General features: G+C 47.0%; 4 protein-coding genes and 1 non-coding gene across 14 annotated transcripts in view; 1 reads left to right on the top strand and 4 right to left on the bottom strand.

Moving 5' to 3' along the window:
* The window catches only part of LOC122384353, a 12867-nt gene extending 3072 nt beyond the window's left edge, over positions 1-9795 (bottom strand). For 2 of the 5 annotated variants that reach the window (XM_043371696.1, XM_043371697.1), the window contains exons 1-6: positions 9207-9769; positions 7556-7671; positions 7235-7343; positions 6949-7042; positions 6630-6671; positions 3849-4080 (exon numbers count right to left, since the gene is read on the bottom strand). In XM_043371696.1, coding sequence (XP_043227631.1) covers positions 3849-4080; positions 6630-6671; positions 6949-7042; positions 7235-7343; positions 7556-7668 — 590 coding nt within the window. In that variant the 5' untranslated portion in view covers positions 7669-7671; positions 9207-9769. Of the gene's footprint in view, positions 1-3848; positions 4081-6629; positions 6672-6948; positions 7043-7234; positions 7344-7555; positions 7749-8659; positions 8769-9206 lie in introns of those variants that run through there. The other 3 variants (XM_043371694.1, XM_043371693.1, XM_043371695.1) reach the window with 3 other exon arrangements.
* A 5639-nt stretch (positions 9796-15434) lies between these two features.
* Positions 15435-37248, top strand: LOC122384374 (patched domain-containing protein 3-like). The gene is made up of 10 exons (XM_043371732.1): positions 15435-15497; positions 24914-25630; positions 26226-26563; positions 29114-29314; positions 31580-31711; positions 32585-32731; positions 33180-33346; positions 33975-34181; positions 34673-34876; positions 35698-37248. The coding sequence occupies exons 2-10, from the start codon at positions 24963-24965 to the stop codon at positions 36697-36699; spliced, it is 3066 nt and encodes a 1021-aa protein (XP_043227667.1). The 5' UTR covers positions 15435-15497; positions 24914-24962; the 3' UTR covers positions 36700-37248.
* Positions 37249-37935: 687 nt separating this feature from the next.
* Positions 37936-59886, bottom strand: LOC122384362 (putative polypeptide N-acetylgalactosaminyltransferase 9). Of its 6 annotated transcripts, XR_006257021.1 has the most exons (14): positions 59775-59812; positions 58007-58214; positions 57186-57676; positions 50731-50897; positions 47197-47361; positions 45475-45623; positions 43818-44000; positions 43415-43600; positions 42680-42808; positions 42300-42407; positions 41800-41928; positions 41393-41567; positions 40401-41107; positions 37936-38806 (listed from the first exon to the last, which is right to left on the bottom strand). XR_006257021.1 is itself a non-coding variant. In XM_043371714.1 (13 exons), exons 3-12 carry the CDS (start codon positions 57626-57628, stop codon positions 41406-41408), a joined length of 1821 nt encoding a protein of 606 aa, XP_043227649.1. In that variant the 5' UTR covers positions 57629-57676; positions 57878-58214; positions 59775-59813; the 3' UTR covers positions 40346-41107; positions 41393-41405. The 6 variants fall into 6 exon arrangements, 4 of the variants coding, with proteins under 4 accessions (XP_043227649.1, XP_043227648.1, XP_043227650.1 ...); XR_006257022.1 differs by lacking the exon at positions 58007-58214 and having other exon boundaries at positions 59720-59860; XM_043371714.1 differs by lacking the exon at positions 37936-38806 and having other exon boundaries at positions 40346-41107; positions 57878-58214; positions 59775-59813.
* A 1369-nt stretch (positions 59887-61255) lies between these two features.
* Positions 61256-64917, bottom strand: LOC122384365. The gene is made up of 3 exons (XM_043371717.1): positions 64751-64917; positions 61960-62962; positions 61256-61458 (listed from the first exon to the last, which is right to left on the bottom strand). Exons 1-2 carry the CDS (start codon positions 64893-64895, stop codon positions 62091-62093), a joined length of 1017 nt encoding a protein of 338 aa, XP_043227652.1. The 5' UTR covers positions 64896-64917; the 3' UTR covers positions 61256-61458; positions 61960-62090.
* Positions 64918-66300: 1383 nt separating this feature from the next.
* On the bottom strand, positions 66301-66373 carry Trnar-ucu. Its single transcript has one exon. It is a non-coding gene; the product is annotated as a tRNA-Arg (tRNA).
* Positions 66374-70710: the final 4337 nt, after the last annotated feature.

The following is a 70710-nucleotide window of genomic DNA, read 5'->3' as shown; positions in this document are numbered from 1 at the left end:
TACGCTCTGCTTGCTCTTCGTGGCTTGTCTTTTAAAGCCGATGCAGCATCCACGTCTATTGTCCACCGGATAGGCTTGAACGTTTCTTAAAGCCGTATATATTCACTTCAGTCTAAGGGTATTTTGAGTACTTATGTTCCGTCTTCCATGATGAATGAGGAAATGTCATGAGGGCATATGAAGCTATAGGAGCCTGAATGAGCTATCGCTGGAAGAATAGTGATAATCGGTACCTTTGGACCCACTCGTCCACCCAGTTACAGTTTACTGACCTGACTACCCCGCGACCGCCTGGGGGGGGCGGGGGGTCGGATCCGACCCCCCCTCCGTTTTTCTGGAATAACTCAAGAACCGCTTACGCTATCAACTTGAAACTTGGCCTTCTCCCCCATCAATTTGACGTCTTCTGTGTACTTTTTAACCCTCGCCCGCACATGGGGGGGGGGGGTGGTTGCCACCCCCCCCCCCAGGTAGTCTTTCTGCTCTGCACTCAACATTTTTAGAGCTAGAAGGCTGATTTTTCGTATAGCTGCTCCTCTATCCTTTCTTGATGTCCACTGAAAATTTCAAGTTTCTGTGATTTTTGGTTTCGGAGATATGACCTTGTTTTTCAGGTCATGTCATGACCCAAATGGCCAATTCTCAACATCTTGCGCTTGCCATGGGCCTTGTGAGCTTTTGACACCCTGATTTCGGCCTTTTTTGTCAGTCTTACCTCCCACCTATCATGGAACATGTTGTTCGACGATGTACAGGGGTCAAGGTCAGGGTTAAGGTCAACCTAGGTCATCTAAGATAATTGCGTTTTAGGCAAGCTGAATTTACTTTTTGTGAAGTTTTTTGACTGCATTCTTGGTAAAAGCTTCTCAGATCAAGATTTCATGTAATATGGACCCAAAAACAATCGGTGCACACATCAGTATACACACAGACACACACAGACATACAAACATATATAATTGACCTTGACCTAACTTGACCTGAAATGACCTCAGCAGCAAAACTCTGGTCGGGTAGTGTGACAAAGAGGTTCTAGCTGGCTTGGCACCAGAAAACAGCATCGTCATCGGTATTTGATAAGCAGCGCACTTGATATCCAACGGTGACCCAAAAAAGCAACATTTTTTAGTTTAACCTGACCTGGAAGGTCAATGACTGACCTGAGAAGGTAAAACTGGGTATCATTGGATTCGTCTCTTCCCAAAGAATCTTTTTGGTCTTTACTGCTAAGCTCTATCTCCAACAGGAACGAAATGGCGCGGGGGGGGGGGTGACAACCACCCCCCCCCCCATGTGCGTTCTAGGATGGGAAAATGGCATGTGCGGGCGAGGGTTAAGAAAAAATTTCCATTTTTTTAGATATATCGATTTTAGTGATGTAACTACATGGCGTTTTTAGTCAAAAAGTGGTAAATGTGTAAAAAATCGCCAAAAATCAGGGTTTAAAGCAAATTGCAAATTAAAGGAAGGGTGCCACCTTCCGAAATTTTTGTTCTATGAATCTATTTTACTTATTTGAATTTTTAGACGTGGTTAGCGCGTCCACAATATACAAAAAACCGAAACATTGCATTTAATACATTGGCCAAAAAAAAGATCGTTGTTTATATCACCACTACAACTCAAGGTCGTTTGATGTGGCAGCTAGGACGGCTGGCATATCCTGTTGTCATGGCAACATATCATTCTGCCATTTGCATTGATGGCGCAACTGAGACAAAAAGATGAACAAATAAAAAGGAAGAAGATAACATGATTTGAACTAAGTTGTAGGTAACCAAGTAGGTAACTGTTGGCCATATTTCATCATCAAATAAGAACATCAAATAAGTCGAGTAAAGGTTTTTCCTTTACAATGCTTAAGAGATCTATGGAACCCTTCACCCTTCATGCAACTTACTAGAAAAACTTCACAATTAAAATTTTAAAACTTAAGTGTATACCATAAAGAAAAAATATACCCTTTCAAAATGATAAAACATGCTTCAAAAGTATAACTTTCATACATACCTTTGCTGATTTCATGTTTTATAAAATACCCTTAACACGACGAGGAAATAGTGCTGAAGATTTTTGCCTGCCCGAATGCTGGCAGCAAAACTCGCAAATGATAACTTCACGTGCGGATTCAATGCTGACCGTCTCGAGCATAGGTAAGTGAAGCCGGTTTTTAGGTTCATGTGAGGCTAATCTTGTAAAAACTGCGTTGTGTCCAAAAGGTGGCACCCTTCCTTTAAGGACATGAATAGACGCAGCTCAACGAGTTCTTTAAAATGGCTATCTCGGATTTTCCATAAAATGTGTTTTTCACCCCTAAAAAATTCAAAAAACTACATTTTTTGGAAAACAGCTAATAAAATCCAAAATTTTGAGAGTTTCCAAAAACCCGGAAAATATGTTATAGAGCTCTATTAGAACATTAGATGTCCCAAATTTCAACTTTCTATCTTGATTTTTGACCCCCAAATTGTAAAAAATAGCTCCAACATGCATAGGGCATGGTGACGTCATACGCATTTTCGTGAATTAGAGGCACTTCTGAACATTGCATGTGAAAATAAATGGCACCACTAGATTCCTGGGACAAAGCTCGTCTAGAAAAGTGCATTTTTATGTCAAAAATAAAAAGTTGAAAAAATGACCTTTTTTTCTCAGCCCTCGTTTAGTTATGTATGGTATAAATGATTTTTTATGCTTTCAATGCACACTTACCACCAGCACAGTGACTTGGGGTCACATATACCTAACCATTACCATCGGATTCGGCGTGAAAAATAAGCCATAAAACATGTGTCGCACGCCCATGTAGCAGAAAGTGAAAACCGTGACCTTTCGTGACCTGACCTGACCTTGACCCGTACTTAGTATGACCCCTATACGCACATGGTACCTTCACTAGGCCTTTGTGGTCATTTTTGGTGAGTTTCGAGCAGCAGCTATCGATTCCGCTGTCCGTAAGCCTAATCATGCAAAACCCCAGAATTTGACCTTTGACCTGACCTTGACCCGAAAGTTGACCTCAATCTCAAAATCTTAAGAGTGCTTTGGGAAGGGAAGGTCTCGTAGAGACCTTTTGAACGCCGCCTCGCGGGGCTCGATGCGACCATTGGTTCTCGAGATAACAGGGGGGGGGTCGGATCCGACCCCCCCCCCCCAGGCTGTCGTGGGTACGGAAATAGCCCAGGCGGTGCCGGGCTATACTCAGACCTGTCGTGTGTTGCTCTCTGAATTCGCCTGCGCTGTCACTAGGTAAAATCCCAACCTCATCCGCTTCAGACTGGTTCGCAGCTCTGTGCGTCCGGCATGGTTTTGCGTCAAAACTACAATAATTAGCTGTATTTTAGCCAAATAACAGTGCATTCCGCTTAGCGTATAATCTTGTGCTGCAAACTCGGGTGTTAGCAGGTTCTAGATGTGCGAGAGAGCATGACGTAAAACTATAGCATAGCTGGGCCCTGACATAGGCACTTCAAGCATCTTGGAATGTTGTGCTCGATGAGATCAGGACGTGTTGAGACCGTGTTTAGATTCTTCTTTGACGTAAAGGTTGATAAGGCGGTGCCTATGTTCTCTTTACTTCGCTTGCACGCAGGCTCGTGCATGTAATGAGTAATCCATGGATGCACGATGCACATGCCATATCATTTCTATCATCTCTTATTTGAGATATCATTGTTTATTTCAAGCTAACAGCCCCGCTCCCCGGCTCGTGGCCATTGGCCTGTCCAATAGCTTGGTCTGGCGATAGTCGAGGTGCTGGAAACCTCCTCCCCTCCCTCCAATACTGACCTGTCTATCAGCTGAGACGGGCGATTGTCAAGCCCCCTCCCCTCCCCTCCGCCACTAACCTGTCCATCAGCTGCGACGGGCGGTAGTCGAGCGGCAGGAAGTCCTCGGGCAGCTCTCCGATCTCCTGCAGCGCCGGTGAGCTGAGAGCAGCGGCCACACAGGCGGCCAGCAACACGAGCACAAACACCAGCGCCACGCCGACCGTGATCATGATGGCCGTGGTCACCTGGAAGCCGCGCTCTCGCTCCTGCTCTCCGCGGTCATCATCACTGCCGACGCTGACAAACTCGTCTGGCGGATATGGGGGGAGGGGACGCTGGTGATGAGCGTTGGGTGAGAGGTGGAAGTGCGATTGTGAACATAGCTGCTTCATGGATCAAAGAACATTTGGCTTTAGTGGCTTTTTAATTTAACTCATTTAAATTAAATCATTTAACGTTTATTCATTTAAACAAAATCGACGGTAGCAATAAATGATGTAGGATATGTAAGATATCGATATGCATACTAAGATGAAGAGGACTCTTCAATTTTCATGGCTCCGATTGGAAGATATCGAGAATCAACCCAACTAAACATCATTTTGAACCCACTTTAAAAATGTAAATACTATTTGTAAGTTAAAAAGGTTGTTAATCAGTGTTTTGCATTATCTATTTTCTGACTTTAGCACTTGAATCAGTAAACAATAGCTGTATGCAGTTTCATCCATAAGCCGATGGAAATAGTTTGCCATGCAAAAGTTGGCTCACACGAGTTACTTGATCCAGTTTCTTCATGAGAACCACCTTCGTGACATCTCATCACAGTTAGTTGTTATTACTCAATCATGTTTCACGACATATTGCAACACGTCATGACACTTATTGAGATCGTCTTCTCTCAGAGCTTTTCCATTTTAATGAAACCATCTAAGCGTTAGAAATGTTACCTGTTTTAATGTCGTTTTACCGCTTCTCAAACAGTTCGCTGAAGTTCCTTTATCTTTATTCAGATAGCGATCAACACGCCAGGGCGGTCCGAAAATGTGGCGCCATGGGTATTTTTAATCGCCTTTGGATCCGTGGAAATCCAGCTGGTTTGGCCAACCACCTTGAGTGCATGGCCTGAGCTGAGGGCCATAACCGTCCTCAACTCTGGGAATCCACTAAGCCAACTGTTGGGAGGATTAGGCATTACGCAGGTGCCATGGGAGTTGACGTCTTGGTGACAGAAAGCAGAGCGCAAGACAGCTGCAATCCTATTGTAATCTGCAGGGATGAGCTCGGATAGCCGGATCTGTCTCACTGCCGGACGCATCATGGGACAGCCGGCAGATGCACATCAGTGGCTGGCTGAGCGTTGTCCTTCGGCTAACGTAGCTCTTTTATGTAACAAACGGAACATCTGGATACAGCCTAGAATGTAAACATCTGCGACACTTACCAAAGATCCTTGAGGCATCAATTTTTAGACTATTTACTGATAAGCGTTAGTCTAAAACGAGTATAGCTGCAATCGTCCCGAAAAAGCTATACAATTTAAATGATGCCACACGTTATACAATACACAGCGATGGCTCAATTGAATCGATAACAATGAAAAGTGCTCTCTGATTCTCTTGTGAATACCTACTTCATTACAATTAGTCACTTTTTATGGACTGAAATAAAATTAGATCTGTTCCTGCTCGATGTCACCGCGTGTCAAGGTCAAGGGTCGCTCTCGAGCACAATAACAAACGCCAATGAGGACGTCGACATGATGAACATGCGTGTGTCCCATCCCAAAATAATTGTCTACGAGTATGAGTAGCGGAAATATAATGTCCGGCAAGATGGACACTCACTAATCGATGGCCAGTTGATGACTGTGCGGCAAGCCCGTGGCCACATTAGACCACAATACCTGACAATGATTTTACACGAACCAACACAATCACGTATACTTTCGAGCATTGGTCATTAAAAGGTTCAAAGAAACCAAATACAAAAATAAGCGTCAATCATGATGATTAAAACTATAGACACTTAAATATACATACTTGTACTTTGGGGCATTTCATACCTCACACTCCTGAATTTCGTATAACATGCATGCGGCATGCATGGGAAGGCGATTCCTCAGATCACGTTTATTCAATCACTGTGCAAGTGATTTCAAGAACCTAAGCTTCAGTCCCGGAAGCCTCACTTATAAAGCACCGTTGGATGTGCGTGAGGAAGAACACTTATAACCTGAAAAACATTATACGATGAGAAATAAGAATTTCATCCTAATATTACGCATCAGACGTGAGATGGCTGAACGGTGTCGGAAGAAGACGGTCTATAATTACTGATCACTGCTGATCATATTTTCAGATCAGCGTTGCGTGCACATCACGCGCAGGTCCTTGCGAGGACGTCGGGTAATTGCGGTTGTGGAAGTGGAAAGTACGAGCCAATGCCACTGGGGCACCCACGATACCCGTATAGGTGCGCGAGCCTTGCATGCAGCCCCGCAGCACCCAGTGATGGAGGCGGGGGGCAGTAGCGGTGCGTGTTATGAAAGCTGGTGATGAAGTCATCTGGATAGAGAGATTCCAATAATACGAGGCAGACTGGGAAGTTGGGAGACTACAGGACAGGAACGGCCAGCTCCTGGAGATGCGAAACAGGCACGCAAACACTTATCCAGTAGCATGCAACTTTTTAGAAACGGGCATCGTGCATATGCACATATGTGTTGTGGGTGGAAAATTTTCAACTAAGGAGCATTTTAAATATGCTTGAATTACTGTAAAAAAGCACACAATTTTAGCAATCATGCAAAACAAAATTCACTTTAATGAAAATAAAACTAAACATACGACAACTTACATGTTTTCAGGGCCTCCTTTGCAACAGCAGGAACAAAGTGCTCTGTGAAGGGGGAAACATACCATTCGTTATCAATAAAGTTATTAACAGGTAACGACGTGCTTCATATCAGGCGGTGGTATGTTAGATAACGATTATTGTGAGCGCAGTTACAACACACACACCCGGCGCAAATTATTCCCCAGTGCAGTGGCCAGATATCGGTCATATTTAGTCTCCCAATTTCAGTTAGCTAGCATCCCCATCCGTGGGAAAATGAGGCATTGTGCGGCTCAGACGCCATATAGCGCTATGCAGAGAGGTTTGGCGGAGGACTTACTGTTCCTCATATAGACAAGGGCTTCAACAGTGTCTTCAATGCCGATGATCGAATCGTCTGGCCGCTCAGGAAGTGCGTACATATCGATTAGGAGCTGTCAAAAAACCATGGTTTATATCAAAGATGGCTTGAATGTCAAGCTGAACGAAAGGCTAAATTGAAGCTAGTCGTGAGTTGCAGCCAGAAGGTAGCTTAAAACTGCAACTAAAAGGAAGTATTATGCATGAAACCTAACTTATACTTTTATATGATTGTTAGCAAGGTCATGGTGGGCTGGTGCACATACCGAATCTTTGAGCCATCCGATCATGCTGGTGTAGAACATTCTAGTCATCTTGCGCCGCTTAGAGTCCTCAGCGACATGCGATATTACAGAAAGCAGACACTTGAGAAAACTGACAACAGCAGTCACACCGGTCAGTTATGTGGTTGCAAATTTCATTCCATTAATGTCTTCAATAAATACTGATTTTTGTTAGTGAGCTACAGCTGCAAGGAAAGATAACCAATTAATAAGATGCAATTGCGGAAATGAAAGCTACTCAGAAGTTTGAATGCGATGTGTGTTACATCTAAGCAGCATATTCCATTCCGTTAGAGCACTCACTTTTTCATAGTTGACAGCATTTTTCGCTCTTTCACAGGATATCGCTTCTCATCAAAGAATTTGATGCTTGCTGGACCTTCGTCATCAGCAGGGAACAAGTTCGGTGGACGCATGGCCTGTATAGCGTCAAAATAATCCAGTGGCCCTGTCAAAACAGCACCACATACAGCCTAAAATGCTCGAGCAGCTTAACCCTCGCCCGCACATGCCATTTTCCCATCCTAGAACGCACATGGGGGGGGGGGGGTGGTTGCCACCCCCCGCGCCATTTCGTTCCTGTTGGAGATAGAGCTTAGCAGTAAAGACCAAAAAGATTCTTTGGGAAGAGACGAATCCAATGATACCCAGTTTTACCTTCTCAGGTCAGTCATTGACCTTCCAGGTCAGGTCAAACTAAAAAATGTTGCTGTTTTGGGTCACCGTTGGATATCAAGTGTGCTGCTTATCAAATACCGATGACGATGCTGTTTTCTGGTGCCAAGCCAGCTAGAACCTCTTTGTCACACTACCCGACCATAATTTTGCTGCTGAGGTCATTTCAGGTCAAGTTAGGTCAAGGTCAATTATATGTGTTTGTATGTCTGTGTGTGTCTGTGTGTATACTGATGTGTGCACCGATTGTTTTTGGGTCCATATTACATGAAATCATGATCTGAGAAGCTTTTACCAAAAATGCAGTCAAAAAACTTCAAAAAAAGTAAATTCAGCTTGCCTAAAACGTAATTATCTTAGGTGACCTAGGTTGACCTTGACCCTGACCTTGACCCCTGTACATCGTCGAACAACATGTTCCATGATAGGTAGGAGGTAAGACTGGCAAAAAAGGCCGAAATCAGGGTGTCAAAAGCTCATAAGGCCCATGGCAAACGCAAGATGTTGAGAATTGGCCATTTGGGTCATGACATGACCTGAAAAACAAGGTCATATCTCCGAAACCAAAAATCACAGAAACTTGAAATTTTCAGTGGACATCAAGAAAGGATAGAGGAGCAGCTATACGAAAAATCAGCCTTCTATCTCTAAAAATGTTGAGTGCAGAGCAGAAAGACTACCTGGGGGGGTGGTAACCACCCCCCCCCCCCCCATGTGCGGGCGAGGGTTAACAAGTGAAATGTCGATATGGCGTCATTTTTTTAGCATGACAAAGGAATAATTGCTTTTCATTGCAACTTGAAGTGCAAGAAAAAAAGGTAAAGATATTAACAATCTAATATTTGTAAACGTGATACAAATTTATCCGTGCCAGATTTATTATTGTGCTGTGAACGCATTCCCAATCTTATTTAACTTAGGAAGCATTATGCACAGTTGACTATAAAACACGATGTTTCTTTTTCCCAAGGCTCTTTTCCGTAGGTTGCCTGAAATGGTAGGCTGTGCCGCATCACACAGGCTGGGTAACGCAGCATGCTCCTGTAAACCTACGCTCATCCTTGACACGCAGATGAATCTGATGATGAATGTTCGGGGGAATGGCCTTTGTATCGGCTCTTAGATTTTGTGATAAGCATGGCACAACCTATCAATCCAGTTAACTGATGGCTAGTGAGGGGTAGAACATCACCATTTAGTCAAATGCACAAATAATTTTCGAAGAATAAATTTCTATGAGGAACCCACTTGATAAACTCGTAAAATCGAGCACACCTACCGTCCGGGTGAGCAGTGCCTGTCAGTGGTTGACAGATGCGATCCCATGCGTCTTTCTGGTAACTTTTAGCCGCCGCCATGAGCGCAATCGATATATTGTTCTTGAATACTTGATGAGGCTCAGAGGTTGTATTTTCAACCCCTCGAACTTCAGGTAGATAGACCTTTTCATTATATCTTAGTTTCCGTTCTTCGTTTGTCGTCGTTGCAATAGTTGGCTCCGTCAAAATCAATTCAACCTGTCTATGAGTGACATGTGTCTCGTGTTTTTCGTTCGTTTTTCTTACAACCCTATGACTTGCAATGGCAGGTCTTTTAAGCTCGGCATCATATGCAGTGTACTCGTAATCTGTAGTGTCTACTTCAGTTCCATCATATGAATGCAATTCTCCGAACACAGATATGGCTGTCATGCAGAAGATCACCCAATGCATGACACAGAAACATGTTTACGATAATTTACCATTACATATGCGAATGCTATTCACTTTCTGTCAATCAGACTACGGAAACTATTTGATATTTTGGCCCGCGCATCTCCGCTGATGTGAAAATGTGAAATAAGCGCATATTCACATTTGAAAAACAGCGGACATGCACGTGCCGTAGATTGGCAAGCAATGCCTGTTGCACAATATATTTTGAGTGTGAGTTAAAAGGTCACTATGTGGTTAGGTTAAAGGTAGTGTGCCAGCTTTCTTGGACCGTATGGAGTTAATGGCCCAGATAAGGAGAACCGGATTTTTAGAACTTATCCATACCTTCAAAACTCATGGAAACGTCTTAAATTCTTCAAATTTTGAGTACCCCAGTGCGAAATTCGCCCCGACGGGTTGTCGGTCGTACCCCAACCACATTTCACACCACTATGAACAATAAATGCACACACTGAAATCGCTATTACCGATATGCTCATCCAATCAAGTTTCGATAAACCCGTTCATCATCATCTCCTGCGGTTTCGAACACGCCTGTTAGGTGGCTTCTGATGCTCGTCGAGGTCGGAATTTCCAAATACGCGTGGTGCGTCGGGCCGCGCGCTCTGACTTCGGCCAAGAAAAATGCGTCAGCTGATCATTGTCATTTCTGCCACTTGCGTGTGGTGAAATGGGGTCATAACTTATAAGACGGCTTTTTCATATCAATTATTTTACATAAAATCATATTTCAAACCATAAATAATGTTCGACAGCCAAATAAAAGAAACAATACAATACGGGCTTACAGTTTAAGGCTCGACATTGTGTTGTCTACGATTAGACAGCTGATAACTCATTCCCGTACGTCGTATGGTCGTAACACTATAATGACCTTTGCTTATTGTCACAAGTGCGCCGCATTCGCGATTGTTGCCCGACGCCTGTTTGCAGGTGAGCCCACTACAGTTGTTATACATATCTAAAAACCGAAAAACTTTTAGGCGAAAAAGGCACTATTCCAGGCCCATTTTTGATTTTTTTTTGCGATATTCGGTAAAAACAGAAGCTTCTTATCCTAGGAAAAATAAAATGGGAAATCTTTCAAAGGTGGCACACTACCTTTAAAGTAACTACTTAAATTGTATGCCAATTTTTCTTTCACAACGTTTTAAGCGAATGTAATTACCTTTAATTTGGCGCATTGCTGTCGAAGAAGATTTGGGAACAAGTGCACTAGTATAAAAAGGACGATTTTCACCCAATTACGCCAATGTCATCAGGTACTGCTACGTTAAGTACGTACGTTAAAACGAGCACAGATGATAGGACAATGCTGATCAAATGTAATGATAAATCATATCAACGGTAAGTACGGCAAGGGAACGGAAATGGCTAATTTGTTTCGTGCATGATACCGTGCATATCGTCATTGTGCAATGGTCGTGTGAAAGGTGTCACGCCCATGATCAGTGACTTGTTCCGGATACGGACAGAAGTCTCGTTATGAGCGGATGCGGATGACTGTAGGATGGTCCGGGTAAATTTCGCTGACGCTTGATCACTTTAGCTATAGATATCAGTTGGATGTTTGATCTTTTGCCGTTGAGATGATTAACTAAGTGGATTTTAACGATGGCAAAACGGGCAGCAGCTTTCTGCACTGACTTCTTTTGATCTAAGCTTTGAGCAATTAGCGCTTAAAGCTGCTTCATTGTAAGGGTAAGTATCTAATGCGCACTGTTGTATTTTTCGAGCAGTTGCTGAACCCTAGGAAGATGCTATTAAATCATCCTCGCAGGACCACTGGTGCGCGTAGACCAATATTTCCGGGGTTTTCAATGAGCATTATCATAATTGACTTTGCGCTGCTAGCAGACGATGTCAACAGAGAAAAATGCAGCAAAATCCTTCCGTTGGTTTATTATTTTTGCGTAGAATATACTAAATACTCAATCCATTAATTTTTATGTCATTCTAACTATTTACTATTGCTCCTCGGATATCGGAAATCTTACACAATTCTCATGACTTTAAACGAAAAAGCTGAGCAAAGTCTAAGCTCACGGTACATATAATCTGACCGATTATGTCATCATTTGTCCGTTCCGATATTACACGGAGCGCTGGCCTTGGCAGGCCCTTCTCTTCCAGTTTTCGACTTTGATCCCTACCATGATGAAATGAGAAGCGACGAACGAATAGCAGCAGAAAGAAGGGAGAGGAGTGCACTGCTGTAGTTGCAGTCTGTATACAAGAAGCTGCTGATCAGAGCTCGAAGGACCGCTGAGGCGACCTTACTGACCACTCCGACGGCCCTGCTGACCGCTGTTACGATCCTCTGGCCGTTAGGTTGGTCTAGCTTGACCGCTGAGCTGACCCAAAGGGCGGCTGAGCTGACCTGACTGACCACTCTGGGGTGACCTCGAAGGAGCGATACAGACCACTCTCTTTTGTCCGCCCAGTTGCTGTGAATCTCTACCTGGGCGACTTCGTACCTTTTTGCTATAAATTATTTGCACGATAGTCTATGATGTTATTAGAACTACGCCAATTACTTTGAGCACTTCTAATAGCCAATCTCTTTTTGGATATAGATTATAACGACTTGTGACATCAAACATTTCAATAGGACCTCTTGCATTATACTAAACCACTGAGACTATACATTTTTACATAATAGCCTGCAAGGCGACTCTTTCATTCAAAGACCAGTTTTAAAACGTTGCATAATGACGCCATATATTGCGCACACTAATCTGCGTGTCTGCATGAACCGTAATATACAGTTCGGTATGCGTGTGTTTTAATTGGTGAGGCGCGCACAACCTTGTCCAGGCGTGAGGAAATGCCAGTTAGCTTAGCGGCAGATAGCGGGATGGTGCTGCCGCGCGAGGGTCAGCTGATCGCAGATGTGCATCACGGAGCGGGGCTTTTCCACGCAGAAACAGGTCATGTTATGTCCGCCCGCTACGTCCGGCACGAAGATAATTTCAGCTCATGGCACGACGACAAATACAGGTTTTTATCCCGTGTGTTTAATTCATAGCAGCGCGATAGCTGTTGCCGTGCATGCTAGAGCACTTCACGGATAGGCTTTTTAGGATCCGGCCCGGCCCATATCCGGCAAGTCATATCCAGATCCGCCCATTATCCGCCTTTCTTTGAATATCAGAATCCGGCCCACCCATGGCCCGTATTGCAGCCAAACTTCCAAAACATATCCGTAATAATCCGTTTCACCAATAACTGGTTTCACCAAAACTGGACTAACAAATTCAATCTAAGGGACCAGACAGCCATACATCTCACAGACCATCATGGTTCCAAAAACCATGCTTATAAACCTAAAACCACATGAAAATCACCACATTGGTAAACTAGGTATCAATTTTTAACTTCAATGTTAAATGTTAAAATTTTGATCCGTTTTGATCCGGGTTCAACCTTCAATTCCCAAATCCGGCCCGCCCATATCCGTTCTTTTTTAACAAATTTAGAATCCAATCCTATCCGGTCCGCGGATTTATCCGTGGATAACGGATTTATCCGGCCCATGAAGTGCTCTAGTGCATGCTGCAGGGAAAGCCCGGTTCGGAAAAAACGCACACCAAGAATAGTTAAATTCCAAAAGGACTCAAAATAATCCTGCAGTTACTGTCGTCGCACCCTAATGACTCAACAAACAAAAGATCGTTAAGTGGATCCATTGGGTGGCATAGAAACGAGACGTATCATTCTAGCCTACCATGCAAGCATTGGAGTGTCAATAGCCGTTTTCACGACGGCCATCTGGTACACATTTGGTGCACATCTGGTACAGATTAGGTGCAGACTTGATCAAATCAGGTTCAGTGTGTCTCTTAGCAGCTATCAGCTAGGGTTGCACTAACCGCTTATATGCCTGCTTTGTCATATTATCAGAGAGCATCATCAATTAAAACACTGAAATGAATTCATAAAATGAAGATATTTGCTGTAAAAGAAATTAGGTGCAGATTTGGTCAAATTAGGTGCATTCGCCGGATAGCCCGTCGTGAAAACGGCTAATGTGAATAATGCCACACTGTTTTAAGTTAAACATTCGAAGCAAGTACACTTTTTTGGAAGTATTCTACTCTACAGCACATTTCCCACCCTTATCATTAGTTGTCCACCATCAGCTAGCTTTATCTCACCCCGCCCATGTGTTTAGGGCGCGACTAATCAACAACTCTCGCAATTACGTTGACACTGACGTTCAAAAGCCATTTTATTGGGCAACAGGTTCTTGACAGTTCGGTGGTTACCATTGCAACATTTATGCTTTACCTATAAACCTAAATGCCAAACACCGCTGTGTCTGTCAGGAGGATCTTAGCGTGTCATCGAGCATTAAAGCCCCACAGATCCTATATGCAGGCGCCGGCGAAGGCAATCGTGTCTGAGAGCCAAGAGGTTCCTGAACGAAATTGGCTTCAATCAGGAAGCAGCAAGAATGGAGAAGTAAAGAGCTTATGAAAATGTGCGGGCGATCGATGCTGGAAAATATCTAAAGAGGAACTGCTGCAAAGGTCAGGCTCTTTAGTCTTAACCTTCGCTGGCAATACTGGTTTTCTACATATACGCTCTGGCCGGGAGGGACATGTCGTGCTCGTATATGTACTTACCGCCTTAGAGTTTTGCCCCAAATCAGGCTATGAGCTTTACCAGCTTAAAAAAAAATGTCCATGTTGACCGTCATAAGACCCAGCTCATGCTGTCTGGGTAAAAAATTGAAACCCAATTCAATTAAAAACTCAAGTGAACTTACATATGTTTAACACAATAAAGCCCAATTTTATTTTACCCAAGGAGGTAAGACTTAGGTGAAAACAGTACCCAATTTTAATGTAGGTACAATTATGATGGGGTAGGACAACTAACCGCTGACCTTTCAGGTCAGTTAAACGACTCAGAGTCGCGCGTTCCGGCTTTGGTAAATAGCATCGGCAAAAGTGGAAATACCGGAAATACCTATATAGCAACGATTTCGATAACGTCACGTTTGTCAGCTCCGTCGCACTGAATGATACTGACTGAAAAGTCCAACTTGAGCGCTAACCTCAGGTCAACGTCAGATCAAAGCCAGTCGTAACGTCTGGAAGCTATGTCAAGGGAGACATCGTTGCATATAGCTCCATTTGGTAGTGCATCCTGAGTTAATTAGTATGTTTTCCGCCTCACTCACTCGGTTACATGCACTTTTAAATTAGCGCACTTTTGTCGGCTGTATTGATGTGCCCACGTAAGTACAAGTTTATTTTATTCAAGATGCAATTGCGGTAAATAGTTTGCTGTGCAAAGAAACTAGATATTTGGGTGCTTATATAATTCAATATTATTAATTGTATTAATAACCTTTATCAAATATTAATTAAGAGTGTTCATCAAGAGTGTTTTATATAAACAATTCAAAACACACAAAAATATAATGAAAAATCAAAATAAACAAAAATTACTTACAAAAATGTTTTATATGCGGTGGCTAGCAAAATAGAATACGCTGGCTCGAACTGATCTCGCATGTTGCACCCAAAAATGACGCGAATCCCCGATACCTACACATCCGTTGACCACTCCACTTTCGTCACTCTCGAATTTGGAGCAGATTACCGCCGGATCCGCGTGTGAGATTCATTTCATGGTGTCACTGACTCCACACGGCAACACGCCAAAGTCACTCCACGGGTCAACACGAAATAGCAAATTTGGATGGGGCGGGCGCAGCGAGTGCGCATGCGCGCTGTCCGTGGCGGTGAACGGGTGAAGAGGAGGCGGGCCGACCGGCCGGCGTGGTGCAGTGTGGAAGGAGAGCGGGCAGTGTCAGCAGCTGCCAGCAGCGGGCGGAGAGTCAGGTGAGTCCCAGTCAGTCCTTCGCGCAGCCGGCGGACCGGGTACTGCGGCACAGTCTACCAGTGCAGTCCTCCGCCGGACGCGCAGACACTGCAGAGAACACGCTGCACAGTAGAGGTGGCAAAAGGTGGACCCGAGGACCCGGTCCAAAGAACCAGTCTGGACCCATATGGGTCCAGACCGGTTCCTGGAAATTTTCTGATGGGTCCAACCGGGTCCTACCATAAACTATACATCTTGCACACTACACATTATTGCAAAATATGAAGTGAATGAAGTGAATGTTTCTTTGCACACAGTAGCTCATGAGTATTCCCAGTGAGAAATTATAGTCTGTTTTACATGATGCAACTAATGATATCTACAATTAGTTTGTATTAATTGACTTTTGGGGAACGGGTCCAACTGGTTCCGGTTTCAACTAAGACCGAGTCCGACTGGTTCCAGAAATGTCCAGCCGGGTCTGGTTCGAGTCTGGTTCCCAAAATTTTCATCTTTTGCCACCTCTACTGCACAGCTGAGAAGGACCGGCTAGGACTGTTGAGCAGAGGGTGTTCTAATGCTGACCCAATCGAGGTAGGGCCGTAAAATGACTTGTATCGTGAGCGTATCTAACGCAATTTGTGGTGTAACCAGCCCCCGTTCACGAGCCTCAGAATTCCTTTACCGTGACGTCACGTGGGCGGCAAAAATCCCTTCACCCCATAACGATCCATACAAATGAGGCCGAGTTTTGAGCTGGGCTGACGCCCAAGTTGAGGGCTAAAATATTATAAAAAGCATACCATTTGACTCAGTAAGGCTTGATTTTTCCAAAACCGGGCCTCAATAGGTCGAATTCGAATGAACCAAGCATTAATTTTGCCTTTTAGATGAGGCCTGCAAATTTCGATGAAGTTTTTTCTCGTGAAGGAAAAAAATAGTGCTACCAAATGCGTCTTGCGCCGCTTTTGCAAAAGTTAGATACTAACGCCATTTTCTATCAATAATATGCAAATTTATTATGCTTTTGGCCAAATCGAATGGCAAACATTCACTTAACAATAGCAAGACTTCTATGAGGTGCATTGTTTTGGCGAGTGATCTATAGTATGCTTCAAAAATACCACTGGAACTTGGTATGCCTCATACTGCACTACCAAAGGAACTGAAGACTCGTATCTGAGCCACTTTGAATACAAGATAATGGGCCGAAGTGTGAAAAAGGCTGTGTTATGCCTTTCAAGAGAAGAAAACATGCCAGTATTGGTCTTTTTAGCACAAATATTTATTTCTAGTGAATATTGATAATGTGTAAAATCATAAAATGTTGAAGTTCACTTGATACGAGAACAATCAACAGATCACCAAAGCAAGGGACCTGGTTGACTGGTCTTGTTGAGTCCATTTTTTACATTTCTCTCATCCAATAAGTACCTAGTTAATTAAGCAGAGTATTGTCTACTATTATAATTTGTGGTTAATACTAGAGATGTCATTGGGATACCAACTTTTTGGTATACCGATACCAAACCGATACCAACTTGGTATTTGGTATTTCAATCCTAATGTGTTTGGTATTTTGTTGGTATTATGAACCCTTACTAATGTATAACAGGCTAAGAAATTTGTAAAAAAAAATTGGTATTTTCTTCATCTTTCAAAGTTGGTTCGGTTTCGGTATTTCCCCACGGTTTTGGTTGGTATTTGGTTTGGTATCGGTATTCCGATTTTCTGTAATTGACATCACTAGTTAATACCTTAACATAGAACATTGTGAGCAACTGTTGTGCTGCCGCAAGGCGCAAATGAGCAAGCACAAGTGCTACAGTGACATGAATCATTATGAATGTATTTCCAAGGTGGCATGTACAATAAATGTTACAAGGGTGGAGTATGTTCTTTTATGAAATGGAAATCATTTAGAGATACAAAACATCACATGATTCAGAAGAATATTGGTGAGCTGATGATATTTAATGTTCGTACTTTAATAGCACCCATAAAAATCATTTTCATTTTGTTGAGCAGTGCTCTTGAGATAATGGTGACCGGGACGGGTCAAGTAATTGAGTTGAAGAACTATGCTGAAATATGAATACAACACTAAACATTTTCAGCACAAAAAACCATCACCTTCTTCGTCCACTCCAAACATCTATTTTTGAATGCATATTGCACACTCAGGAAACCTTAATGTAAGGCTGAAGCTGAACTGCACGTTCATTAGCTACATTAGACTGTGCCCATGCTGCCCACAGTTCCTTACATAAGAAGACCAGTGAGTTTGAAGTTCTAACTTCTAAATCATTAAAGTCACTTAGAAACATGGTCTGGCACATTTTGCACAGCTATTTCAATTTCATATAATCCAGCGAAAGATATATTGAACGTCATATGGAAACCATGAATAATGAATGTGTACTGGAGCAGCCAATCTGCATATATGGTAACTTAGACAAGATCTTGTTGGTGTGGGCTTATTCGGCTGGTGCGGATTTGGCATGGTGCGGAGCGGATTTGGCTAATGGCTTGGTGCAGTGTGGATTTAGTGTGGTGGGTAGGTTAAGGTGGTAGGTTTTAGGTTGTAGGTTTAAGATTGTAGGTTGAAGGTAGGGTTAGGCCAGGTTTGGTTAGGTTTGGTTTGGTTTGACTTGATTAGCAGGCATCTCTGGGTAGAGCGCCTCTTCCTGGTTGGAAAAACAAGTGTGGGGCTTGCTTAACGACTACCACATTTTTTCTAATGCATGATTTTACTAGATTTTACAATTTGAAACATGTCAAAAACTGTTAAAGAGGCAATTGGTGTACATTGCTCAGACCATCACTTTGTCAATATAGCCAATGCAGCATTGTTATGAGGGCTAATTATTGCATATCTGATGGCCATGCTCAACCCAAAATGTAAAAATATTCATAGCTGAATAAAAATTTAATCACTCATCAGCATTTCAATTTCATTGTGCGATACAAACCAACCTCTGATGAACAGACACTATAAGGGAAAATAATGACAGAAAACCTGGTGATATTATAAGCGATCTGATAAATAAAGCTAGAGTCGTCTGAATCCTCAATAGTCCGATCTAAAATCGCAAATTTGCCCATTATCACTACCTATTTTACAGAGGTGGGCATCGCTACCGAAAATTGGAAACCGCTACCGCTACCTTCCGCAACCTGAGGTACCCAAAGCGCAATCGCAACTCCGAAACTATTTTGCAGATAGTAAAACCGCAACTCGCAACTCCGCAACTCCGCAACTCCGCTACCAACCTCTATTAGGACATTAGGTTCCTATGTTTTATCAGTTTTAGTCCTGAAGCGCAGTGTTATGTCTGACAGGTACCTTTGGACAGGTACCTTTGTACTACCTTTGGTTGACCTCTGTTGGTGACCTGACTGTTGGTGACCTCTGATGACGTCACGTGACCTCTAATGCTCAATGCGCAGGTCATTGCGACACCAGTCGACTTAACCCTCGCCCGTATTGGTGTTTTTCCAGCCGCGAACGTATAAGGGGGGGGGGGGTGGTGGTCCGTTGGACCCCCTTGCCGTTTCGCCCCTGATCGAGCTAGAGCTTCGCGGAAAAAACGAGCGTGTTGCCCGTGACGAGAGGAAGCCGATGATACCCAATTTTAAGGTCCTAGGTCATCGGTTGACCTTCCAGGTCAGCTCAATGACCCAAAAGTCGGGAAAATCGGGCCCTGTTAGAAAGTTGTAAAGCGTGGCTGCTATGGGGTTTTTCGGGGTGCTGCTCACGAATATCATGTTAGTTTTGATCACAGATGATGTTTCATGCATTTAGGCCAGGTCGGGTCAGGTCAGGTCAGGTCAACCAGTAAGGGTATTCGTAGTAGGTGGCAACCGCCTCAGACAGCTTCGTAACATGTTACGAAGGCACCAAAACTACTTCGTAAATGTTCATATGGTTGCTAAATTCGAATTCAGCTCCAAAAACTGGCCTAGAAACATGTAAAACTCGAAAAAGTGAGCCGAGGTCATCAAAGGTCAGTGACCTGACCTGACCTTCCGGTGACCTTGACACCCACCCTTATGCATGGGAGCAACATCATATCCCATGTTTGAACGCTTAAAACCACGAAAAGACTGCAAACGCGCGGCTAATGCGAGCCGACATGCACCGAATCGCGATTCCGGCCAAACATGGTCTCGAAAAGTAGGTCACAGGTCAAAGGTCATTAGGGTCAGGGTCATGAAAATTTCAGGGTAGGTGTAAAATTGATTAACGCGAGGGTACGGAAAGTTTCGTCCGCGATCGGCCGCTTTTTACGCGAGTTATTCGCGAAAAACGGAGGGGGGTCCGTTCGACCCCCCCCCCCCTATACGGGCGAGGGTTAACCCTCGCATGTGTGCGGCGTTTGCCAGCTTCTAATGTGTAGGGTGGGGGGGGATCGGTTGGACCCCCCCCCCTTGCCGTTTGGCCCCTGATCGAGCTAGAGCTTCGCGGAAAAAACGAGCGTGTTGCCCGTGACGAGAGGAAGCCGATGATACCCAATTTTAAGGTCCTAGGTCATTGGTTGACCTTCCAGGCCAGGTCATTGACCCAAAAGTCGGGAACATTGGACCTGCTAGAACTTCGTAAAGTGAAGCTGTTATGTTTTTTCGGGGCGCTGATCTACCGGCTATCCAGTAGTGTCAACCACCACTGAAAGATTGTAACATGTTACGAAGGCACTAAAACTACTTTGCTAACGTTCAAACGGTTATTAAATTCCAAATCAGCTTCAAAAACTAGCCTGGAAACACGTGCAGTGTGCAGTGCAGTGCAAAGGGTGCAGTGGCGCCCCCACCGGCGGTGGCGGCCCCGGTAGCGGTTGCGCTTTAGAATTTTTCGCTTCCGCAACTCGCAACTCCGCACCTTTTTTGGGCTCGGTAGCCGATCCGTAACTCCGCTACCAAGAGGGTAGTCCGCAAGTTGCGGAGTTGCGGAGTTGCGGAAATGCTCAGCTCTTGCGCAATGCCCAGCTCTGCTATTTTAAAGCAAAATCCACAAACAATACCCTATATACGGCCTATACGGCCTTAAACAATAACTTGCATTATAAATGTCTCACGCAAGTCATTTATGTATTTGCAAACGGCTACCAAATCGCTACCATATTATGTGACGTCACCTGGGCGGCAAAAATTCTTTAGTGAACTAACCTTATAAGTAAAGTAATCTTGGGTGTAACCGCTGCCCGTTATCGTATTTGTCTCTTGCTCCAAACATGTGATTTTCTCACATAGAAGAATTTCCGGTTAAATGGGTTATGGGAAATCGCACAACCTAAATTCCTTCAGCACACACCTGTCAATCAAAACTCACCAGAAGTCCCCAATACCTAAGATGTGACATCACTGGCTACTTTCACTCTAATGTAGGCTAATTTCCACCGCACAACAAACCAGAGACAGAAGCAGAGACAGAGGCGACCTTATGCGGCGGATTAGGTCATACCAGTTACACGACTGGCGGTGTCTGGTGCCATAGGCGCCGACCGTTTTCTCTCCCGACTCCCTTCACTCTAGCTGGCTCTACGGGCTCCGCTACTATACCCACTGGCTGAGACGGCCAACCCAGCGTACCGGCCCGGCCGCGAACGGGAGAGTGGCTTTCCCACGCGCCAGGGAAAGGGAAATTAATCGTGGTTGAGCTGGATATCTCCAAAAGGGCTTGTTTCGGGGTGGGGGACGGAGAGAAGGATGTCTTGTAACAAGTGAAGTAACTCCTGGTTGGAAAAAAGGACTCGTTTCAGCTACGCGTATAAAAATGATATGGGACCTAGCAACCTAGCAAATGATTCCAGACGATTTTTCAAGGGTGTGAGATTCTGAAACGAAACAAGAGAAAGTAACTATGTCACCCTCCAGTTGCCCATCATTTTGAACAGTGTTGAAACTGGTAATATCACCGTTATAGGTTTGATTGTCTGAGTAAAGACAAAAGGCATTTTGTGCTGAATTATGCACCAAGAATGCAGGCGTTTATTGTCATCCGTGCGTCAATACGGCCGGCCGGCATGGCTTTGTTTTCTCAACTCAGCGGACAGGCTGGAACCGCAGTGCAGAGCGACCAAGGCCAGCTGGATGCTAGCGGGAAGCCATGTCGGGTGGAGGCAAAGAAAAACTGGCTCAAGCTGAAGTAGGGATAGACCAAATACAAGGGCATTAATCGTAAAGCAAGTCTATTCTCAAGAAAATGTATTTTCCAACGAAGGCGTGATTTAAGTGTTTGCTAAAAATTAAATAATTTCATCAGGCAGGCGCACTTTCCAAAGGCTATATGCACACGTTTGGTGAGCACTGAGCTCAGGGTTGTTATATGTTTCTGTTTCCGAGCATATCGGCGCAATTTTCAGAGTGCTGGGTCCAGCGAAATAAAAAAGCAATTTGACTTTGGACAATACATTTTTTTACGTGCATGCTAGTGTGTTGAAAGAACAATTATAATTATGGCCTGAAACGCACAATCTGCCCCATCTCAAAGGCTTCTAACTAACTGTCCCAGAGCACAGTTTGCATAAAACGGACTAAAGGGGTAAAGTGTAAACCTTTCCTCTCCGTCCAGAAATGTCTCTGAGTTACAATTGCTATCAATTACTTCTTGCATTAACGCAAGAAGTAGTCCAAGGAAGAGGTCAATAGTTAAAACTTAAAGCAATCGAACCAGAAAGAAAATGAATGTTTTGGATTGAACGCGTATTCTATAACTTCTTACTTTGATAGTAATAATTTAGAACGAAATCATGCTGTTAACTACCATACGTCCTGTAAACCTGTGGATATTATGGTGGTCCCACATCTAATTTTGGCGTATCATCCTTGAAATGCTGTGCTTGTCGTTTCTCTGTTGCAATGGATGATCAGCAGCATGCAACCAATTATCTATTTGAAGCGTAAATAAGCAGCCGAGATCACGTAATTGGTTAGGAGAATGCAAGTTGCATGCATTGTGCGTGTGCCGCCGTTTTTGTCTGGAACTATAGCAGGAGCCTTGTGCACGCTCCAAAGAGAGCGGCGCCCGGGGCAGACGCATGTCCTTCACCCGCTGACAGGTGCGCGTGTGATCGGGAAACGTCTGTCAGAAATTGAGTGAAAAGGCTACACGTCTCTTAGGGTAGCATGTTTTTAAGCTTTGTGAGAGACGAGGCGCAAGACGGTATCCATATTGCAAAGTGGAAATAGCGCTATTCTGCATGTTGGTGTTAATTACGCATTCTTCATAGTTCATACCTATAAAGTAAAAGAGAGGACCACTAGCTCGCTGCAAAATGAAATGAAAAGAAAAGGCATCACTGCAGAGACTTGTTACACAATGCTCGGAGCCCAGCGCTTTTTTTGGCTGGATGTTAGCACCAAACAAGTCGCAAATAACGCTTTTGTGCAGGTGTGACCGCTAAAGCTGAGCATCGCCCTCAATTGTGTGGGCCGCCGAGCTTATGTAACCAAACATCCGGTGGTATTCCCGTGTTTGCCGAGACGTTCGTGGCACTCTCCGCCATGTTGGCTGTTTTTGGAGGCGTGCTGCGCGACGCAGAGCAGTCGAGCATTTTCTATCGGTGCCTGCGTGCCTCAGTTTCTACAGCGCTGCTCTCCCGGTATCACGCAGCTCGTGCACCTCTCACCACGCACTGTGATAATAGGAGGCTCCCATCCACAAAGGGAGCGCCGCAATTTAGGGGGCTTTATAAAAGGGTTGCATCCTGAACGGGATGATCTAATCACTACCGCGAAGAAAATGTTGCGTGAGGAACAGTTCAACAGCATCAAGTATTTATTGACCACTCACAGCCAGCATTTTATTTGAATTGCTGACATTATGATGCATCCGGAGACCGGAGTAGTAAGAAACATGGGAAGGAACATTCAGTAGAATGTCAACCATGCCTAGAGAGTATCGTGAAAGAACCGCATACATCCATCAAAGGGGGACTGATCCGTGTCACGCCACTGCCAAAGATGTATGTAAATCTACTATAGCCAATCCTGACTGCCGTGTTCCCGGCCAATGTCCAGCACCGGTGTGACACGTGTGACACATATAGGCCAGCTGTTGCCAGCTGATAATGACATTGGTGGATGAACGCAACCTGGCCTTCAGCGATCGGACGGTAGGAGCCGAGGCCTGCGTGACAAGCTCTGCCTAGCGTGGGCTCCGGCTCTGTCACTCCGTCCACTCAAACAATCGAGCTAAATTAAAATAGATAAAAGCTGGCTGCTGAGCTGGATAGTATACGTGGAATCATATGTATGCTTTATCTTGAGTGATGCACGCTAGAGTGACACGACACCTTTTTATTCAAATGATGGAAACATAGATGAAAATAGACACCCGTCGGAGCAGAAGGCTGAAAGGAAAAATGACGCAACGACCGTTGCATCATTCATATAACTCATTATGTTAAGGGCGTACGAATTACGATAGACCTTGTCCGACAAAGCTGCGATTGGTTACATGTGATAGTGTCCGCACAGGCATATATATTCCTGTTTTGTGTGCTAATGCCACAGGAAAATTGTCAGGGGTGAAGAGTACACACGATTAGGTATTCCGAATCGTATTTCCATTTCATTGACACGTTCTCAACGATAAGCATTTTGGCACAGACCCAAAATTGTATTTCGATCCAGGCGGTTGATAGCCTCTTGCCTGTATCGTTTTACACCTGTATCGTGCACGGTATGATACCATGTAAGTTTGCTGTGCTATCAGATTAAGAAAAATAGTGGAGACTGGAGCCGTTAAAATATTCCCGGACAGTTCCAGTCCATTCAAAAGAACATACGGTTGCTACTTGCTAATGTTCTGTTTAGAACTGACAATACTAATCGTTATATGTATAGGACGCAGCAAAACACAGTCAAGTTTTGTTACAATATCACTCCTTATCCAATGTCTTGACTCTTTCGGTCACACACAATTATTAAAGCAAGCGCAAGAATAAAAGCGTGAGCAAATATGAAGCAATGGCATTGCCAAAAAAAACACGCAGGAAAGACGGATTATTGTTATCCAGAGGTCATGCCATGTTTATTGCAAAATGTGATTATTATATCTGCAAATTTGCCGACTTTGTGATCTACCAAAGGACTTTAATTTTGTGCATTAACCTTAAACAGCTCAGCTATATTTATTGCCAGATATGATCTTTTTTATATTTGAAAACCTGCCTAAACCTCACTTTCAGTGGCGTGACAACTCTGACCTGTCTGACCTGTCTGACCTGTCTGGTATGAGCTGACCTGACTGACCTGCCCTGTCTTCACCTATCTGAGCTGCCCTGTTTGACCTGACCTGACCTGACCTGACCTGACCTGACCTGCTGCCAACAGCGGAGCACCACCAGCGGCCGATCCGGGGCGGCGTCTGTCCTGTCTGTACTGTCTGACCTGACCTGACCTGACCTGACCCGCCCTGCCCTGCTGCCGACAGCGGAGCACCACCAGCGGCATATCCGGGGCGGCGTCAGTACACGTTCACGATGCGCTGCAGCCGGACGCTGGGAGTGGTGGACCGGGTGCTGAGCACCCAGTTCCGCCGGCTGGGGGCGCACATCGGACGACGGCCCAGCTACTTCATCATCTTCCCCGTCATGATCACCCTACTGGCCGCCACCGGGGTGCAGCAGCTGCGCTACCAGGACGATCCCGAGTACCTCTTCTCGCCGTCCACGGGACGCTCCAAGCAGGAGCGAGCCACTGTCGACCGACTGTACCCGACCAACTTCTCACAGTTCAACACGGGCAGGATGGCCGACATGGGTCACTTCATTCGGCTGGTGGTGACGGCACCGGCCGGCGGCGGACCCCTGCTCACAGAGAGGGTGTTCGATCAACTATACGAACTGGACGAGGCCGTCCGCAAGGTACGCGTGGACGCCGGTGAGGAGAGCTGGACGTACGACCAGATCTGCGCCACTTGGGGGGACGATTGTCTCGACAACGTCGCGCTCAAGATGCGCACATACATCAAGGATGTGGAGGCGAACAGGAGTACCGTCACGTATCCGTTCTGGTTCGAGGCAGATGACGTTCTGCCTGTGATCGAGACGTTCGGCTCGCCTGAGCTAGACGGAGATCGTGTGATCGACGTGCCGGCGCTGCAGATGCTCTACTGGGTCGGCAACCACGAGTACTTCAACGTCAGCCTGTGAGTACACGGATCCTCATTTTCAGTGCCCTTCAAGTATGTGTGTCTAATTCAAAAGCAAGTTGTAATTCATGACCTGGCTCGACAGGTCTATGTATGACAATGCATGCAATACTTTTCAGAAGCATTGCGCATTGTTGTGTGAGGGAGTCGGACAAATCTGCGTTTAAATCTTTCAAGGCTTGACATGCCATGCGTGGACATTTTAAACCAATTAACCCCCCCCCCCTCCCCCACTTAAGCCGCTCTTTATCCTCTAAACAAGTCGCTGAGCAGCTCTCAGTACAGCATCGCATCCTGCCAGTACCTGACACAAAACTCCTAGCTCCGGTTGAATTTTTATCGTCCATTATAGCATTATGAACGCCGACGGAGTTTCCTTGCGTTTCTAGAACTTCCCTTAGCCCGCTAATTAGGTGAACCAGCCTTTGTAGACCGCGTCTACGCTAATTGTCACCATAGCGGCCCTCATACATCCAAAGAAGGACAAGTGAAAGCAAATGACATGTGTGCATTCAGTAGAATGTTTATTACACAAATGAATTTCTAAATTTTAGAATTTTTCTATTTTTTCTCACGGTTACTCCCCTCCCAGGTCTCTGAAGTGGGAGCTGGCAGTTCAGGAGCGACTGGCCCAGATCATCCCGACGTTCGAGCACCTCAACATCTCTCGGTTCGGCTCGGAGACGCTGAAGCGCGAGCTGGACGTGAACACGAGGTCTGTGATCCCGTACATGGCGGCCACGGTGGTGGTGATGCTGCTGTTCTCGATGGTGTCCACCTCGATGGCCGACTGGGTGCGCTCCAAGCCGCTGCTCGGACTGGCCGGCGTGGTCAGCGCGCTGATGGCCTGCGGCACCGCCTTCGGCATCCTCATGTACTGCCAGCTTGAGTTCATCGGTATCAACCTGGCCGCGCCGTTCCTCATGCTCGGTCAGTACTCTATCAACATCATCACTCCGCTACTCGTCCATTTGTACTTCAGGCCGCATTCGCCTTGCTAAATGCACATTCACAACCATGTGAAAACGATAAAGTGAATACTTTGCAAGGGTCAATTTTTCCGGTACACTCCCGGTGCGATATAAACAGCCTCTGTATTCATTGATATTGTGCGGACACATTATTTGTGTCGAGACAATTTGCAAGTTTTCCTTCTGCTTTCTTGGAACCATGGCATTGTTCTTAGACCTTCTCAGTTATAATGAACCTTATTCCCTCCGACAAAAACTGGCGAAAAGTCTGGCGAAAAGTCTTTACTTTTATTTTTAGCACGGAATACTACCATGGCAACGCCAAGTGATCTTGCCAATGAACCAAGCAGTCGGAACGACGGCAGGACTGACAACTTGAATGCGAAACATATAAAATAGCGATAAATTCACACAAAAATATGCGTTTGCTTGTAGTAATAGTAAGGACGAAAAGTTGCTGACTCACGCAACCGCTGAGGTAATTGCACGGCGACTAATATGACGTCATAAGTATCTATCGCACAGCTGTCAGGCAGCCGGATTACGAACCTCCCCAGCGAGTTACTACACTGCGTCTGTTGGGCCTACCATCTGTCATTGAGACCCAATGACGCAAGGCTGAAACAGACCGGTTACCTGTGGATTAGGAACAATTTTATAGATACCTGGCAAAGTGTGTCATGAAGCCATGCTCATAAGAAACACGTTTGTAGCACCCTTGGTTTTTGCCGCTTATGTCTTGAGAACATTGCACAAACGTACAAATTCTGTGCGCTGCAGCACGATCCATCCATCTCAACATATCGTACAAAAACACTGTCATATAAAATTGCCCAACAACTCAACCGTCCACACTTATATAACGGTTTTTGCGGTCAGCATAGCGTGACCTCAGCGGGTCGTGGGTAGCATTGCGCTGGGGGTGGCGCCGGGCTGCGGCAGCTCGCAGGATAGCCTCCGATCGCTGTCAGAGGCTGAGCTGATGCTATCGGCCCGGTGTACCCAGCGTGGAGAGCCGAACCGGTGACAAGGTCGTCTGGCGACCCGCAGCCCGGTGCGGCAACCTGTTCTGGTCGTCACCGCCGCGCCAAAATGTGTCACCGGCCGGGGAACCCAGGGTGCGGTGGTGTAAGGACAGGAAAGGACAGGATAAACCCAGCGGCGAGCTCCACTGCAGTCGCCAACGGCAGTCGGGTCATTGGAGCATCGGAGGGAACGCATTACGCTTATGTGTATGTGGGTGAAAAATGCGGGGATTTACAACTAGCCGGTGTTTCGAGTAGCGATTGTGCAACGTTCAATGCTCATGCAGTGCTGTTTTGTGAGGCAATGGCGAAGAAACTTGCTTAAGAACATCAATCATTGCACATCGCGGTGTGCAATGTCATGACCGAAAACCTGCCGTTGCATATGCCTGATTAACGATTACGGGTTAATATTTTTGGAGCATGCTGTTTGGATTTTTGCTCTAGAAAAAAAAATCACTGTTGACAGAAATTTTGCGATTGGTTGTGTTTCTCAAGTTCATTCTTTTAAGCATTTCTTATGTAGATTGTGAGTTTTAGTTCTATCAGCCTGGAATTTATGAACAGACTTATTTTCTAGCCTTATCTCATCTTTTCCTGGTTGTGGAGAACGGGGAAGACCAAATCCGATTGCTGATCATGTGCTAAATACCCACGTCTCGTGCTTATCTCTCTCCTATAGCGAGGTGTGTCTGTGGGAAGAAGGATTATACAGCCCTAGCAACAAAGCATTCCGACTTTCTTATCCTCATGACAAGACTTGGTTGCGAAAGGCTGGCTGAATAAGTAATGTGCACACATATTAATGTACATGAAACGAATGGGTACAGCTATAAGCATATGCAGCAGAAAGCACATGAATGATGTGTTGGCAACTAAGAGAAACGCCTACAAGGTGGTGAAGGCGATGCATGAATGAAACAATGAGGGTTGCCGAGTTCATTGTGTTTGATGCGCCAGCCGCATTGAAACCACCCCATACTTGAAGCTTTGGATGTTTTAGGCATAAGGGCCGACAGTTACGTCCTAATTCCCAAAGTGTACTTAAAACGATAATTTTAATAGTTCAAACATTCTTATCGCCATTTGTACACGGCGCACGCTGGACAATTGTGCCACTTACTGAACTGAATCGTTTTGTCAGTTGGAGCCGAGTTGGAACTACACACTGTGGTGAAATTTATTAACTGGTTCGAGTGACAAAGAAAGGTATGGTTTTTTAGCAAACAAGCTGTCCCTCGGTAGCTGAGAATGCTGCAGTTCGCAACAACTTTGTCAAGGTCGTCTGGGACTTTTCGCCATACCGAAACAATGAAAAGCATAACTTCCTTTTATCGGCGCTTGAACATCATCATCACAGGCGGCATACCAATTACCAGCCACCTGACGGTCCCTCCCCCCCCCCTCTCTCTCTCTCTCTCTCTCTCTCTCTCTCTCTCTCTCTCTCTCTCTCTCTCTCTCTCTCTCTCTCTCCCTCTCTGCAGGTATCGGTCTGGACGACACGTTTGTGATGCTGGCGGCGTGGCGTCGGACGCGCGTGCAGGACCCGGTGCCGGAGCGGATGGCGGTCACCTACGGCGACGCGGCCGTGTCCATCACCATCACATCACTGACGAACGTCATCTCGTTCCTGGTGGGCGCCATCAGCCCGTTCCCCAGCGTGCAGATCTTCTGTCTCTATACAGGTGAGCCCGCGAGAGTGTTATCTGTTACACATGTGGATTGGATCATATAGAGTGGACAACCGGATGGCTGGGTCAGTGAGGTGACTGTCTTTTCCTGACCTGGCCGATACCGCCAATGCAGTGCCGGATGGAGTTCGAGGAAATGGTAACTCTTCCGCATAAATAACAGAGTAGCGAGCATGTTGCTTATTGATCAACCCTTATAATCATCGACATTGTGCATTATTGCATTTGCATCGTCATGGTACGGTCAACGCTCTGCTGATATAGCTGCTGACCTGTGGGAAAGAGAAGGTGACCCTTTTTGTATTCAGATGCTCGCATCGCATCTGGGGTAAACCGAGGTGATGACCGGTCAGATGAGTACAGTCACTGAACTCACGTCTCATGGTCAAAGCGGTGATTCGCTCTCGGTCCCTTCGCCCTCCGTACCTGGCACCTGTCCGCCGCCATCGGCCGCCTGTGCCGGAGGGCCAGTGCTGGACATAAAGAGCTGTCAGCGGGCGGACCGGCGCGGCGGCGCGGGCGGGCCCGGTGCACCCGCCCCCGCCCTGGCGTGTACCCCCCGACCCCCCCCCCCAGCCCAGTACCGGCAGGGCGGGGGTGCAGACTGCAAAACCACGCGCCGATCCGCGTCGACCTCCAGCTCTTAGCTCTGCGCGATAAAATCCGGTCGCGGATCTCCGGCACTGAAACTGAAGCCGTTCCTACCAAGGTTGACTTCGTATAGGCTTCTAATCTAACCCACAAATTCGCCGGCGACGCAAGACTGTAAGTTGTCATGCGCATTCAACGCAGATATGCATTGCGAGAGGAAATCTGTTACATAATTGGGTTTTATTAAGCCCTGATTACGCAAAACCATGACATTGCACCTACCAGCTACAGAAGATGCAGGGATAAAGCGGGCATTACCGATTTGTCAGATAATTGCAAGAAGGTCTCCATGCTTCAAGAACAGTAAAGCGTTACACAGATTACGCGCTCCTTCGCATAATTCCGCACCATATATAGGCATGCACAGTTAATGCATCGGCACTTACTGAAACAAGTTACATCAACTTTAAGAAGTTCCTGTTTCGATATGGTTGTCGATACGAGCTCATGCCACGTCCAGTAAGCAGTCGATAATCCAAGTGGGAGGAGAGTTCATCCCGCGAGGACACGCGATCTGACCTTAGGGTGCGCCGCTGACGCCCTTTTCTGTCGATTCCGTGACGAGGGAAGAGCTGGACTGCTGCCTCTCCGCCCATCACTCCCCTCATCCGGGATCATATTCGGCAGCAGCAATCAGAAAATTCCAGACGAGAAAATGGCTGCTAAAGATCGATGCGGATGTGCTTATCCACCTTCTGATCCGAAGCCCTGAGAGCTTCATGCAAATGAGCACGCTATACAGCAAAGAGGGGCGCGCCGCAGCCGTACTTGTGGTTGTTCATTGGGTTATCTGGTTCTCTCTGTCGTGAATTCCCAGCCACTAGGTTGCCGTTCACAAGGAAGTGTTGTAACGCTGCTACTTGGTGATCATTATCCCTGTTGCAATGCGGTATTACACGTCTGGGAGTCACTGAAGCAGCGTTGAGGGCTCGAAGATGCAACCAGACGCAATCGACCGTTTCTGTACTCTGCTCTCCATCTCTCCCGGATATAACACAGCACACACGCCACCACAGAGGCACATCAATTACGGCACGAAACGCGAATCACTGGCAACAGGACGTGCCTAGATAATCACTCGCAACGAGCCGGTTTTTATTGCAGAGGTGACTGATCAGCTCATGGTCACCCATCCGGCGAGGCTGACACAGCCCGCGGGGTGGGCGTGGAGCCGGGCGGAGAGCCTTCAATGCCCAATCCGTGGTTGGTCATGCGTGTCGTTATGTGAATGTGACATGGCGCTCCCTTCCGGTGCATTTTGACCTCGTCGTGATGAGAAGCAGGTATCGACACCAACACGGTCTACGCCCATCTAACAAGCCCTAATACCAACAACGCAGCAACAACGCAGCAGTCAGCACTTTGAGCTGTCACCATGATGCTTTTTGAGTTGATGATGATACCTCGACAGAATCACTGTAAATATTCGGAAGTTCATACTTATCCGGCATGATGATCATCGAGCAGGAAACGAAATTTACCTAACGCACCATTTATGTTGATTTATTGTATAGCATTATTGCCAGAATGCCTCACTGAATGAATGGAAATACCGCTGGCTGTGTAGAAGTGCATTGACCATCTGACTCATCCCACGTTCTTTTGCAGGACTGTCTGTGGCCGTCACGTTTGTGTGGCACGTGCTGTTCTTCGGCGCGTGCCTGGCTCTGTCCGGGTACGCTGAACAGAGGAACCTGCACGCCCTCACCCTGCGGCCGGTGCTGCCCGTCTCGCAGTCAGGTCAGTTTCTCACAGCCACAGACCCAGCCGTGATGTCGAGACTCTCCACTGTTCAACTGTCGCGGGATACTTGACAGGTTCTGTTCCATATTATACCTTGACTGATGCCAAAAGATTTGGCTCTTATTTTTGCACAATGTATTGAAAGATGCATTCTTGAAATTCGTTAGTGGGGATTGACATGGATCATTCTGACCTTCCACAATTGAGCAGTAACTTTCTATATTTAGGCGGTGTTCATCCTTTGGCAAAATAAGCTTAGACTAGCGGTTTCTATCTCACTCTGCAAGATAACCGATGTTGCAATATGTACCGAAAAATAATGAATAATCGCTAGGATTGTGGTTAGCTGGCATCAGTCCGCCAGGTGGGATTTTTATATCAAAGCTTTTAAGCCCCGAGTGTTCAGAAATGTCAGATCAACGTCTCGAAGTACAGTATAAGTCAATGTCGGTACGCTGAGCAGAGTGAATAAAATGCAACTAAATAAGGAAAATAGGTCACCTGAGTCACTTTCCTGTTGGACCGGTTAGTCACTTGCTTCAATCGGTCAGTTACTCGTCTCAACCGGTCAGAAAAGTGATGCATAGTGTGCACAGAGCATCGTGGAGCGCATAGGCTGGAACGCAAAGTCGCGAGAATCAAGGTTAACTTTCTCGTCAACTATAGTGAACACTAGCACTGAATCGCTGATTCCAACGGGTGCGCCTGATCCGACCCGACCCCGCGGTGCAGAGCCGGTACTTATGCAACACTTCAGCCCGACAGTTTTACCCGGTCTCAGCAGATCCCGTCAACACGTCCAGGGGTTGCGCTGTGTGCCGACCTTCGCATGCCGCCGTCCTAGCCCTGACCCCGTTCCACCTCCGGCAGACTCCAAGTCGCCGGCGTACCGGCTCTTCTGCGCCGGAGGGATCTCGAAGAAGGAGCCGTGGAACGAACGAGACAACCAGGACCACGCGCTTATGACCTTCTTCCGAGACAGCCTGGGACGAGCGCTGAACAAACCCGCCGTCAAAGGTGTGCACTACGGACGGCTGACCAGACAACAGCTACTTTTCGTAGAGAAACAGGATTCGCACTTTGTTGCCATGCTGTATTTTTAGAATTTCAAGCTCAGACGTCATAACGGTGCGTGTTTCAACAAAAGCTTTGCAACGTGACGTACAGACTAAGCAAATCTGATAAAGTACAGATCAACATGCGTTTTCAGAATAGTTAGCGCAGCGGCTGAGACATACCTAAACCGTTGCTTATTTACGGTCACAACTGTGTCAACGCTGCTCGCTTTAGGTATGAATCTATTTTAATTTGTGTCGTTGTCATAAATACATCATGGTATCCTCATTAGTCATTCCTCAAATTCTTGCAATATCTCACATGGCAAACAAGTTGTAATGATGCACTGGTCAATGGTCATTGCGTGACACCATCGCCAGCTCCCTAACCACGCCATTCCGTGCCGCAGCGCTGGTGATCGTCGCCTTCCTCTGCTACCTCGGAGTGGCCATCTGGGGCTGCACCATGGTCCGCGAGGGACTCGACCGGCGCAAGCTCTCACGGGACGACTCGTATGCCATCCATGCTTACGAGGTGGAGGACCGCTACTTCAGGATGCACCCATATCGCATCCAGGTACGTAAGCGAGCTTGTGAGTTGTGTGTGTGTCTTGTGTTATTTACTCTGCGTTGCAACAGCAGACTAGCCCGATCAATGAAATGTCGACTTGCATTACATTTACGTATCTTATGCAGCTTTCAGGCTACATGTCTTGCCGGCCTGGCTCATGTTCTTCCTGAAGTGTGAAACCGCTGTTACATTCCAAGTCCTAAGACATGGGGACTTCCACTCACCCTCACGGATGCAGCTGTCGGTGCCCAGCGGTCCGTCCTCTATCCTGCTTCCCTCGACAGACAGAAGAGCAGGCCACCCCGTCGCCTCACATACTGTCCATATGACAACCCATCCGAGTGGCGGGCAAGCACGCAGGCCGTAACATGGAAAAACTGGCCCCGCCACTTCAGTGCCTCCCGGTTCGGCCTTCTGCCGCTTCCTGTGTAGGCTGTATGTACAATATACGGCGTCGAGAACCTTCCTATGCATAGCTGGGATGACTTACGTATGCCGTTTTTCAAAATGTTGATGCGATCGTGGCATAACTTTATAGTTTTCCACTTCCGTCACGTCGGTGTTTATTATTTGCATCTTTGTTTTATGGTTATGTCGTGTTCCCGTCATTGACCGTTTGCCTCTCGTCGCTCAGGTGGTCGTGGAGGGTGAGTACAACTACAGCGACCCCGTGCTGCAAGACCAGATATCCACACTGGTGGACACGTTCAAGAACTCGACGTTCGTGGACGGCGAGACCGACCTGCTGACCGAGTTCTGGATGAAACGCTGGCTGTTCGACATGGATCTGTACGACACTATCGGTCTGGACGGCACTCAGAGCGTCGACAACCTGAAAAGTGTAAGCATGCCCTGCTTGAATCTGCGTCTTTTTCTACAGGGACTGTCGTTTTTGTTATTGCCTTATGTCTACCCCCTTTTATAGCAACCATTATTGAACATTTTAATTGACCAATGACAATTTATTAGAATAGAACTTTATGTTAGCAGTGTGCCATTTTTATTTATCTCTTTTTGTTACATTATTCATGATGACGACAACTTTGTTTTGTAGTTTTTTTAATAAGTAGATAAAACTCATTGTTTGTCATAGTCAATGCTTATAAATCGCAAAATAATTATCTCAGGATCACGTGAGCGCTAATTAGTCCCTAATGCCGATCGCTGTTTTTCCGAGGTCACAATTGACCTATTAATGTTAAATAGCTTCGAGTATTAGCCTTCACCGAAACATGCGGTCACACAACTCGTAAATCTTTTCGCTATACTTCCGCTCACGTAATCATAATAGCTGCTCAATGACAATTACGTAACGGTCATGGGTTTTCACAGTGGCTCGAGGGAAGCCAGTACGAGCAGGACGTGATTTTCGACTCGGCTGGAGAGAAGATCGTATCGACTCGCTTCCTGATCCAGACACAAGACATCCGAGATACCCAGGAAGACATGCGCATGATGCTGGAACTACGACGCATCTGCGACGAATCAGATTTCAAGTGCACCGTTTATCACCCGATGTTCACATTCTTCGATCAGGTAAATGACTTGAAGGCTACAAGAAACAGACTTTGAAGTCTGATGTAGGCATCATATGGTCAACTGGTGTTATGCTACTAGGATCTCACTTTTCCGGCTTCAGGAACTCAGCGGTAGTAAACCTAAGGCGCCTTTTGTTGAAAAAGCCTCTGTTGTTCTCAAAGGAGATCAAGTGCCATGAGCTTGCGGTGGCAAAATCCGAGACCTTGAAAGTATAAGCCTCACATTTTTCGCCCGATGAAGGTGATTGAGCAGCCGCGTAAAGTTGCTGTCAGGAAGGGCCCATAAGTACCTAGCATGCTTACGTAAGTGTTATTTCCACCAGAGGAGAATCTGATGCTCAGCATTCATGCATGCCAGCCTGAACACGGATGGAGTCATGAGCTCACTTAAAACGGATGGAGTGGTGGGGGATGCCCGCTCCATGGAGATGTTAAAGGATGCGTGTCTTACCAAGAATCACTGCATTCGAAATTTCCCACTCAAGCTTATAAGAAATTCGGGCAGTTTCATAATGTTTTTAAACCGACCGCCGGTTGGGCATAGTTATTGCTGAGCGCCCGATTTTCAAATCGGTGGACGATTTTGTCCGTCGTCGCTCTTAGTTATTATCTGGTTTCTTCAATGGCTTATTGAGACTGTGGTGTCAAGATGACCTCATGTCAAACTCAAAGTATGATATCGAAACATTATCTGACCTGAAATGGTCACAGCCACCACTGTACTCACACCATTCCACATGCCGTGACTGCGCCTGCTACATCCCGCGCTGGTTCTAAGTATGTCCGATGTTTGACGGTCGCTCCTCCTCTGTCCGACAGTTTGCTGTGGTGCGTGAGGTCTCGATCCAGTCCATCTCCATCAGCGCAGTGGTGATGATGATCGTCTCCCTCATCTTCATCCCGAGTCCCACCTGCTCACTCTGGGTGGCCTTCAGCATCATCAGCATCGAGACCGGCGTCGTCGGCTACATGACGCTGTGGAACGTCAACCTTGACTGCATCTCCATGATCAACCTCATCATGTGCATTGGCTTCTCAGTGGACTTTTCGGCCCACATCAGCTACGCGTACCTGTCTGGTCGCGGACTGTCTGCCGACGATAGGCTCCGGGAGGCACTTCACTCCCTGGGCCTGCCGATCCTGCAGGGAGGCGTCTCCACCATCCTTGCGGTAGGAACCCTGGCACTGGCACCCTCCTACATCTTTATCACCTTCTTCAAGACCAACTTCCTGGTGATTGCGTTCGGCATGTTGCACGGCATGCTGCTTCTGCCGGTGTTGCTGTCTTTGCTGGGTCCCGGCTCACACTGCTGCTCCGGACGCGGCAAAGGCGAAGACCCTGAGGAACCCAGAGTAGAGTCGATCGCCTGCCACGAGCAGAAGATCATCATGGCCTCGGAGACGCCGCTGCGGATCCCTCGGCCGCAGACCACGCTGCCGAAGACCAAGGCCGGGTCGGACCGCGATAGTCTGGAGAGCAGCCGCGACCTCGGTCTGGGCACCTCCGCTGAAGAAGAGAGCAGCAGCAGCCGCGAGAGCAGCGTCGGTGTCGCCAGCGACGAGGGTCCGTCGCCGGCGACGAGCCGCTCGCGGCCGGCCCGCTCTCGCTCGCTGTGTGCACGTGCAGAACGCTACGCCAACGCTGGCTACGTGACTGATGACGAGCTCAACAGTCCGATACCGGCAGCGAGACAGCGGGTCCGGCACCGCTCCGAGCGGGGCCGGCCCTCCAGCCGGAGCAGCAGCGGCATAGCCAGCAGCCAGTCCAGCACCCAGTCCAGCAGCGTGAACAGCAGTCAGCCGGGCAGTCCGGCCAGATAGCCTGACCAGACAGACGGCCGACCGTCTCGGAGGCGATTTATTCACACCTGGCGGTATGAGCTGGGCGTTACTGTTGCTGCTGATGTCGATGTGGAATGTGGATGTTGATTATGTGCTCGTAGAGAAGCATCAATGTCGCAAGTCTTCTTGCAGCGATCAATTCATGAGCATGGAGCATAATAGTTTTGCAGTGCCTCGATCAGCTGTGATTTTAAAGCTAAAAATGTAAAAAAAGTGGCGGTTGGCGATTGTTTGACAGGGATTATATGTGTCATGAAGCAGTTGCGTTGCTGGATGATGAGGAATTTAAAAGCAACACTGTCTTATCTTGCGTTATGTGGGATACCTAACGCTGAATAATTATAGACTGTGATTAGAACGTGTAACTCATATGTATGAATCTGTGTGCTTCACCCGCGCGGGAGGCCTGTCCAGGCCATTGGATCACGCTGTTATTTGAATGTACAAACTGCCACGGCCCATAATAATGGCCGACTTGATAAACACTGCAGTCGCATGTTTTTATATAAATAAACGGTACGAGAACCACATCGTTTTATATGTCGCTCCCATGCCTGTTTAGTTCCTGCCCTTTTTATTTTTAGTTCCTGCCCTTTTTTATTTCGATTGCTAAGAAACGTCTATGCTTACCTTAATACGGACTATCAGGGTAGGTATTATAAATTTGGTTCACTGCTGCCGGTTGGTGGGGTCGAGTTCCACAAAAAAATATCGAACGGGAAGCATCAAACAGACGAGTAATTGGTAGTATTTACAAACTAATAGGTATCTACTACCTACATTAATCGGAATGGAAAATGACATTGATTGGATTTTACTTACATTGGGATGTTATATAACGAATAAGTTGGATAATTTCACCGCTAAGCCTACAGTAATTTTCCATTCCATTCTTATGTAAGAGCGGTAAATCTCACTTTAGATAAACTCATAGGACTCTAAATGCCGCATGTTTTATTCTGCATCACCGGACAAGTGCAAAAAAATGTCACTGTGAGATATTTATCCCCAAGTCTAAGGAAAATCGTCTCACATGTAGGCATGGAAGGCTCAACAGAACAGTACCAAGACAGACATTTGCAACCCATCCTGATGGCTACCAGCAGGGCTCAGCCGTTGCCAGCCCTCATGTCCCGAGGTCAGTATTGTATTGCCCATCAGGTAATCCACTCATGAGCCTACGAAAAAAAAAACACAAACAGGACTTATAATCGACATCATGCCTGGCACTAAAGATACAAATCAACACAGACTGGAATACGTGCTGAACGAGCACGAATAAGGGAATGCACAACACGCTGTCACACCTTAGTCTTAACAGTTTTCAACTCATGCATGCCACTGAATCGAAAAACTAGATTTGTCGACAAGGAGCCGTCTCATTTGCGGGTAGTTAGACACAGTGCGTGTAGCACAATATCGGCGCATTCGATGCCAAATTAACACAACCAACATGAGCTGAATGTGGACGCTTGAGTGCCACATTGCTACTTATTTCTAGTGGGGATGGATTAGGAAATCCAGACGCTTGGGCGTCACCTGTGTAGCGTACAAATGCATCGTAACGCAAAAACAAAACAGTCACACGCTGAGCCTATCAAAAGTCACCTCACTTCACATACGTCCCATCACATTCACACGTCGTCATGAAAAGCACTTCCAGTCTCCTAGCGCAGTTTCGAGTCTATACAATGCGGCGTAACGACGAGCATGGTGTTCCATCACGTAGCACTTCACTGGCCCTCGCGCACCAACAGAACCCCGCCTAGACGCCTCTCACCGAACACTGGACAATTTCTCGTGAATCATAATGAAGTCGTGTACATCACCGTGATCACCGCCGGCACTGACGTTTCCCGGTGGGGTTTTCCCCGAGTCTCCCCTCTGATGGCCGTGTGGGATCCACGGCCGCCAGGGTCGCGGTGGGACCTCCACCAGGTCTGAAGGTCGGCTATGTCAGCTCAGCTCGCGGCTCACAGCTCCGGCCAGCGCAGCTGCGCCATCCGTGAGCGCTCCGCCGTAACTCTGCAGGCGGTCCCTGATCACCTTGGATCGGTGTGGTCCGTGACGAGCCCCTCCCAGCCGCCTGCGGGCACCGGTGCCGTGAGCTGCCAGATTGCTATTTAAAGCACCGCTTTAACGAGTTGCTCTCTCACACGTATACGAGCGGTCGGCGTTTTTTGCTCAAGGCGACGCGTCATATTCGAGGACAAAGTTAGCGTGGGAGATGTTGACTGCGTGCATAATAAACTTCATGATCACCAATCAACAGTCGTTCAAGGCCAAATAATGAAAAGGTGTGGAATAATTCCCCATCCAAGTTCGCAGCATTTTTAGCCCTAAGCACATCTCCGAGGGATGCTAGCGCGTATGCACGAGCTTATTAATAGAAACCTGTGTGTTGCGGCTGTACTGAGGGGAAACACCTCAAATACACCATCTCTTCTTAGATGGCCAGAATGGTGCATTCGTAGTTTGTGCAGGCGCGGCAAACGATTACGCAGAAATTATGAATTGACCTTTGTGCATGATACTATTTTAACCTTTAACCTCCGGCAGGCCAGGCTGTCCGTTTTCCGCAGTCCAGCATAGCTAAAATGCCGAAATATTTGCATTATGTATATTTTTAATAATTGAAGGATAAGATTTGTTCCATTTCAGGGTTCAGCCAGATTAGGTCGTTGTCCCTCACCTGTCATCCTGTCCTCAAATCAGAGGCCTCTTGCACGAAAATCCTCTTGCACCAATGCTTGGATTATTTTGCATCGTATACCCAGTCCAAGTCTCACATGTAACAATTTGCGTGCAAAATTTAGCAAGCACATGTAGGATTATGTATTGGGCTATTGCAAACAAATTTACCACCGTTAGATTAGCTTATTCTGAAACCGGTTTTTCGATTTTACCTAACTAGGTAGTTTGGTGCAAGAGGCCCCAGATCACATAACAGGACCTTGCAATGTCATGCTATAAAGCTATGGTCAAAAGTCGTAGACCTTCTTATGTAAAATCGTCAAAAAGGCACACCGATTGTACCAACGATTCGAATACGGATCAAAACTTTGCAAGAATGCGTATGTGTCGCATCTTAACGGTATGAATGAATCATTTTTTTAATAACATTATCCATAAAGTGATATTTCAGGTCAAACGTTCGCGATTGATTCTGACTGTGTGCACTGTGCAGCACAAAATGAGTTAGTTACCTACCAGCTAAGCTATTTTCACCATTGACGCCAAACAATAGTGACCAAATGGCATAGGCTTCTTATTCGCTGTACAACCATTGCAACTATTTGTTCGGCGAAGATTCAGCCCGACAAGAAAACTTCAGAGGGTTCTCCCAACCAAACACCCTGCCTCTCGGTGCAACGTTAACGAAAAACAGTATCCGCATCACTGGAGGGCTTATACCTCCTACAACCACCAAGGGCAAGATGAGGAAGACTTAGCTCTGTGGTTACGCCCATCAAGGACAAAAGTATCGCAATGAGGAGTGGCAAAGAACACAAGGTTCAGCCATCGGTAGCTATCGCGGACTGTATTTGCTGCAATGGATCAGAAACCGAGTCCCTTTTCCCGAAACATCGGACATGACATTTTCGACTCATAAATATGTACGATAGAAGGAATACGTAAGGATGTTTATTGGCGCTGATGACACCATCTGTTCTACTTACGGTCGATGCAGTGAGGCGTTTCACGAGGTACGAAGACAGCCGATGGAGGTCGATTGCCGACAGTCTGAGTTGCTTTTGAAGGCAGATGCTGCTGAGTTGCATCGTGACACTCGTGAACACTGCACGGCAGCGGCCGACTAGAGCGTCATCTACTGCTGGTACGCTGTGCATAGTTCAGCACTGCAGAGCCGCACTGCATCACAAGGAGTTCATTTTCTTGACGACAGCGAGACAACGACACTCTCTCATCAACGTCGTTCTTGATGAAACAACTAGTATCACCACATTGTGGATATGGAATGCCACTAGATATATGTTGGCGAGTATATCACAGAGCGTTTCAACGCTCTGTTGTCGAGTAAAAGCCAGCCATTTCGCTGCACGGAATGAACACAACCGCTGGCCACAGAGCACATACCTGAGTCGAGCTTCAATGAGTTTCGAGTCAGTCACACACACTTTATCTGCCCACTTCACTCTGTCCAATCCACATCACTGACGTATGCCTATGTAGAGATGCCTTCAGAAGGCAGTCACTGGCACATACAGTCAAGCCCTCTGACCCGGTGTGGGTCGTGGTCACACCTTTGGTCACACCGTTTGACGACTGTGGCGCCACCACCTTGACGGCAGCGCACCGGCCTCCACTGTACCGACTGAGGTGGCGGCTCTGCACTACCGGCGACGGTTGACTGGGTGACCCGAAGCTGCAACAGAGAGCATTTGCTGGGCAATAATTTATACCAATTTCATGTTTGTCTATTTCATACTTAGAATAAAAACTAGATTTCAGGTTGATTGAGCAAGGCAAAGAGGATAATATTTTAGCCATTGCGTTAACACGGTTAATTTAATTCGTATTGCTAGTAAAATGCATGGTATTTAGGAGCATCCAGCCTAGCAGTTGCTTATTTTCAAATATTCCTATAAAACGAATAAAGTGTTCCATAAATGAACGTTTAAAGTGCACGGAACTGATCAACGCAGCTTACCAAATCAGCGAGCTTATCGAATGTTTGTCGAATTTCTTAGTTTGGTCTCATCGAAGTTTGCGAAAACCCAGCGTATCCTCGGGTTGTTGTCATCACATTGTTCCATGGTAACGTATTTTCGATCTTCACTGACGCCCATGCATTTGTTACTTGACCCATGATGAATAAAGTTTTTCTGAAAGCGTGACAGCATGGAATTGAAATGCATACACAGGTCACAAGACGTTTTGACAATGTCATGGCGAAGCTGGCAATTGCCATTAATTGTTTGCCAGTTGGCAGTACACTTCCTTATATTAGTAATTATACGATGCATATATGCAATTCCCTCCATAGTACGACTCAAACAATCTACCCTACATGGTAATATTGATTTGCATGACTGTATATAATATTCATCATCTCACCTTGGGATTGTAAATCCAGAACTGGTTGCCCCTGCTTCCGTGGCACGGGTAGAGGGTCACATTTGTACCGGCATAGTCCAGACATGCCTCGTCGCGCCGTATTTCCCCATCCTTGCTCATCAACCAATACTGGTGAGACAAGAGGCAGGGTGAATGGTCACTTATAGGAAAGCAAAGTAGCCAGCGGGAGTAAAATTAAACAGTTCGGTGGTTGTAGTGATTGTTTTCACTCATGCGACAATGCTTAGGGAAAAGGAACTTCATGAATCAAATTCGTTTTCGTCGAGAATGCATGTCATGATAGGTAAGACACTTGGAAAGTTTTACACAAACCGGAAACACAAAGTGAGATAAGTTATGAGGTGCTTTGACAGTGTTCCATTGATCATTCACCAGACAATTACCGGCGGTCAAAATAAGCGAAAAATATAGCTAAACCGTTGATGCATATTTACAAGTCACCTTGCTGAGCTCGAACAAGAGCTGCGGTGTGATCTGACCTGATTTCCTCCCAAGTTGTGGCACATGTAAAGTCCAACTGGCTTGTACATGTCGTTCACCGAATCGCACTGGGAGTCCACACACAGTTTGGTCTGCAAATTCCGAATCTGCCGGAAGTTAAAGAATTGAGAAAGTGTCATTGGCATATTCGGACATAACGGATCTCACAAAAAATCTGACCCTACCACGTCGCTTAAAAACAGAGGTGCTGCCTCCGTTGCCAGCTGACTGACCTTGCCACAAAGTAAATACCTGAATCATTCGTGAAAGCATGTTACCATTATTGCGGAAAGTGGAACGTATATAATATTTCAATAGTGACACATTTCAAAACACCAATTAACACCTCAGATAAGAAAAGAACGCAGTTTGTCCGTACCTCCCCGAAGGCCGCCGCCTCGCCAGGTACGAACAGCTCGGGAAACACGTTATCGAGGTACCACTTGAAAGACTTGCACTGCAGCCTCTGCCGCAGGGCGCGCCGGGACGACACGTCACCGTAGTCGCCCTGGTAACACAGGCAAAGATGACGTCATAGGTCATGGTCAGGTCATGGGGTGGTTCAGTCAGGTCATGAGGGCTATGAAATACATCTTGAAACGGAAGCCCAGGACGAGTTTAAACTCGAGCGGTGGATAATATGCAAAAGCGATAGCCATTTCAGTCAGAATAAAAGAATAACCCATTGTTCATGCTTCAAGATCAAGCCAAATAGCACTGGAAGACAAGCCGATCGAGTGCTGCTAAACAAGGTCAAAATACAGAAGGTAAAAATCAGCCCGGATTGGTCATTGTAGCTCCTACAGCCTCTGCAGGTTGCGTCCGGACCGATAACATCGTGAGCAAACCGGTCTCCAGAAAACAGCAAGCGACTACACACTTGTTCGTCTTTGGGGAGCTTTGGATATTATATGAGAAACCGGCAGCCCAAGACCTCAGTCGGCTCTTTGCGATAGCATCGTGTTGCTACTTGCTAGCGACCAGCCGCTGAAGAAGAACGTTGGTCAGTTACTTCAGTAGACGTAATTCGTTCCCGATCGTTTTTCTATACCAGCAAGAGCCCCGAGATTGAATGATAAGCTAGTCCCCTTCATTCGATCACACTAAACCTCACCAGCTCGTGGTTGATTCTATCGTAGAAGTAGTTTTTGTACTCGTCCATCCAGACCTCGGCCAACCGGACGCTGTTCCGGCGCAGCACGTTCACTCCGGAGCGCCACTTGTACGGCGAGCGCTTCCTGAAGATGTGGCCCACGTGGCTACAGGGCACGATCTCCAGCCGGCCGCCGCACATCCACACCTGCGCAGACGAGAAAAGGGAGGCTGAAGGCATATTCGAGACGAGAGCGATGGTTTTAGACGAACATAAACATAACAAGAAAGCGAATTGCTGTCCTCTCTTCATAGCACGTCATGCAAGCTTGCAGATTGCGTTACAGGGAAGCAACCACACTGAACATTATATAGCTACATTATGAGTAATAAATTCACACCTATCAAACCTAAACCAAACCTGCCTTGAAGCTGAGCTCGAGGTTCTCTCCACCCCAAATGTCGAAGGCCGGGTCGTAGGAGCCGAGCTTCTCGAACCAGCGCCTGTCTATGGCGAACAGGCCGCCGGCCATTGTGGGTGTGGCCACCGGCTCCGAGGGGTGAGAGTGCAGCTTCCGCTCCCTCTCCGGAATGGCGTGCCAGTTGAACTGCTCAGAGGCGGCAGAACAGAGACAGAGCGTCACCTCTAACAGTTAAACTGCTAAGGGGGGAGAATGGAGAAAGGTAGTGACATTTAACTGCAGCTAAACTGTTCAGAAATGGTAGAAAAGAGACAGTGCGATATCAAATCAGCGAGCGTCTATGGCTTCTGGTGATGGTCCTCCTCCTCACCAGCATGCCACGTTTACCAGCGTGCTAACAGCATGTTATTGTTTATACAGTAAGCATACGCACCTGCTTTGATGAATTATTGCGGGCAAATAAAAGCCAAATATGTGTTTTACAAGGCAGAAAGAACCAACATCACGTAGCAATAACAGCTTACATTTTAGCACAACGCTTTTTGCCCCAAACTCGCGGGCTGCAATCTAATTTCGCTCAAAGTCGTTTTATATTTGAGTTTATAGATAAGTAAATACACTGACTCAAGGAAAACATGACGTTCAAGAAAATTAAATTTGTCAATGAAGCCCTGATCAAACAAGCCAATTTCATGGTTGAGAGCGCTCTAACCAGACTCTCAGTTAGATTTAGTGGATACAAAAGAGCTAATTCTATCCTCGATTGACTTCAGATTGAAAGAACACACGAAAAAAAAAAAATAAATAGAATATTCTTCACGTGTTTCACTTTGCTTCTACCCTGAACACACAGAACACAGACCGACGCAGAGTTCTGCACTCTGAAATCTAGCATAACTTTTTTGGCACCAATAATGTCTATTCGTTGAACAAACCAATCAAGCATCTATCGTTCCGTCTATCCGTCCATTCATTCGTCCATCCACTCCGTCCATCTGACCATCCACCCTCTCGCCTCACGTCCGTCCTTCATTCATCTGTCCACTCCTTACATCCCTGTCCGTGCTCTCACCCCTACTTACACCCTTTCTACATCAGGGTTGTGCTTGACTCATGAGTCGAGTCAGAAATTTGACTCAACTCTGACTCAAATGAGTCAGATTTGAGTCGAGTCGGATAAAATGTTGAGCTGTTGAGTTGAGTCAGAGTTGAGTCGGACAAAAATATTAAGGCGTTGAGTTGAGTCAGAGTTGAGTCAGTAAAATAACTTTTGACATTGAGTTGAATCAAACATTTAGGAACATGATTCAGATGACTCAACTTTCTAGAAACAAGCTTTCATTCCCCCTCCCGCTTCAAAATTTAGCCCTGGCCTTGCTGCCGGATTTTTTCACCCCCCCCCCCCGCTCAACAACTTTTTTATTTCTGAGTCAATTTGAGTCAACTGACTTGACTCAACAAAAAAATTGAGTCAAGTTTGAGTCGACTCATATTTTCATTGAGCCACTTGAGTCATGAGTCGAGCCAAGGAAAAAATCAGCTCTTTGCTTGAGTCAGAGTTGAGTCAGGGCTTTCTAAAGTTGAATGATGAGTCGAGTCGGCAAATTTTTTTGAGTCGAGCACAACCCTGTTCTACATCCTCTCCTTCCATCAGTCTGACCTGCAGGTTCCAGTCGAAGCCGCCGACAGAGGTACCACTGGCCCTCTGCCAGTGGTACTCGAACGTGTCGTCATTGATGACGTCGATGACGGGGCAGACGACGGTGGTCCGGTTCCGAGCTATCCTGTCCAGCAGTGGCTCCAGCCACCCTGGAACCAGGGCGCAGGGCGACGTCACGGAGTGGAACAAGCCTATAGAACTCCGATTGGAATACTTGGGATGCTTCAATCACCTAAACGTACTATTGATACAACAAAGGGGACTGTTTGCTTCAGCTGTGTGCAAAATTAACGGGATAAGTGGATGGGTATAGTATATGGGACTCAATGCAAACCTTTCAGTGGATATTCATATAAAATTAAACAATATGCTTGAATCTAGCTGAATGGGTTGATTTGTGTTCCGCAAAAAAAAAAGATTTTATTAATTTGTAAATAACCCACATGTTTGTGTTGTGACATCAGTAAATAACTTATTTAGGTACCAATTACGTAATGCTGCATTCCACGTTTTTATCAGTGTTCACGTCATTTGTGCATTACTAATGCCGGGCTTATTACTGTGAAACATTCGAAAACCGTCAGATAACTGTTTCTGATAACGGTGCTTAAAATCAATAAGACGAGTGATGCGAGCTCGTATAATGCCTAAAATGAGTGTTTCCAAGGTTCCAGCTAATCACATAGCAACATGATATATGCTGTATGCGTATTATTGGAAACGTGAAACTTATATTGCCATCACTTTTTTGGTACATGTTGACATTCCATGATATTCCTGACTAACAGCTTGTAAAGAAAACGCATGTACACGCATTACACAAGTTATATCCGATTACACTTCCTGAGATCACTCTCCCTTTGATCCGACTTTTGTCGCTCGTGACTGGATGTAGTGTCAGTGACGAAATCTCGACAATGTAATTTTGTTTCCGGATGTGTCATTTCCGTAAGCCAGTGCCATTTTTGCGACTACCATTTTCACTGCACGTTGGCATATTCATTATTCACATGAGAGGTTTGGCTGACGCCATCTATTTGAATGTGACCATTTTCCAGGGAGGTCGTTCAGTGCATGGTTCTGATTTCAGATGATATAAAAGCAACCACACAATCGGTACTTCCAACATTTCCCATATCATTCAAGTAGACTGCTCTGTTTTGGCTTATATCCCCTGTGCTGGCACTGTGCTCGTCTTTTCTGTATACAATAATGCCCAGAAAACCGTTCAGAGTCGATTCTGCTGCACACTTAGGCAGGTGGTAGGTGGTGGTTACGGGTGGAGCGGCATCCGAAAACTGTCACTTGCCAAACAAATGGTCTCCAAACAGCGGCAAAAGCGCCAAGGTGCGTAAAAACCGCTGACAGGTCGGTCAATCACCGCGACCGGAACGACGCCCGAGGGAGAGGTGGGTGGTTCGGCTCTGACCGCCGCGCAGAGAAGAGAACAATAGATTCACCGGAAAGAGGTAGAAACAATAGTGAACGATTGTCTTCCCAGCTACCAAAATAGAGGGACGAATGTTGTGATACATAAATTGCATTGAACATTGATGACCAGTAAATGCCAATGCGAATTTACGATTTACCGAAACCATATCACTCTCGAAGCACTCTCAAAGGAAGTAGCTCACGCTCAGCAGTCAGCACGCCCCTGTTTGTGCATTATTGTATTACTGTATTGTATTATTGTATTACTGTATCGTGTATTGTGTAACTCACCTTCCGTGCACTCGCAGTGGCTGTCCAGGTAGGTCAGCACGTCAGCATTGGCGTGACTCGCCCCCAGGAGACGAGCGCGGATCAGACCCTCGCGCTTCTGAGTCCTCACAATCTTCACACGAGGGTACTGTGACATGTAGTCGGAAAGGCGCTTACCCAGATATTCTGAAAGTGAAAAGCCATCACAAAGAAGGTTTAGCAAAAACAAAGATCATCCGCTCTTTCCACAGGCATTGATTGGAGATCAACACTCGGCCGCGGCCCAGCTAGCCAGACCATGGCTCTGGCCGCCGAGGTCTGGAGGCTGCTGAACACCCTCGCCGAGAACGGCACCGAGACGGTGCTCCAGTGGGTGCCAGGCCATGCCGGGCTGGACGGCAACGAGACCGCCGACCGCCTGGCTGGCGAGGCCACGGCGGGCGACCAAGACAGCGCACCGATTGACCTGTCGAGTGCGCGGGCCGCCGTCACGCGCCATGTCCGGGAGCTGTCGCGACGGAGGACAACCGCTGCCCACCCGCACCCGGACCCCACGCCTGGCCACGACTCCCTGGCGCGCTGGGGGTCGGTGACGCTGTCCCAGCTGAGGACCGGCACATCACCACTGACCCGCGACACGCTATTCAAGATTGGCCTGGCAGCCAACGACGAATGCCCCGCGTGCGGGGAGCCCGACAGCGTGACGCACCTGCTGATCGATTGTCCGGCCTATGAGGCGGCCCGCCGCCGCCGCTGGGGTGTCGACCCTTGCCTGGTCGACGTCCTCGGCGGCCCGGCGGCGAGGGTCGTCGACTTCATCGAGGGTGTCGGGCGGACCGAGCCGCCGCTCGACCCGCCTGCGCCGCCGCCCCCCTGAGCGGGCTGGCGGCGGGATGCAGAAGAAGAAGAAGAAGAAGATCAACACCACAGACACGTAAGATTCTCGTGTACGAAGCAGATAATCTTCGTGTATGCTGTCAAAGTCATTCATCTGGACACCATGCTACAAACGGCTGCACATCGTTCGTTCGTGCGTCAGCCGACAAATTGACACACCACAGGGAGACTGACATCCGGCTCCAAACGCCGCGAGCTGTCACTCAATCCGCCTCTCCCTCCCATACAATCACACAAACGACCCGCCAAACTGACTCGACTCCATATACCGCTCAGGTTCCCTCCCATCTCCTCCGCTGCCACCCCTCCCCTCACCTCCCTCCCGTATCGCGTATTGCCAGTCGCGTGCCGGTCCGGCCGCCAACAGCCGCCGACCGCCCAGCCTTCTGATTGCCGCCCATCCCACCGACCCCCTGGCGAATTTGAGCCGCTGTTTGGCAGCGGAGCGCCCTTCTGAGGCCCACACTGTGCGAGGACGATACACTACGTTGGGATGGGCTGCGAAGTCTGATTGGGCAGCGCCCGTCTGCGGGACGCGTTCTGCCTGAGGGCAGGGTGCCGACCGCGCGTCAAAAGGCGGAGCACGCTGCTGGCGGCTCGTCACGGTAGATTGGCGCTCTGATTGCAGGAGCTGCAGTCAGCGTCAACAATTGTTCTGGCCGTGGAGTTGGTACGAGGCTGGTATTGTCTGTGCGCACTGAATTTACAAAGTTATGCTACGAGGCCATTATGTTACGCCTAAAATGATGATATTATCAAATAGCAACCGTTCAAATCAAGTTAATCGATGCTTACATATTTATTTACTACACGCGCCTGGCGTAAGTCGAAATTTCACCTCTTCTCGCGAATAATTCACCAATTGGCAAGTGGAACAAACTCTGATTGCCACCATCACCGAATCGAATGGACGCACATCGTCTGTGAAGTGACCCCAGCTGAGGCCCTCCTTAGCCAGACGACCTCGTCCATCCTGACGCCTTCAGGAGAAGCCGATCTTAGAGCAGGATTCTCGCCTACACTTAGAGCCTCTCCCTCTCACTCTGAACATTGTCGATATTCTAGAAATGGCTCCTAATTAATTAATGTTCTTGTGGACACCATCGTATGCGATGGTCTCTGCTTCGCTGAACTTTGATGAGTTTCAAATTTGTTGATCGCGTGTTGCAAATTTGGTCGCGATGAATTACCATTATCATACTGTGCTAGTGGGATTTGCTGCTGAGCCGGTCATGTGACAATGTCAATGATGATGGTAATGTAAGACGGGACAAAGAACAGAAATACTTCACTTTAATGCAATTATGGTGAAAATTATAGGGACCAGCCTGAAGCCTCCACTGACAATGCGATTTGCACAGTTGATAAAAGGCAGCAATCCCAGGTGCATAATATGAAAAGTGTTGATTGTCGTCTGTCCTTTGGAGTCTTTCTATAGCATTTCTTTACAAAAAGCGCGAGTACGTGTTTTCAGTAATGGAGCCTCACTGACACCGCAACACCAACGTCCATCGAAGGTCAACAAACAGTTCACTCAGGCACTGGCCTGCACATTTTACGCCCCTGTTATTCCCTTCGAAATGGCCAGCGCCAACATTGCAGAATGCAGACGAGCACACGATGTCACCTGCCGTTGCTTCCGAAACATTTTTATTGTGTCTCGCCATCGATTACAGGCCCGTCCGACTGGCGGTATGCTAAGCGCCGTCACAAACCTGCACTGGAGCGCCAGATTATGGACTGGACCGGCATACGACTAGTATGGGCAGACGAACCGGGGAGTCCGGTGCGAGTCAACGTACTCCGCCGGGTCCAAACCGGCAGTGCGCCGTCACTCGTCAGCCGGGCGGTGTTTTGCCGTAGAAAGTCGAGGGAAGGATTATTCGAATAAAATCGCAATTCACCACTGGCGTGGTTGATATCCCTTTAATGCATCTTACAAGGGATTGCATTTACAAGGCGTGAATATTTAACCACAATTTCTTACGGCATTAAAAGGCTGAAAACATCTTGTTTCTGATAGAGAACCTTTCCAAAATGGTCGAACTTCGTATCCATAGGAGCAAAGAAAAAATAAATAACTACCATCGAATGGAAAACTAAATGAAACCGAATAAATGAACAATCATGAAATGGCTCGTGTTTCCCCTCGCTCATCCTACGGTACAGACGGAACGCATTTGCCAAACGGCGAAAATGGGGCATACTTTTTTATCAGCATTTCTGCATTTGCTTGTTTTAAAGACCTTCACTTTACCCGCTGAAATGTTTTATAAGACGTCGCGGTGGCGAGGTGTTTCTTAGAGGGAAATAAGCTGTAAGAAGCGGCGGAGCCGGCGGACGCTCTAGCATATGCTCCTCCGGCAATAAAGAGACGGTGATATATGCACTGCAGGCGGGCCACAGCGCAAATTTCGCTGCCGGACGGGCCCATAAACCCGAAACAGTGTCAGCCTGAATCGGGTACCAGCTGCATTCGCCGCACCTTGGAAACACTCAGCTTATTTCAGAGCGCAGAATAACGCAGTATCCCGTCTTAGACGGAACCAGGGTATCTACCTAGGGTATATGTATATGTGAGTCCTAGGGTATGGGTATATATATAGGGTATATGTGCAACAAGCCGTAAAATTGAGAACGTCGTCATATTCTTCATACCGTGGCTGGAGAAGTCGTCGACCAGGATGAGTTCCGTGAGTAGGTGGGCCGGAGAGCGATCCAGCACAGAGTGGACGGTGCGCACCAGCGTCGACCACGCCTCGTTGTGGAAGCAGATGATAACCGCGGTGTCTGGCAGGTGGCGGCTGAAGCGGCTCTCGCGACACCTGGGGACGGAAGCTGGTCGGTCAGGAGGGTTACAAGTTGACCTTCAGGACCAGCAGACCACAGCAGTATTACAGATACGCGTCTTCTATTCGAGTTCCATTTCACCACACGGAACTGATGTGATCCTTGGAACGGCTATAACATCGCTCTGTGTGGTGAGGAATGCACTATGTGTTGGCATGTTTGGCGTTTCAGGACGCTGCTGGTGGTCTACAGAGGAAGTCAGACGTTGTCCATCAGCTGAACGAATAGATCGTGTCCGGAGGATTAGAGATTCTTCTCATTATTGAAATGACTCAGCGACTTGTAACGTTTTATCATTAGCCTTTTACAGAAACGTGAGCGCATGTGCCATTTGTGGAAGCAGTCATTATTTCGCCTGCAGTGTCGTTTAAAAGGTAACAAAGTAGTTTGTCAGCCACTGAAATATCACGTCACTGATGTGCACAGCTGATGGGACGTCTCACGTCACCGATCCTATAGCGCTGATGTTCGATAGTGAAATCTGAGCCTCCCATGTTTCACTTATGGCCTTATAGACAGCACGCAGCTCTGATGTCCTGAGAACACTGAACAGTGGCCGCAACCATTCATCTTTGTCATTTCAGATGATTTACAGTCATCAATCGACCGATCCGATCGTTCGCTAAGCTCTGTGGGAAATCAAATAAGCCTTCCCTAATAAGGCCGCCGGGACTCGACCGTTGCCATTTGCCAGTACTGAGTACACACTCCATGGATGGTTGCCGACATCGGCCAGGCGCACGCTGACAGATGTCTTCTGTCATTGGTCCAGTAATGCCAGTTACCAAGTCAAATATCGCTTGAGCTCCAATTAAATAGCATAAAAATGTGTTTATCTATCGGAGAATGATAAGTATAAGGAGCAACTGATGCCTATGGGCAGACTTACTCCCGTTTGACTAACAACCGAGCTCGGGGAAAGGGGTATCAATGTGGCTGGTAATCAGTGACAAAGATGGAAAAACGACGGACGTGAAGAACCTGAAAACTTGGGTGGTCATTGACTGCGAATACCTATAGTAAGCACTATATATATAAGCACTATATATAAGCACTAAGAGTCCACCAGCAGTTAAACCTACCAACCAGCACGCTGCCCACTAAACACATGCTGAACCACGCGCGCCAAACAAGTCCTGTGATTCGAGTATGATCAGCAGAGCAAACATTCCCCACTGCCGGTCTAACTACAGACAGACACACAAACGCCGTGCTGGCGGCTGGGACCAAGGTGAAGGTTACACGGCCTGCCGTCGACGAGCGATGACGAGCGCTTCCGAGAAGACGCCTCCGGGGGAACGGGACATGAGGAGCGTTCGAATACACCGCTCGTCTGCGCCCCGGCAACGTATTCATTAGGCTTGCTTTGCCAGACGATGAAATGACGGATTGGCGAGGAGCTTGTGCATTGTGCGATGGTGAGTTACGAATAAGAGGAAGAAGGCAGCTTATTATAAATTTGAATGTTAGTAACTAAAACACCACAACAAAGAGCGGCGATCATTCATTTCAATACTGAACAAAACATTCAGCTTGAAGACCAACATAAGGCCTTTGCCTTTTCACACCGTTTAACCCTCCGGCGAAGCTTCATCATCAGGAATCTAATTATTAGCGACCAGACGAGTTCAGGACGCCGCGCGGGCACCGCTCTGACCTTGTATCCACCCACGAAAACTGACGCTACGAGAGTGAAGAGCAGCCCCCAAGGTCACAGTCCCCGTTAACAGCCGACTGGTTACCAGTCTAGAATATGTAGACATCGGCCTGCTCCAGTTCGCAGTCGCCTCGATTAAGAAGGTAAAAGTGTGTTTTCGCCTTCGGACTTTTGCCTTCCTCCAGACAACTAATGTGAGATGAGGGATTAGTGTTATACATATGCGCTCCAGGCTCTATATGATTTTGGAATGGCATCGGGTCTTAGTTTTTATGAACCCTATGTTTGTAGAGAATTGAAGCATGAGCGATGAATATGGACGCTGTTTATATTCAATTCTTGCTTACTTCTTTGAAAAAAGGCTTTAGTCCATCTTCCCTTTAACCATTATTTTCCACTAGCACAATAATTACAGCTCATGTGTGGTAAGCAGACACCTAAAATGCATCAACGAGACTAACGAATGCATCCTGTTTCGTTGCACTGATCGAATGCGACAGGTCCGTTCAGAAAAGCAATACATCAAACCACAGAACCACAGAGCCACCTTCATTGTACGGTTTTAGTGTTAACTGGAACTGGCTATCTGATGTCACTGAAAAATCCACCAAAAAAGCGTGACGTAAGCCGCAGCGTATACGTGCACCGCAAACCTAAATGAGAAACCGTTATACACGGTCCGAATGGCTGGTTGTACTCGTAAATGGTTGGGCTTCGAGTTGTCGGCTCAAAAAAATGACGAGATAGTTCAAACGAAAAAAAATTGAGATAGACTAGGGAGTGACCAAGATGTGACAGCGATGCTGTCAAGAGCTTTCTCATCTCACCACGCTATATATAGGACTTCCAAGCATGCGTTTTAGAAGCATTCTGCAGCGCACACTAATGGTATGCAGCCCTCTGATAGAATCTAAAGCTAAAATTGCCGCTACACTGCCGTTTGGTTCACCAGTCATCTTCTGCCCGGAGCAGCCCCTTGCGCGACGGTTCCAGTCAAAAGCTCGCTCTGCCTCCGCTGGGGTCGTCGACTCAGTCCCCGTCGGCTCTCGTGCGCAGACTAAACCGCAAGGTCACCGAGGTCACACACCCTGTGCAGTGTGCAACACAGCGGCTGAGACCGGCGCAACGCAGCGGAAGAGGCCGCCGTCAGTCGGGGTGGGACGGGAGGCTGGCTCGAGGCCCATTTCATAAACGTGAAAGAAGTGATCAAGATTACATCGAACTCTACTTGTTTCTTTTTTTGTCAATGAAGAGGCCATACTTCGATCAGTGCTAAGCAAGGGCACTCGTATACCGAGCTAAGCATAACTCGGATGAGATAGCTTGAGTGGCATCACCCCCGACCTTGATAATCAAGAAACCAAGCCAATAACCCATAAATAACGGCTCGCTAATCATTATTCTGCGTTCGGGGCTGTACTTACTTGTCTGAATTCCGGGTGGGGCCAAAGCCATTGGCCTCCAGGGGTGTGTCAAGGACCATTCATCCCCATTAATCCGGCGGCTTCGTGATTGATCTACCTAACCCGTGCCGGCTTGTCGAATTGTTAATTACGAGCGAGCGAGCGCAGCGAGCGAAGTGAGTCTTTTCAATATAACGGAAAAATCTCAGTATGAGCGGCCCGGCCCGGCCCGGCCCGGCCCGGCCCGGCCTGTAACGCTTTTGAGAGGCTTATATCTCAGCAACCGCTGGACCGATTGGCCTGCGGTCTTTTTTGTTGGGTAGCCCCATCCCTTCTACCCCGTAGGGGAGAGTGGGGCAAAGCGGCCACCCTAACGCTTCTCACGATGCCAACGCTTGATTTTTAAACTTGGAAAGATTCTTTCTATACCAATGTGATCCCTATTAAGTTGCCTTTTATTTCAACTGCGTTTTATTTCCAAAGGCGTTCACATATGAAAGATATTGACAAAACTTTAAACCTATGCATATTGGCCACTTTGCCCCATACCCAGGGGCAAAGCGGCCACCGGCGTCTTCTCAAGTCCCGATATGAGAAACAAAATAGTTGTCTTGTGTACGACTACGGTATTTGATGGTGACAAGGTTAAGCGAGGATGGATGTTTACTTTATCATCTTCCACCCGTAGGTAAACAAAGAAAGAATTTTCATGAAAATAAACATTGAATTGCATTATTTGGTAACTCATGCAACTGAAAACTGGCCAAGATAATTGCATGACGACACATTTGAATATAAATTATGTTTTTTATCCAGATGGAAGCAACTTATGGCCAATTGGGGGGTGGCCACTTTGCCCCGGCCACTTTGCCCCGCGCATACCGTCCGAGACAAAAATATTCCAGCTTAGCTATTAGTGGGGTAAAAAACATTAAAATTGGTAGAATACATGTATGATAACCATGCAATGCATGGACAAGAACGCTTATAAAAATTCCAAACGGTTATGGAATAACATAACATTTAAAAATTATAAACATAGTTGGTAACCTGGCAAGAAATGCTTTTCCGTGTTTCACAGAACAATGGTGATGGGCCTGAAACCCCGGTCTGGCTCATTCGAGCGACCGTGAAGAGAAGTATAATTGGAAACCATAAATTGGAACTGACGCCAGTCATGAAGGGCTAAAACGATGGGTGGCCGCTTTGCCCCGGGTGGCCGCTTTGCCCCACTCTCCCCTAATTGACTATTTTTGATACATCTCAGTGACCATCGTGGCACGTGCCACGTGAAAAGTCAAGGGTGTTCAAGGTGTTTTGCAAAAGTAGTGATTTTGAGAGGCTCATATCTCAGCAGCCGCTTGGGCGATTGACTTGCGGTAATTTTTATAGGGTAGCAGCATCTCTTCTACCCAAAATAGGATAGTCTCGATGCATGTGGGTCACCCCCAGTGCACGTGCAAAATACAACAATAAGGGGTGCAAAATTTGTTCCCATTTCAGTAACTCGGTAATTACTGGGGCGATTTCGCTGAAACTTGGCATACAAGTAGGTACCCACCAGGCAATGCATTCCCATGTGTTGCGGTTAGGGTGCTGCTGCACGTGCGCACGTGCAGGGGGCGTTTCCAGATCTCGAGAACGGCTGGGCCGATTGCGCTCAAATTTGGTACACGGCTGGGGACCAGTTAGTAGGGTGCCGTGCAAAAGTCATTTTGGACCCCGTTTGCACGTGCGCACGTGCAGAATACCGCTTCCAGATCTCAGGAACGGCTGGGCCGATTGCGTTCAAATTTGGCACACCGCTAGCAACCGGTTAGAAGGGTGCTTTGCGCAAGCCCGTTGGAAGCACCCTCTCGCCCTTCCGCACGTGCAGGGCTCACTATCTCGCTCGCTCGTTCTTCGCCCAAAAGGCGTTTTACTGGTATGTATGATTAACAGTGATGTTATAAAGAATCACAGCTCGCGAAGGAAGGGAATTATGTTCGTCGTGATCGATGAATCAGAGGCGGCACATTGCCGTAACGATCACGATATGGGAGAGAAACTTCTAAGTAAGCGCTAGCTGAAAGGTACCGTCTTCCGAGTGCTTGCGTCTAATTGCGGATATGTTCCTATCGAAACCAAAATTAAACCAGTGTCATAACCTTCAAAACGTTGTGACTACAGAATGTCGTGGGGTTTAGTAGACGGCAAATCATTCAAATGCAAGTTGAACTTACAAGATGAACGCATAAGTCAGCTTCCATTACCGGTATGACATTAACATTTCTGTGGAAACCTGTTCACAGACCGATGACCCTTCCCCAGCAGCTGATCATTCCAAACGGTACTTTTACAGCCACTTATGAAGCTGTCGACCGTACTCGGCGCACCCACAGCGCATTGGCAGGCACACCTCAGCCAGTGCCAGCGTTTATCGCATAATCAGCTGGCGTGCCGACATCTCCAGCTAGTGAACTGACACCTCCAGTCACCAAGCGGGTGTCGTTATAGATGGAAGCTATATCTCCATATGCCTGTGTTTCGCCACGCGAGTATTTCACAGACAGCTCCCCCAGATGTCTTACGAGTTACGAGCCTTACAAACCGGCAAAAGATGTTACAGGGAGTGGCCCACCTTGAAAGGCAGCCGGTATTCATCTCCCAGCTTCGCTAACGGGCGAGAATACAAATCTTCCCCACCGGCTGGGGAGCTTCCCGAGCCGCGGGAGGGGCCTTGAGGAGGCGTCACACGGGGTCAAAGGTGGCGCCTCCCAGGGTCACCGGCGGATGCCACAGTGAAGTGAAAAACACGGGCGTTGGACGAAAAGCATGTCCGGGACGCCCATCGCCGGTAAACAGCCTGCCCATAGTGAATACGTGTGCTCGAATAATTTGCACACTAACTCAGCAATACCTAACCAAGCACGGCCACCTCACTAGCGAGATCCTTAGCTTCGCATGGGCAGTGGCATTGATCGCGATTCAATACAACTGGGAGTGAAATTGTTATTTCGAAGTCTGATAAAGCACTGCACCTCCCAGAAAGTATGTAAGATTGAGGAACCGGAAGAATTATGTGAGTTATACAGGTTTTCTTATTTGAAGACCACAAGTTTTCCTGTTCAAACGCCAACGATGACATGGCATGAACCACCGGGACCCGGCGAGACATCTCATTCGTGAGCCACACGAAAACTTTGGAACCCAAAGACACTTACTTGTCATCACGGACATCCGGCAGGGTCCGGTGCACGGAGATCTGGTCGCTAACGTACTGGTTGAACGCGTTGCTCGACCAGCCCTTCTCCATTGCCTCTTTGTCCTCCTTCGACAGTTTGTCTTTGACCACTATGACCGGTTTCCCCATCTCTCCGGGTCCACTGGGCTCCTGAGGAGGCAGAAGGAATCCCCTCTGTTCGCCGACTGGCGGGTCATCAGCTGGGCCGGACCCCGTGGCCGTCTTGGGCAGCCGCGCAGGCAGCGAATCTACACCACTACCCCGCATCAGGCGCTGCACAATGCCGCCCCGGCGGCCCGTCTCCAGCTTCTCCAGCCGCGTGACCTGCTGGTCGACGAAGAAGAACAGGAGCAGTGTCACCCACACCAGCGGAATGGTCACCAGCGCCTTGAAGCCGAGCGAGCGGCGTCGGCAGACCGCCATGGTGATTGGTGACCGCGGCTGGGCGGCTGGTGCGACAGTGCCGGCGGCCTGCAACGAACAGTTCAGTGGTGATTAAGGGCAAGATCTGATTAAGAGGAAGTGCTCTTGTCGTCTGTGCGCATAGCCGTGTTTTACATGGAGCCTGTCAATCCGTCCCTTAAAACATTCGAGCGAAAGATTTTACAGAAAAACGCAAAAGAGGATTATGAAGTAGGTCTATTTTGCCCCCCCCCCCCAAAAAAAACTTACCCAACGTTTAATAAAGGTGAAAATGACCGCCCTTCACAGTAAATCACATTCCATTCACTTTATTTTACGGGTCAATATTTACCGTAGAAAAAGCACTGACTTAACAGCATGCGTTCACGCTTGACTAACCTTACGAATAATGGACTCAGAGCGTTGAAAGGGCGCCTTCCACTTGCTCTACCCGAACTCTATTCACGCTGAGCCTTATGGAGCCTGCGACGTCTTCGCCTGTGCCCGATCACTATTTTCTTTACTTCATTCGAGTTGATTCGAGTCATTCGAGTCTCGTTAAATGCCAACGCTATTTCTGCTCGTGATCTTTTATTTGCGGATACCTCTATGAAAACACATTGCACTCATATTTAGGAACCAATTCTTCGACCCCAGTAATGCGTATATTGATTCGGTAGCTTTCGGAAGCTTCTGCTCCCTTCATCAGCCGTGCTTTAAAATGCATTAAAATACAGGACAATACGTCTCAAACGTCTCAAACGTCTTTGTGGTATGTATTTTGGTAGGTGTTTGAGACGTTTGAGACGTATTGTCTTGTATTTTAATGCATTTTAAAGCACGGCTGACGAAGGGAGCAGAAGCTTCCGAAAGCTACCGAATCAATATACGCATTACTGGGGTCGAAGAATTGGTTCCTAAATACTTATAACATGTCCCAGTACAATAATTCCATGTTTAAAACATTGCACTCATATGGCTACGTAGGTAAAATGTTCTGAAATGTTCCACCGAAGAACGTTATGATAGAAACAAAGGACAGTGAGTTGATCTAACAAGCTTCCAGCTCTATCACTTGCAATCGCATAAGCGTACAATAGACCCAATTAACCTTTGTACGCCATTGTTACCATGCTGTTTTGGGATTAATTGACCGCAATGAAAATAAACCATAACGTTATAGGAAAGAAACAATGTATATTTTGTGCTGATTTGGTCCAAAACAATGACAAGTATTTTCCCAGTACCGCGTGATCACTGATCAGTGTTCATTGGTGCTTTAAATGTTTGAGCGGTCGAAAAACAATCATGTCTTGTCACTGTTGGGACCATACTTGCCCTGTCATTCCCATTTCTTATCTAGGTTATATAGACCTATAAGTTGATCGTAAGTAGATTATCTTCCAGTTGTCGAAGAAAGTCGGTAGTCACCCTAAACGAAAGGCAAAGTCATTGATAACTAAGGTTTATCAGAATAAAATTAATTGATCATAGTCGTAGTTAAAACATCCAATAATAATTCCTTATAAATAACTTGGCTCGATTTGAGATTCGCTAAGGAGATAGATCTCTTTATGTTTTAGGGCCTTGGATCTCTTGATAGCGAATTCAGATATGTACAAAATTCGATAAACATTGACTAAGTGAAACATTCAGATCCAAAACACACTGAGATTCTCATTTATCTTTGCTCTGAACATGTCGACCAAATCTTAGTCCCAGTCTGAAGTCACACCCCTGAAGTAGAAACTACTGCAACTTCCGTCCAGTCAGTGTCGGTCAAATGTGCGAACTGACAGGCGACAGCATAATCATGGAACCGGCAGTCCTGTCCAGTCCAGGTCATTGAATTGAACGATCATTGAACGAACATATATATATAACAACGAACAATAGACGTCTTCTTTGATACGACAGGGCTCTGAGTCTGAGGGGACGACTGTAAACAGCGAACATGAAATACCTACCGATGCATCTTTCAATGCTTTACGTCCACATGCAGGAGGTTAAGCACTTAATTGATGCAATGCGATCAACAGACATTATAAAGTCATTGCCCCAATCAATTGTTACACAAACGGAGTGAAATGCTGCCAATTAAGTCACAATTACCTTTGTCTGAATCCTTCCGGGGTGGAGCCTCCTCTTTCACCAGACCTCCCCTCACCTCGAGTCACGCCGTTCACCTCACGCCGGCCCACCCCGCACAGACTCCCCGGCCCCACCAGCACAGGAACCGACTGACGGCGACCTGCCGACTCGACCGGAGCAGCCGCACCGGCCTGGGGGCTGTGACGTCAGCCACCGCCGCGCGGGTCCTTCCCGCGCAGCGCCGTGCGAGAGCTGGAACTTCGGAGGTGTGCGCGGGGGAGGAGGGGAGGGGCGAGAAGGGGCGGCGACCAGAGGAGATGACCACTCCCCAACCAACCGCGAGCTAGCCTTGGGACAGAGCCTGTGGCACCCAGCCGGTTTGGGACGGTGCTGCGTAGGCATAATGCGGTCAGAAGACATGGATCTTCTCTGGAGATCTTATCAGGGTACGGTAGCCTTGAGTTGAGCGTGGTGTTTTGCTGGGTAGAGACTATTGCAAGGTGTTTTGATAGTGACGGAAGCCTGAAGATAAAAACAACTTTTTCCGACTAAACGAAACTCAGTAAAAAAAAAAAGTGTTCAAATCTGTTACCTACAAACACTCAATGATGCCCGCATGGACCAGCATTCGCTCAAACATGCATATTTGTTGAACTCATGCGGCTTGCCTGTCTCGGACATTTACTGGTCCTATACCCCCTTCCACCCCCCCCCCCCCTGAAACCTTAGTCCCACTATTTCGACTGTCAGCCGCCGTATGAACAATTGAACATACCTGGCAGAGTCACGGGATCGTGACCGGAGGTCACAGACGATAATACCGGAAAGAATCGTCAACTGCATGTGAATAGCTGGCTGGTGCCGGTTCACGAGGACTGCGAGCACGCCAAATTGATGTAAAATGCTGCTGTAATAACTGATATAAACTCGTCATTGCTTTGCAAGTCATGCCAACTAGGTACAGCCCTCAGCAGACTGCGTGGTAGGTATTCTTTTTTCGACAAAACCGGTAATAACTCAAAGACTATTGTTGTCAGTTGGTCGGAACTCATTGCACATAGATGCGCCATGATCTACTCCTTCGATTGGGTCTATCACTAAACGAAGTATATGCCTTGCGTGGCAACAAAATGCAAAAGTTTGATTTTGGGGCAAATTTAAACTTTTGGATTTTGTTGCAAAACTGGATGGAAAATGTATACGATGGTAATGCCAAATTGCCAACCTAAGGTGCGGAGTCTCGTGCGTCTTGCTGTTAGGTACGATTTCCGAGTGACCGATAGCAAAGTACCCGCGTTATTCTCGGTTTTGTCGAAAAAAGAATACCTACCACGCAGTTTGCAGAGGGTTGTACCTACTGTGCTGCTCACTCTACACCTATATATCCACCCGAAACCGTCTTCCTTTAGGGTTCACGCTTCTCATAAGCGTGAATGTTATAGCGATCTGTAGGTACTTGTCAAATCGTTACCTCGTTTTTTCAAACGATCTTTAAATCGTTTTTGATGAATATGTAGCATAGACCCCTGATGTACTTCAGTGGTAACCAAATGGTTTATGCAATGTATTTGTTCACATTATCGCTTTTCATAAATAATCAAACACTTTCTGATACAAACAAACGCATCATTTCATTATATTGTGTAGATGTTTAACTGTTTGACGCAATATGGTGTTATTGTATTTATTTACACGCTTTGTATGCATGCTTTGTATTAAAATTCCTGTCACATAGTCTCCACATAATTCTCGTACATCAGTTAAAGGGACTATCCCACCTTTAACATGGGGTTTGAGTTGAGATAGCCAAGTTTGCGGCGAGATTCAGAAACCACTATCTATCTAGGTTGCAACCCCCGCGGCCTCTTGGTGTTGAAGAAATTCGTTCCCTTCATTTGAAAATGGGCCTTGTACAAGGCCCTATCTTCAACATGGAGTGACCGTTAGTGTGACGTCACCTCGTTTAGTCATTCTGATTTAAATGGGTTTGTTCGTTGAAAAATCGCTTAAAACTTGGTCTGAACTTTGTTGTGGTGCCTACAGAGTAAAAAGAATCAGCTTTATGACAGTAATGTGGCCTGGGGAAGGAGGTAATTTTGGGCTGTGACGTCACATATTTGAAAGTTTGTGTTTGGAATATGGGAAGCCTAAGATGTTTAATGAAAAATAAATGCCAGAACCGTGTTCCTGGTCATCCAATCTATAAAGTCGGGCACAATTTAACTGGTTTTAACAACATTTTAGAAGGTGGGATAGTCCCTTTAACAAATTTTTCGTTGCGAACATACCGCGGGTGATACGAACTTAAACATGCTTCAAAAGGCTGATATTACCCAGATTTCTGAGAGTACAAACAGCAGCTTCAAGACATGCTTACACCTGTGTCACCCATTCATACAATTCTGCGGCCGACCAGCAGGGTGCCGTCTCCGTTGGGCGCGAACGGCACGCCCTGGACCACCTCAGCCGGCGTGACCTCCTTGACGGTGACGGTGCCGTTGGTCCACACGGTGACCAGCTGGATGACCTTGCGCTCCTTCTGTACCGCCACCAGCTGGGAGGACGGACTCGGCACGGCCGGCACCTCCGTGCAGCTGCCGCCCACCAGCTGCGCCAGACGACCGCGCACGAACTGAGAGAACTTGAGCGCGTCCGGACGGTTCACCGGCCTCTCGTCCTGTGAGAGGAAGAGGACCGACGCCACGACGAACTGGCCGATGGGGTCGGCGGCGGTGAAGTTGACCTGCTGCGCCTGGCGGTACGCGAAGCCGGCCCACATGTCGCGAACGACCGGCACAGTCAGCCGCACGCAGCTGGGGACGTTGCGGGCGATGGAGAGGGAGGCCAGGCTGAGTTCGTCCGGGGCCAGCGGTCGGTTCAGCAGCGGAGAGCTGGTGTTGGCCAGGATCTCCGCCGACAGGTCGAGCGCCGCCTGTCTGCCGGCCGCGGCGCTCAGTTGACCGGTGGCCGCCTGTAGCGCGAACTCTGTGCGCACAGTGCGGCCGTCGAGCAGGATGTGCGCGTGGCCCGACAGCCGGACCGCGCGCTGCACCACGTAGGACGCCTCCGGGTCGTTGAGGTCACACGTCGGCGGCATGGGCGGCGAGCAGATGGTGATGTTGAGCGCTACGGGACGCAGCGCTACCAGGTAGAACCGAGCCTGAGGCACGACCTCGCCCGCTGAAGTGTTCAATCGCAGGATAATGGAGGCGTGAGAGCAGCTCACCAGGGCGAGCAGAAGTAGCAGCAGGTGAGTCATGGTGCCTGTGGCGGTGCAGGGTCTCTGTCAGTGATCAATGGTGAGACTCATCCCTCGTCAAGCCAGCCTCGTTCACATAACGAGAGAGGCCAGCGGGTGAAAACATACCACCCCTCCTGCAGTGAATAGTGATTAGCTGCTTAAACGTTACTTGAAAAATGATAAAATTGCTGGGTGAGCTACTTTTCCTTAGACATATCGACCCTGAGCTAATGCGGTGGCTCGAGATCATTGTTGACCGGTTTTATGTCTTTAAGAAAAAACATAGCTCTGAGTGTTTGCCTTAACCCGCGCCCTGGTGGGGTCTGTTTATAACGCGACCTGGTGGGGGGGGGGCTATTTTTTGCCCCCCCCCCCTCGTATCTCCGAAACTACTGGACGGATCCGAAAAATTCAAACGGCGTTCGAAAGGCCTGTCAAATTTGTCGAAGGAAACCAAATTTTATTGACCTCGGGGTCACCGATGACGTCACAGGTCAGGTCAAAGATGAAATGTTTCACCGTTCACGGGTCTTCTAGGGAATGCGCTATAACACCGAGGAAAACGCATTTTGTCGGGAATCAGCGATAGGGCGTCAATTGCCTAGTAGATATGTTGCTGTTAGAGGTCACTGGTCATACCAGGTCAGGTCACAGGTCAGGTCACCAAAGGTCACCAAGGGTCACCACATGAACCCAACTTTACTAAGGTTATGCGATGCATGTTTTATGGCCAGTTTTTTCATTTCCAACTCAATGGTGTTGGTTATAAGACCATCAGGTACGGTTTAGGTCACTTTCTGGTGGAGATCAGGTCAAGGTCAGGTCAAAAAAGGTCAAATTTCAAAGTTGATATTTTTGCATAAAATGGGTATTGATTCGAGTTTGAAAATTGAGTTTGAAAATTTGACGTCATCAATTTTGAACAGTTTTTTTCGCTATAACTTGGCCAAAAAAAGAGGTATCGATCTCAAATTTGGTATGTAGATAGAAGGCGGTAAGGACTATCACATATATTCCGGTTTTTTTCGAAATTCAAAAAACTTTTAGGATTTTTTGGCTATTATATTCAAAAAATCTATTTTTTGATTTTTGGGGGTCAAAATCAAAAAATTTCAAAAATCCGAGATAGCAGTTTTGTAGCCCTGTCCATTCTACAGCTTTTATGTCTGTATCATTTTTCTGTATTTGCAAAGCTATAGGCCTGACAGCTCTTCCCGCGAAACCCTTTTTTGGGTCGAAAACGGCAGAACATGACGTCACTCTGACGTCATTTCCGGCCAACCTATCATAGCCTTTGGAAAAATTTTTGGTCACAATGTGTAAAATTGATGTCCGGGAGGGTACTGAAAGTTTGGTGACGATCGGCGCAGTGGTTCTGGAGATATATCGAAAAGTCTGGAGGGGGGGCAAAAAATAGCCCCCCCCCCCACCAGGTCGCGGGTTAAGGAAGATATTTATTTTATGAAAATTATAATAAAAATAGCAATAAAAGCAAAACATGGATAAAGTTCTCCAACGCTTCCTTATGCGTCTTGCTAGTTCCCTAGCCTTCGGGTTCGTAAATGATTTAATTGTAAACCCCTCCACTATGGCTAAGTTGGCTGAGATAAAAATATAAAGAATGTGTAAGTTGGCTGTATATAAAAATCGCTTGTTTCGCATGAGGGGAATAGCAAATGGAGTGAACAGTAAATAGCTGATAAAACTTGCGCGATTACCCACTCTTAGCTATGTTGAATTGCTGCAATCATAACCAAAAATTACATGGTAGCACGCTGTATGCCTTACTGCAAAGTGCACACAACACTCACCAAGTGCGTGCGGCGTGTTCCGTGAAAACTGGAGGAGAGGCAGGCGCCTCCGTTTTGCCACGTCTTTATACCCTGTCAGAGTGCGACAGGGGCTGGCAGCTAAACACCGGTCGCCAAGGGGTCGGTCAATCAGATGTCGGGTCATTTAGGAGTCACTCAGTCAGATGTCACTTCCGAAAGGCCACAGGCGTCACCGCAGACGGCGGTCGCGCGCACTCGGCTAAACTGGCGATTGACGCACCAACGACGCTTTGTGGTGTGTGTGACAATTTATATGAGAGAGGTGCACATGTTTACACATATTCACTCATGTCCTCGTTACACTATGCGTCACAATAGAATGCGTGAACTATTTTCCCATGATTTTCATGTTTCTCAGTTCTCATGCTTCAACTGGTAGCCTATACATACCATAGACTGGATTTAAAGTCATAAGAACAACCGTTGACCACTATGGTCAGGTCAAATAGCCGAGTGTATGACTCCGGTTTTGAAAATAATTTCGTAAAAATGGTAATGGAACGGTGATTTTAACATCGTGCTTATCCTCTCACGTCATGCTCAGCCATCTTGAATGCTATACTAACTTGTCCATGCGAAAGGTTATGACTTCAGGTAAAAGTCAGGTCATAGCCGCTCAGGTCATGAGGCTGGCGACAGATTACCGTTAATCATCGTAGGTCAGTTACCTGACCTAACCTGGAAATGTGGTTAGTGTCAACTGTCACTGTCACAAGAGTCAGTCAGCTTGAATATAGGTCAAGTATGTCAACTTAGAGAGCTCGTGAGAACACCATCACGAGGTGACAACTGACACCTCTCGGCTGGGGAGGGTGTCAGATTCGATCTCGAATGACTAATGCTTTGTGGGGTGCATCCTTCTCCCCGCAGTGACCAAAACCACCTTTCTGGATCCACCGCTATCGATCGGCCTTTTCTTGTGACCACGGGCTCCGCCGCGGTCTCAGGATGGGGGGGGGGCAACCCAGAAATGCACACCCAAATACCTCTGGCTGCATTACGGAAGTGAAATTATTGGGGGGGGGTTCGGACCCCCGCGACCCTCTCGATGGCGGAACCCCTGCTTGGGACAGATCCGCACTCAGCCGCACTCCGCAGGTCCGCTCCGCACTCCGCACTCCGCCGAGGCGGCGGTCGAGCGACACCTGGTGGCAACTCTCTCAAACAGCCCGTAGATGGCAGGACCTTATTTGTACCATGGTGGCAGCACCTCACTGACATTTGCCTTGCAAATAAGGGCTGAGAGGGTCAGCCGAAGGGACTTTCAATTTCATATTTCAAAAATATTTGATTATCTGTAACAGCGTGTGATTTGTGAATGTGATCACAATATGATCACAAGGACGTCACTTATAACGTGATACAAAGGGCAGTAGTCTCAGAGATAAGGTCACTGCTTGAAATGCGAAAAGTTTTCTTTTGTTTTGTTTGAACCTTTATTCAGTTGTTGAACTTGTTCAAACAAAGTTGTGAAATAGCTGCTATGAGATAGTGGTTTTGATAACTACAACTGATAACTAAACGAAAAGCATCCCTGCCGGGATTCGAACCCGGGACCTTTGGATTAGAAGTCCAACGCGCTATCCACTGCGCTACAGGGACAGCCGTCGACTTATGTCCTAATAGTTTAATATAAACTATAATGTAAATGTGTACATTGGTAAGCCTTCTCACGTATGATATTGCTCGTATTGGATTGTAAATAGACATCATCGGTTTACAAAAAAGATTATTTTTTAGTCAACCATCATCACCCGTCCTTGTCTGCCTCATGACAGACCCATCTGCATCTTACTCACATAACTCTTTGTGGGATGGCGATGGGTTGTGACGGCAAGTCCTCCGATGGATTTTGGACTACATGCACTCTCTACGGGGTGACCGTTTGATTGGCAGCGCGAGTTGTCCCGTCTTACCGTCATCACCGGGACGGTCTCTGCCGCTGCGGCTCACCGTCGGTGGTCCGCAGTGCTTTGTGTTCGCCCCGAACCGAATGCTTACGCCCTACTCTACACATTATCTCATAGTTCTGCAATGACCCTTCAGGTGAGGTCATTGCATTTCCCTTTAAAGTTTTAATCCGCGACCGGGTGGGCCTCTCAGCCAGCTTCGCCATGGTAGGGGAGGGGTGCCTTTTTGGCCACACCAGATACCTACTTTTCGTATCTCGGAAAGTAGGTAAGCAAGCTAGAAAGACGCGTTAAAAAGCAGTATAGATAGTTCGCTGTGAGACCTTTCATAATTATACCAGTCATTTTTGATCAGGTTGCTGAGGTCACTGGAGGTCACCAAAGGTATAATTTTCGCAAGCAAAAACCTGGCAGGTGGGACCAAAAACGTCCCCACCCCCAGCCGGGCGATTAAGGTCACGGTAAGCTCACGACCCGTGTCATTGCCGACCCCTGATTATCCCTAAAAATTAACTTTACTGAGCTCATCTCTTAATTGTAACGGTAATCAAACTATTATCGAGAATTGTTTAGGACAGAACATTGTTCAGGCAAATCTTATTTATCTCGATACCGGCAGTGCCATCACAGATCAGGTAAAACTGCAAAAGACATGGTAGGTATTTTAACGTTTTGCAATGCCATGCTAACACATAATCATGTGAGCGATGTGAACTATTGTATTCACATTCACATTGTATTCACATTGTTTCGGAACTTTCCCCAATCGACTTGGGGCTATTACAGTTCCAAAAGGATCGGTAACAACGAAAAACAGTGGCGTCATCACATCATACATATAGTGAGCACAACACAAATGCCGCAGCATTGATAAACATAACGAAAAACGATAATAATAATTGCTAACAATTAAATTGCAGGTTGCACGCTGAATGTAACATTAAGTGGGATGGTTGTTCGAGATGTTCACATTCAAGTACACATTCATGTTCACATTCAAGCCACATTCAAGTAGGGTAGCCTGGGGCAAGACGCCCCAGATAATTTATTTTGCTACATAACTTTTGTCCCACATGACCTGGAAGGCTAAATTTGTGCTCAATGCGTTCTTTGGACATTTTACTTTAAATTCCACCCCTCAAATTATTTCACCTATGATCGGACTACCAGCTAGGAAGCGATTTGTAAAGCAACTGCAAATGGGGCATTTTGCCCCAGCCCCAGGGCAAAACGCCCCACGGCCTGGGGCAAGAAGCCCCACACTCTAGATTAAAGATTAAACATGGTAGTTGGCTAAATCTTATATGAGAGGTCCGTTAGACCTCTGGAGGCACGGCACTGAAGTTAGCACGTTCCATCCTGTCAGGTGTTCAGCTACGACACTATTGTATGAGCAGGTTTTTCACCTGCCTCAAGGACCAAATAATAAATTATTGCAATGCATATGTTTACAGAATACTTCCTTTGCCATCCAGTTGCTGAGAAAAATACACATAAAGGCATAGAAACTTACTGTTCGCCAGCTACCGAACATAAGAAAGTGGGTAGCCCGAACAACACATGGGGTAAAACGCCCCATGGGGCTTTTTGCCCCGCGACCTACTGGGGCGTTTTACCCCATCACGTAGTTCGGTCAGAGAACAACGCTTTGCACTCCAGCAAGTCATAATTTAACACTAACCAACCCGACATGATAAGCGTTAGACAATAGTTGTTCAAAATGCATAACAGTCGTTGACCTGATGTGGACCATAAAAGAACGCCATGATGCATAATCTGACAACAAAACATAAAAAATCACTCAAAAAACACATTTTTGGCTATATCTCCCGAAAGAGTTAACACAATTTCTTTCCAGTCTGCTCATATAATGATCATATAGTGCACGTTTTATAGAAGAGAGGATGTTTCCCCAGAACTCTGCCAGTTCCGAGAAACATCGGTGAGGCGTTTTACCTCGGCGGGGCGACTTGCCCCGGTCTACCCTACACTAACGTACATGTCATCAAGAACGCAGGTATTTAGATTATGCATGTCCAGGTCGGTCACATATATGGCTCACCAACTTGCTAGCAAACGTTGGTATTGGCAGTAGTGTGAGATCATAAGGCAGAGCATTATATTGTCGGGGTGCGCGACTACAAAACGTCTCCGGCCCATTTCTGTACAGGACATAGGTACCTGCAGATTGTTATTCTGCCTAGTATCGCGGTCGCGAATGTCCGACCTCAAAATGAGGTTGTCGGCAAGCGTTTTAGGCACTCCCGTGCGACGCACTTTGTGAGCCATGCACAGAGTATGGTACTCGACAAGCTCACTGGCTTTAAGCCAGCCTAATTTATGTAATAAGTCAGAAACATGATCAAATTTCTTGCGTCCAAAAATGACTTTAGCCGCATAGTTTATGACTATGCGATTAACCCTCGCCCATGTAGGGGGGGGGTTGGTGCAACCCCCCCCCCTGAGGTTTTTCGGAAATAGTGCAAAAACGGCGGCGCGCAGCGCCGCCAAATTTTGGGTACCTTATGGGGCAAACCTTGCGCATCTTTTGATAAAAAAAATTTGACCGGGTCATGTCAGGTCACGGAGTTATGACGTCACAAAGGGAACAGCCTCCGGCCGGATTTTCACAAACTGAGTGCCAACGCCCGAGGTTTCCTGCCGGTGGTACGGACATCGGTTGATGGATCGTGATGAAACTTCCCATGCATGTTGGGGCAAGTATTGGCTATCATATGGTATGAGAAACTTGACCGGGTCAGGTCAGGTCACGGAGCTATGACGTCACAAGAGGAACAGCGTCCGGTACTATTTTTGAAAAGCGCCCGAACCACTATTTTGCTAATTCTTGTCACCTCAATGGGAATATGCAGCAATATTAGCTTCTATAGGGAGCAAATGGACCTTCCAAATCCAAAAATACAATCAGATTTCAAAAATTTAAATTTTGATTTTTCGAATTTCTGCCGCCGACTGTGACCTTGCCGACTTCCGGCGCTCCCAACGCGCCATTTTTAGAGCTAGGGAAACGAAATACATACCAAACGATAGATAATTGATCAAGGAACACGATAGTGAAGGTTTCAAGTCGATATCTCCCACCGTTTTGCCGCAATCGCCGCGGAAAGTTGAAAAAAGTCTATTTTTCCGAAAATTTGACCTTTGACCGGTCAAAAGTAGGTCAAATGTTGACCTAGGACCAAAAAATATACCACCAATCGCGAGATCTCGGCAAGAGCAATCCGTTGGTCTTTTCCGCTAAGCTCTACGACGCTCCGTTTTCAAACGCCAAGGGGGGGGTCGCACCAACCCCCCCCCCTGCATGGGCGAAGGTGGCAGATCGCCGTTTACGGGCGAGGGTTAACCCGCGCCCCAGTGGCGGTCTCAGCCAACTTCGCCCTAGTGAGGGGGGGCATATGTTACCACCCACCTCTAACTCAAAAACTAAGAGGGCTAGAAAGACGCGGTAAAAAGCAGTCGATAGCTCTTAATGCGTACGTTTGAAAGTATTTCAGTCATTTTTCACCTTAGAGCAATATTGGGGTCACCAGAGGTCATCAAAGGTCAAAATTTGCCAATTGTCATTATATTTTTCAGAAAACAGGCCGCTATCTCAGGAACTATGGTAGCTAGAATAACGCAGGGAAGAGCAATCGATAGCTTTTTAACTCTTCTTTTGAAAAGGTCATTATCAATATTGACCTCAGGTCAACGGTTTGGCCTCCAGAGGGCAAAAAGTCCAAAAATAGCTGTTTTTACGAAAAGTGTTTTTCGACAATAACTTTCGACTACAAATATCCACGACATTTCTATTGCCAGAATCGTGTTCCTCTCGCCGAGACGCGTTGAATGAACTATAATTTGACCTTGAAAGGTCAAGTTGAAAATTTGACCTCAGGTCAAGGTCATGACCTTACCGGAAAAGGTCATGTTGCATATCAGTCGATGCGTCTCAACAAGGCAAACAGAATGAGACCATCCCCAGTGTTATATCTCTTTCCAATCGCGAGTTATTGGCAAAAAACTGTT

Source organism: Amphibalanus amphitrite, unplaced genomic scaffold, assembly GCF_019059575.1.
Source record: "Amphibalanus amphitrite isolate SeventyFive unplaced genomic scaffold, NRLGWU_Aamphi_draft 000187F_arrow, whole genome shotgun sequence".
Classification (NCBI taxonomy): domain Eukaryota; kingdom Metazoa; phylum Arthropoda; class Thecostraca; order Balanomorpha; family Balanidae; genus Amphibalanus; species Amphibalanus amphitrite.
This window is presented reverse-complemented; position numbering and strand designations above follow the sequence as displayed.

What these genes read in the sequence shown, in the direction of transcription:
- LOC122384374 (XM_043371732.1), top strand. Translation starts at nt 24,963, where the DNA reads ATGCGCTGCAGCCGGACGCTGGGAGTGGTGGACCGGGTGCTGAGCACC. An exon ending in GCTGCCCGTCTCGCAGTCAG is followed by an intron (nt 31,712 to 32,584) that starts GTCAGTTTCTCA and finishes CACCTCCGGCAG; the next exon opens with ACTCCAAGTCGCCGGCGTAC. An exon ending in TGCACCCATATCGCATCCAG is followed by an intron (nt 33,347 to 33,974) that starts GTACGTAAGCGA and finishes CTCGTCGCTCAG; the next exon opens with GTGGTCGTGGAGGGTGAGTA.
- LOC122384362 (XM_043371715.1), bottom strand. Translation starts at nt 57,628, where the DNA reads ATGGCGGTCTGCCGACGCCGCTCGCTCGGCTTCAAGGCGCTGGTGACC. An exon ending in CCACTGCGAGTGCACGGAAG is followed by an intron (nt 45,624 to 47,196) that starts GTGAGTTACACA and finishes CCCTGGTTCCAG; the next exon opens with GGTGGCTGGAGCCACTGCTG. An exon ending in GCTTCGACTGGAACCTGCAG is followed by an intron (nt 44,001 to 45,474) that starts GTCAGACTGATG and finishes GCCTCTGAGCAG; the next exon opens with TTCAACTGGCACGCCATTCC.
- LOC122384365 (XM_043371717.1), bottom strand. Translation starts at nt 64,895, where the DNA reads ATGACCCGACATCTGATTGACCGACCCCTTGGCGACCGGTGTTTAGCT. An exon ending in GAACACGCCGCACGCACTTG is followed by an intron (nt 62,963 to 64,750) that starts GTGAGTGTTGTG and finishes GCACCGCCACAG; the next exon opens with GCACCATGACTCACCTGCTG.